The 63,979-nt window shown below is 44.4% G+C and overlaps 1 protein-coding gene and 2 non-coding genes across 5 annotated transcripts; all 3 read right to left on the reverse strand.

Annotated features, from left to right (window-relative positions):
- Nucleotides 1–3,329: 3,329 nt before the first annotated feature.
- On the reverse strand, nt 3,330–40,944 carry PABPC4 (poly(A) binding protein cytoplasmic 4). Of its 3 annotated transcripts, XM_075853049.1 has the most exons (15): nt 40,224–40,944; nt 28,223–28,416; nt 28,016–28,131; nt 24,194–24,333; nt 23,849–23,943; nt 23,570–23,707; nt 15,327–15,422; nt 12,815–13,087; nt 12,650–12,737; nt 12,444–12,560; nt 8,338–8,456; nt 7,604–7,697; nt 7,380–7,510; nt 7,017–7,116; nt 3,330–3,614 (listed from the first exon to the last, which is right to left on the reverse strand). In XM_075853049.1, the coding sequence occupies exons 1-14, from the start codon at nt 40,414–40,416 to the stop codon at nt 7,030–7,032; spliced, it is 1,881 nt and encodes a 626-aa protein (XP_075709164.1). In that variant the 5' UTR covers nt 40,417–40,944; the 3' UTR covers nt 3,330–3,614; nt 7,017–7,029. The 3 variants fall into 3 exon arrangements, with proteins under 3 accessions (XP_075709164.1, XP_075709165.1, XP_075709167.1); XM_075853050.1 differs by lacking the exons at nt 3,330–3,614; nt 7,017–7,116; nt 7,380–7,510; ... (2 more) ...; nt 12,444–12,560; nt 12,650–12,737 and having other exon boundaries at nt 12,905–13,029; XM_075853052.1 differs by lacking the exons at nt 3,330–3,614; nt 7,017–7,116; nt 7,380–7,510; ... (5 more) ...; nt 15,327–15,422; nt 23,849–23,943 and having other exon boundaries at nt 23,614–23,707.
- Nucleotides 11,956–12,085, reverse strand: LOC142747832 (small nucleolar RNA SNORA55). The gene has a single exon (XR_012882067.1). It is a non-coding gene; the product is annotated as a small nucleolar RNA SNORA55 (small nucleolar RNA).
- Nucleotides 13,159–13,287, reverse strand: LOC142747833 (small nucleolar RNA SNORA55). The gene has a single exon (XR_012882068.1). It is a non-coding gene; the product is annotated as a small nucleolar RNA SNORA55 (small nucleolar RNA).
- Nucleotides 40,945–63,979: the final 23,035 nt, after the last annotated feature.

Below are 63,979 nucleotides of genomic sequence, written 5' to 3' on the forward strand. Positions count from 1 at the left end.
CAGATATACTTATCAGTCCGGTATTGTCGCAATCAGCTTATCAGAGCGTTGTCGTTGTGGAGTCTTAGACGTCTCTGCCCGTTGTTGCTTGGGTGTTAATTGTCCGAGATAGCTCGCACGTCTTCAGTCTCGAGGGGGAGAGACCGACAACGTGGTGTCAGTCGCCCCAAATCCTCGTTGTCGTTGCGGGCAGTGTTCTGTGGCTCTCAGATCCGAGATTCCAGTCTACAAAAGTTGCCGCCTCTTCAGGTGTGTGGAATACCTTAATGGATCCATTAGTCTGCGTAAGCCTCAAAGTGGCTGGGTATTGGAGCTGGAATTATATTTTGCGCTTGTAAAGAGTGGGGGCAAACTCCCCCAAAGGATATCTGTCGGCGTGTGACTTCCGCTGAATAGTCCGCAAACAAAATTATTTTTGCACCCCGAACATGCAAAGGTGTGTTGCGATTTCTGAAGGTACGTAAGAGTTCCTCTTTATCATTGTAAACCAGGTAACGCATGATTACCTGCCTTGGTCTGGATTGCGTCGCTCCTTTGGTATTGGTTACGGATACCGGAGGGCCTACAAGATGTGCCTTTTCCACCCTACTGGATCTGATCAGTCCCAATGCTTCCAGGAGCTCCGTTTTGCAGATCCCCTGTAGGTGCTGTGGTTTAATGTGTTCAGGCAGACCGACAATCCGGAGATAGTTTCTACTGGAGCAATTCTCGAGATCCTCCAAACGGTCTCGGAGCTTGGTATTCTCGTATCAGATCTCTAACACAGGTATGAGCCCCTGCAGATTCATCTTCCATTAGGCCAACACACTGTTCCAGCTCATCAAGTCGCGTGCCATGTGAGGTTACCGTAGTCTGAAGCTGCTGCAAAGTCGTCGTCACGGTGGCCATTAGTGAGTCCCTAACATCAGGCGAGTCGCAACGTCTATCGCCAGTTTTCTATAATCAAGTGGTAGGTCAGCTGCAACTGACAGACACAATATCTTCTGAGTGTGTTGGGCTTTGCGGCCTGCTCTGTGGAGGCAAGTTCTGTTGCGGCACCGCCATCTTATATGAAGCCCGCGCCCTGCAACTTATGTCCAGCCGAGAGGGTTAACTCACGGCTGCCGCTCTGAAGGCGATACCGCTCCATACACCCTCTGCTCCTCCAGCTATGTGCCGAGGTATGTTTGGCTTACATTTGCCCCGCGCCGGAACCCTCTCCGTATGCTAATTTTATTACACATCCTGTAAGTGCATTGGCAATTATTTTTTATATGCTCAGTTTGACTTTGTGTCGTTTTTACCCCTTAGTCATATTCGGTCTACATAGTCGGATGCCTTGTTTTTTTTTCCTTAGGAAAAGTAGTACCTGTAAGGTGTCTTTTTTTTTTTTTACCAGTTCAAGATCGGCCCATTTTTCGCCTTAATGACCAGCAATTTTTCTTTTAGTACATGTGGGTTTAAAAGCTGTAAAGTTTTTTATCTTGTTCAGTTATTCATATAATTTTTGCATATTTCTGTGATATAGGGCTTTTATTTTTCTGCCATTTGTATCATAGAATGTTTTATTGATATCTGGGGACCAAGCAAAAAAATTTACATTTTCATTTCTTTTTTTAATAGTACAAAGTGCTGCTGAAATATTTTTTAAATTGTCCCCCCCTTCAGTTACGGTTGTTTTTACACAGGGGATACCTAGTCCTAGATAGTCAGGGGCATGGATAGAAGCTGCGTTTTTTTGTTTGTATTATGTATCTTATTGTCTATTTTACACATTGTCGACGTCCCCGTACAGTCAAAGGATCTTTGGGGGACATTTTAACATACTATATATTTTCATTGTGGATTTCCCCTATAACTGGGGCGGACGTTAGACCCAGTTCCATGGGGAAATAAAGCCTCCTGAGATACACTGCAGAGCTTATCTGTGTCTGCTAAGACCCAGCAGGTTCTGCATCCGGCAATCACATGATCGCTGAAGCAGGAAGAGTCATTGCTGCTTCCTGATCTGTATACATGCCGCTTATTGAGCGCACAGGAAGGCAGAAACAATAATAAACTGTCTGCCTTCCCTATAAGGAATCCAGCTGTCTGACACCCAGCAGTATTTTTCAGCCAAAACTAGGAGTGGAACAAAAAAGTATAATGGAGAGTAACTCTTCCATGTTCTCACTCCTAGTTTTGGCATAGATACTAAAGCATAATACTGGCGTGTGGCCATGCCCTTAAACAGTTCAAACTCCTTAAAGTATTCCGCTGGATAGGTGAGAACTGCTAGATTGGTGGGGGTCTGACTGCTGGGACCCTCACCAATCGCCAAACCGCAGCCAGGAGTTGAACGGTTGAGCATGCACCCTGCTGCTCTATCCAAAGTCTATATCGATCACTGGACGTCCCAGTGTTCAGATTATGCTTGGAACCAACTTCTGAGCCAGAAGATGGGAGTGTTCCGGTTACAAGTTAAGATGTACTACAAGTTCTTGTCTCCCTATGCCCAGGCTAATTAATAGCCTTAGGACCAGATTGATTTTTATAGACAACCATTTGAGAGCTCATCATTTTTTATCTTTTTCAATCTACACAGCTCTATGAAGCCTTTGGAAAGCGGCATTTTGAGGAATTTGTACATTTGCATAAATGAAAATTAGTCGAATAAGAACTTTCACAGCAAGTAGATGGAGCTGAAAAGTGTCGTAGACATTTACCAGCTGTACAAATGTTAATTTCACTTGTTAAGAGTTTATGCTATGTCCAAGGACTCCAGTAGTCCAAACGCGCCAGCGTTCCAGTATTGAGTACACAGGCTTTTATGAGGACTGGTCCCCATTATCTATGGCAGTAAAAAGATGGTCTAAAGCAAATTATAACTGCCTAAGGCGCTCAACACTACCATGCCCATAATCATGGTCCCCGATTACGGGCACGGCCGGCCACAGACAGTCGTCCGCATTTGCGGGCCCGTGTTCCCATTATAAAGTATGGCAGCGCGGTCCGTAAAAGCAAAAAATAGGGCATGTCCTATCTTTTGCGGAGCCTTTTTACGGTACGGACACCTTCCCGTAAATATATGGAAGGTGGCCGTGGACAATAGAAACGAAGGAGTCCGTACAGTTATGCACATGGGGCCTAATGGAGATTTGTGTGTCATTCAGAGTATGCAGGTTGTTATTTTAGCAAACAAGCATAAAAAAAAACAGACATTTTTGGGAAACAATATAAAATCTACCAAACATGTATTGGAATTTGTTATTCAGGTATTGAAAGCTAGAAATCAGAAACCAAAGTGGGAAAATTAACACAAAGCAAGCTATAGAATCCATACAAAAATACAAATTCAAATTGATTGGACTCAAAATCTTTTATTATTTCATTGAGAAAACAGTTTAGATTCTTCAAACTGAAACTGCAAAAAATAAAAATCCTTTGCAATTAGGGGGAAAGTTTTGCAGAATAATCCTGGAGGTGTTCACTCAAGATGCAACTTCTCATCCTAAGAGCAATAAAGCGACAGTGCATAGACCCCATGTTTTACAAACAGATGGCATCTTTAAGATAAGCAGCATGTGGACGAGACTAGATTCTTGGCAGCCACTTCCAAACTCACACATTCTGGGATTATTTGGCTTCTTTACTTCCTGCAATTAAAAAAAAAAAAAACACAATAAGAAAGTGGTCAAACCACAGATGAGATTTTTTTTTATAGCCTATTTTGTATCACTCCTTGCCTAAAAAAAACCCCCATTGTTTCAAATTCTGTTCCACATGGGGGCTAATTTATCAACCCATGTCAGTTTCCTGGCGTAGAAAAGTCGCAAAAGGGCCCAAAACCCACAATTTTCAGTACGTATTGTGACTTTTGCCATTTTCGCACCACTCTCACCACTTCTGTGGAAAGGAGGTGTGGCTCCGGGAAAAGTGGTAGTTTTCCGATCGGACTACCACCCCCTCCCCCCATTGGCTAGTTAAATAAACACCACCCCCAACATGAATACTCCCCTCAGGCTCCCTGATCACTCCAGCACAGCTCATACAACGTAATTATGCCCAACGCAGTACTACGGACGTTGAAGTGCTGCGATATAGGGCCCTGACACTGCTCAGCTTAAAACCCGGCTTTGGTTATCCCGACAGAATACAGTAATATCCTCTAAATGCTGAGATGCACTGTGCTATTGGGCTGGCAGCCATCTATTCTGTGAGACAACCCCTTTTAAGGGAGGGCCTCCCACAGGCACTTTACAATATTACAGCCCCTTTGAGAGTGGATTTACAAATAAATTCAAATGAGCAGCCATCAAGCTTTTGCATAAAATGTTGCATATCCTCAAACAAATGAAGGGTTACTTTGAGACTTCGGCTGTTGTAAGGTACCAAAGCATGCCTTATTATTGGTGTTAACCCCTTAATGACCAGCCTATATTTAGACTTTAATGACCAAGCTATTTTTTAAGTTTTTCCATCGTCGCATTCCAAGAGCTATAACGTTTTTATTTTTGCGTCAACACAGCTGTATAAGGTTTTGTTTTTTGTGGGACAAGTTGTATTTATTAATAGCACCATTTTAACCCCTTCCCCCTGCTGGCATTCTGGGCCCTAATGTCCAAGCCATTTTTTAGATTTTTCCATTGTCACATTCGAAGAGCTGTAACTTTTTTATTTTTGCGTCGGCATAGCTGTATAAGGTCTTGTTTTTTGCGGGACGACTTGCAGTTTTTATTGGTACCATTTGAGAGTAGATGCGACTTTTTGATCACTTTCTATCACATTTTTTTAAAGTCAGGATTAACAGAAAACAGCAATTTTTCCATTGTTTTTTATTTTATTTTTTACGGCGTTCACCGTGCGGGTTAAATAACGTAACAGCTTTATAGTCGGGGTCGTTACGGATGCGGCGATACCAAATATGTGTAACTTTTTTGCTTTATTGTAGTTTTTTTTAATAGTAAAGCATTTTGTAAGGGGAAAAGCTGGGTTTTTCATTTTTTTTTTTCACTTTTTTTTTAAATTAACTTTATTAAAACTTTTTTTACTTTTTTACTAGTCCCACTAGGGGACTTCCCTATCCTCCGATCGCTATTATAATACACTGCAATACTTTTGTATTGCAGTGTATTACTGCCTGTCCGTTTAAAACGGACAGGCATCTGCTAGGTCATGCCTGCGGCATGATCTAGCAGGCATTCGCTGCAGGCAGACCTGGGGGTATTTATTAGACCCCCGGCTGCCATAGAAGACACACTCTGCGATTTTATCGCCGGGTGTCAGTGAGATGAGAGGGAGCTCCCTCCCTCTCTCCAAAACCACTCAGATGCGGTGCTCGCTATTGTGCACCGCATCTGAGGGGTTAAACAGGTGAGATCGATACTAATATCGATCTCACCCGGCAGAGCAGGGACGCCCCCAGCCCTCAGCTGCTTCTGGCAGCTGAGAGCAGGGAGATTTCACGGCTCCCTGCTCTGTTTACTTTATTCTACAGCAGCGACGTAGTTTGGCGGCGCTCTAGAATAAAGCCCACTAATGACCGCCGTAAAAAGACGTATCGGCGGTCATTAAGGGGTTAAGGTACATATTATTTATTGATTAACTTTTATTAACTTTTTTTGGGGGGGGGGGGGAATAGAAAAAAAATCTGAAATTTCGCCACTCTTTTGCGTCCTAAATAGACGCCGTTTTACCGTGTGGTATAAATAACACAATAACTTTATTCAGCGGGTTGTTACGATTGCAACGATACCAAATTTGTATAGATTTTGTATGTTTTACTACTTTTACACAGTAAAAACGCTTTTTTTTTCAAAATTATTTGTTTTTGTGTCTCCATATTTGAAGAGCCGTAACGTTTTTATTTTTTCGCCGTTGCGGTTGTATGAGGGCTTTTTTTTGCGGGAAGAATTGTAGTTTTTATTGATATTATTTTGGAGTAGATGCGACTTTTTGATCACTTTTTTTTAAAGTCAGGATTCACAGAAAATAGAAATTTTTCCGTCGTTTTTTTATTTATTTTTTACAGCGTTCACCGTGCGGGTTAAGTAATGTAATAGCTTTATAGTCGGTGTCGTTACGGACGCGGCGATACCAAATATGTGTAACTTTGTTTACTTTATTTTGGTTTTTTTAATACTAAAGCAGTTTGTAAGGGGAAAAAGTGGGTTTTTCATATTTTTTTTTATTAACTTTATTAAACTTTTTTTTTTACTTTTTTACTAGTCCCACTAGGGGACTTTAATATGCGATCATCCGATCGCTATTATAATACACTGCAATACTTTTGTATTGCAGTGTATTACTGCCTGTCCGTTTAACACGGACAGACATCTGCTAGGTCATGCCTGCGGCATGATCTAGCAGACATTCGCTACAGGCAGACCTGGGGGCCTTTATTAGGCCCTCGGCTGCCATCGGAGAAACAGACACTCGGCGATCTTATCACCGGGTGTCGGTGGGATGAGAGGGAGCTCCCTCCCTCTCTCCAAAACCACTCAGATGCGGTGCACGCTATTGAGAACCACTGAAGGGTTAAATGGGTGAGATCGATACGAATATCGATCTCACCCGGCAGAGCAGGGACGCTCCCAGCCCTTAGCTACGTTTGGCAGCTGAGAGCAGGGAGATTTGACAGCTCCCTGCTATGTTTACTTTATTCTGATGCAGTGCCGTAAAAAGGCTTATGCATCAGAATAAAGCCCGTTAGTGGCCGTCGTGAAAAGGCGTATTGGCGGTCACTAAAGAGTTAAAGGTCTTTGGTCAAGGGCTAGATTTGAGACTTGCTCAACACAGTAAGGCTGGTGTCCAAATATATCTATCATCTTAGGTAAGATGAGAATATAATATAGATCTCCAAATTATTCTAGTTTAAGTTAAGAAAAAAAAATGCACGAAAAAAAAAAAAAGTTAAGATTGGAAAAGAAGCTTTACTTTTGGAAGCATTTTTTGTAAATGAGCTTTAGTTTACACTAGCAGTTATTTTTAAATGAGTAAGTGATTAAGAATCCTACAGCTTTATATAGCCAATGTATATAGAAATATCAAATACTTACAGGTTACCCTGGTTCAGGAGGTAGCAGCAACGATCCCCACTTTCTGGGATGCATCTTTTTTAGCTTGGTGAGCTTGTAAAACCGCTACAGCCTCCTCTACCTAAGGCAAAGCAAATTTCACAGCGATAATCTTATCTATTGTAATAGTCTACACCACTGCTTTGCACATTTTTCTTCCTGAAACGTCTATGTATTCACCATAGCTTTTAAAAAAGGGGAATTGAATATGAATAGTTAAAGGTCTCATTTCAAATCGTGGTCCAGTAATTGACAGTATTGTGCTCAAAACTTTAGACCTTAATACATCTACAACTAGTAGTTTAGTAAACTATTCTAAAACTAACTTTTTAAATTAATATTTACCTTGGATCGAAGAGACTCAGGGGATTCCAACATATGTAGAAGCTCTGAGTTATCAATTTCTAGCAGCATTCCTGTTATTTTACCCGCCAATGAGGGGTGCATGGCTTGGATAAGAGGGAAGAGACGTTCTCCTATAAGAAACAGAAGATTCAATTAATACACATTTGCTATACTCTCACTACTAGCATCCAAGCCATGCAAAAACGATGCCGCAGCGGACTCACCCAGCATTTGTTTCTGTTCTTGGGGAGGGGCAGCGGCCAGCATTGAAGCTGTGAGTGGCTCCTGTCCCTGTACATGGACAGCAGGCTGGTGGTTCTGATTGAAAAAGGAGATTACGTTACGTTTATTCTTAACTCACATGGGCCTGTCTATTGCATGAAAACACATTATAATGGCTTCCTGACAATTGTAAAACACATGAAGATAAACATGCATCTCTTAAATCAGTTAAAGAATTTGATGTTACTGATATGTTAAGAATATTCATATGACAGACATATCCATCTGCATTTGGAATGGTTGCCACTCGGTGCATAGCAATGCCAAGACTAGAAATATTTATATCCACTTCTCAGTTAAAAGCAGGTCTAGGTAGGTTTGGTATCATAGAAAGTTGTAAAGCTTTTCATCTAACCAGTGATCAAGCATTATTTACACAAAACAGGAAAACCCCTTCACAATACACTTCAGGTTATTTGCAAGGATGGGATATTTACATTGAATATATCTGATCTCTACCACCAGCTTGCAGGAGCATAAAGGAAAGGTTGGTAGAGAGTCGCCCTGTTGAGTTAGTAGAGTCAAAGTTAATAAAAGCTTTGTCCAAAAAGAAAAAAAAAGTGGGATCTTAACATTCTCTTATGTATAGAAAGTTTTCATATACGCCATTGTAAGAGGTAGCTGTAACATCAAGTCATTTTGCTATTGTATTTTAGCAGACGAGACAAGCAAATACCTGCAGAGGCTGAACTCCAGGGAGTGGGCAGCGTGTGTACTTGTATGGAGGCACAGCTCGAGGGGGAGGAACAGTGACCGCTTGTCGTGGGCCTAATGTCTGAGTAGCCGAAGATACCCCTGCACAGAAAAAATTCAACAAACCATTTCAAAATAATCAATAAACACTACTAGAGAAGCTTAGAATCCTCATACGGGGCAAACAATTGTCATTTAAAGCTAAAATGGCATTATAGAGTTGCATGTGCAAAAAGGAATACTAGCCGACTTAATTTGCCTAACCACACAACTGCAGTATACAAGATTAACATATTCTGAGATGAATGTTTTAATGCAAAGATGGTGTCATGTTTTATAAGCAAGCACCCACTGACCAAAGAGAATTAGTTTTAAACTACTCAATCTAGTCATCCACCCGTGACTAAAAAAACACCATTTGGTCGCAATTCATAGTCTGATGCACTCACTTTGAAAAATATACCAATGGAGGCATAGGCTAACCCTATCAATACAGCCAATATTATATTCTGAAATATAAAAACCAAAAGATTCTGCTATTTGGCAGAGACATTGCACCTGGCTCTAAGGTTGGTGCTGCACAGTGAACTTGTGAAATCATTAGATTGCCTGCTGTCTCCCAACACGCACTATGGCCCCCCTGCTGTATGGAGATTATTCATGGTAACATAAACCTTACAGTAGGACTGTTTAACCCCTTCAGGACACAGCCTGTTTTGGCCTTGTGGACACAGATGATTTTTTCAAATCTGACATGTGTCACTTTATGTGGTAATAACTCCAGAATGCTTTTACCTATCCAAGCGATTCTGAGATTGTTTTCTCGTGACATATTGTACTTTATGTTAGTGAAAAAATTTGGTCGATAAATTCAATATTTATTTGTGAAAAACTTCAAATTTTAGCAAAAATTTGCATTTTTCTAAATTTAAATGTATTTGCTTGTGAAACAGATAGTAATACCACATAAAATAGTTACTAGTTAACATCCCCCATATGTCTACTTTATGTTTGCATCATTTTTTTCACGTACTTTTATTTTTCTAGGACGTTATGAGGCTTAGAACTTTAGCAGCAATTTCTCATATTTTCAATAAAATTTCAAAAGGCTATTTTTTCAGGGACCAGTTCAGTTCTGAAGTGGCTTTGAGGGCCTTATATTAGAAAGTCCCCATAAATCACCCCATTTTGAAAACTGTACCCCTCAAGGTATTCAAAATCACTTTCAGAAAATATTTTAACCCTTTAGGCGTTTCACAGGAATTAAGGCAAAGTAGAGCTGAAATGTACGAATTTCATTTTTTTTGCCGAAATTCATTTGTAATTAAAAAAAATCTGTAACACAGAAGGTATTACAAGAGAAACGCAACTCAATATTTATTGCCCAGATTCTGCAGATTTTAGAAATATCCAACATGTGGCCCTCGTGCGGTAATGGACTGAAATACCGGCCTCAGAAGCAAAGGAGCACCTAGTGGATTTTGGGGCCTCCTTTTTTTAGGAATATATTTTAGGCACCATGTCAGGTTTGAGGAGGTCTTGTGGTACCTAAACAGTCGAAACCCCCCCAAAGTGACCCCATTTTGGAAACTACACCCCTCAAGGCATTTTTCTAGGGGTATAGTTAGCATATTGACACCACAGTTTTTTTGCAGAATTTAGTGGAATTAGTCTGTGAAGATGAAAATCACCTATTTTTCTGTGGAAACATAGAATTTTTTCATTTTTACAAGGAATAAAGGAGAAAAAGCACCCCAAAATTTGTAAAGCAATTTCTCCCGATTACGGCAATACCCCATATGTGGTCGTAAACTGATGTTTGGACCCACAGCAAGGCTCAGAAGGGAGGGAGCGCCTTTTGGAGCGCAGATTTTGCTGGATTGGTTTTCAGTGCCATGTCGGGTTTGCAATGCCCCGGAGGGACCAAAACAGTGGAAACCCCCCAAAAGTGACCCCATTTTGGAATCTACACCCCTCAAGGAATTTTTCTAGGGGTATAGTGAGCATTTTGGCCCCTCAGGATCTTTTTTAGAGCTAAGGTGACCAAAAAACAGCGATTTTGGCGCTTTAAATTCTTTATTTATTACAGCGTTCACCGTGCGCAATAAATTACGTTTTAATTTATTCTGCCGGTCGGTACGATTATGGCGATACCATATGTGTATAGATTTTTTTAAGTTTTGCAGCGTTTGCACAATAAAATTAAGTTTCTATAAAATAATTTATTTTCTGGGACACGCTATTTTGAGCCGTAACGTTTTTATTTTTTCGTCAAAAAAGCTGTGGGAGGTCTTGTTTTTGCGGGACGGGTTGTAGTTTTTATTTTTTACCATTTTGGGGTAAATGCGACTTTTTTATCACTTTTTATTCTCTACCTTGGGAGGGGTGGTGACCAAAAAATAGCGACGCTGACAGTTTTCCGTTTATTTTGTTTGCGGCGTTCACCGTGCAGAAAAATTAACATTATAGTTTCATAGATTGGGTCGTTACGAACGCGGCGATACCAAATATGTGTACTTTTTTTTAACGTTTTCATTTTTTCCCTATAATAAATGACTTATTATAGGAAAACAAAACCTTTTATTTTTACACTTTTATAAAACATTTTTATTAACTTTTTTTTACTTTTTACACTTTATATTTTTGTTTATTAACTTTTTTTTTTTTACACTTTATTTTTTTGACCTGCAGCTCTGATCGCTGCTAGAATACATTACATTACCTAGGTAGTGTAATGTATTCCAACGGTCAGTGTGACGTCACAGTCACTCTGACAGTTAGTCTACGAGGATCAGCAGAAGCTGATCCTCATAGGCTGACATACATGGCAGACTTGGGGGCCGTTGTCTGGCCCCCGGGTGCCATCACAAGCATCAGAAGCCCCCACGATTGCATGGGGGCTGCTGATGCGCTACAAACCCGCTACATGCGGAGATCGCAATCGAGCCCCGCATGTAACGGGTTAATTGACTAAATCAGCGGCGATGAGCCGCTGATCGGCAACACTGGAGAGTGTCAGCTGTCGGGGTCAGCTGATCTCCAAGTTCCCGATGCACACTGTCGCCGACAGTGTGCATCGGTAACGGCACAGTGACTTTCTGTCACTCTGACAGGAAGCCTATCAGGACCAGCCGAAGGTTGGTCCTGATGGGCTTCCATCCATGGCAGACCCGGAAGCCATTGTTTGGCTTCCGTTTGCCATACTAACTATCGGCAGACCCCGCGATTTCGGACGGGGGTCTGCGATATGTTAGAAACCCCTAAAATTCGGCGATTGCACCCGATCGCCGAATTTAAGGGGTTAATGCGCCGAAATCAGCGGCAAAGGACCGCTGGCCGGCAAGAGGGGAGTGTCAGCTGTTGGCGACAGCTGACCTCCCGATTCCCGGTGCACACTGTCGCCGACAGTGTGCACCGGGATTAACTCAGTAACTGTACGTCCTCGTGCGGGAAGTAACCTCCCGCAACGACGGACAGTTACGTCCTGGTGCGGATAGGGGTTAACTGAATAGCTGGCAGTGACTTTTTTTTTTCCAAATACGAAGTATATTTATATATAAAGATTAAGGACACCAGAATAATGGACATGGTTATCTACAAAAAATGTGGCAGAGGTGTAGAGACAAAACACAAGTATAAACATGCTTTGTCTGGATTTCCGCTGCATTTCTTTCAGCACGTTTTACCTTTCCTCCTGCACTAAGTAGAGGGACAGGATGAGGTTATAGTGCATCATAATATTCCTCTACATAACCACATTATAGCTATTGCATATGAGCAAAAATACTTCATAGTAATGTAACATGGAAAAGTTTATTCAATTAAAAAATAGATACAAGGTTGTAAAAATGAAAAATCTCAGAATTGCTAAAGGTAATAAACTGGAAAATAAGGGATGCGAGAGGTTCACTTACAAATGCGCACTATACAATACTCTCACCTGTTTCCAGGTACATGTGTGACAAATACTGGAAAGGAACGGTCCTGTGTTCACGTGAGAAGGCTCTTAAAATAAAAGCACCTGTACAATATTTTTACCATGGGTCTAAAGCTGAGAAAAAGCGCAAGTGTTACAGCTGTTTTTCTCACCAACTCTCTGGGCTATGTTGGGGATACCACGGGTGCCCTGAGTATTTGAAGGTGGTAGATGGCGTAGGGACTGACGCGGGCCACTATGGCGCAGTGCGTTAGGCATGGGTTGAAAGCCTAAAATAAACAAATCAACATTCAGTATGTAAGTACACAAAAACAAAAGGTTAACATAAGGGAATATTTAGAACAATGCTATAATGTACCTTGAGGGCGCCCTGCCTGCTGCCACCGAGGGCCTGGACGTACTTGAGTCATATGATTAGGTGCATAGTACGTAGGTCTGTTTTGAGTCTGAAAAAGGACAACCCACATTATAAAGAGATACATGTGAAGTAACAGCCTAAAACTCACATTTGCACTGCACCCACCTGTGGAACAGCAGGCACAAAGTATCCTCCAGGAGCAGGCTGAAATTGGTTGAGGAGGGTGTTGGCTGGAAGAGCCCTCATTCCTGCTATACGTTGCATATACTGATTGGTAAGATGAGCTTTTCGTTCTTCCTTTCTTTGAGCCAATGCTACATAGAGTGGTTTAGACCCTACAATTCTCCCATTCATCTCAGTGACTGCTTTAGTTGCTTCTTCTGGGGAAGAAAAGCAAACAAATCCAAATCCTTTGCTACGGCCATCCTCCAGCATTACCTGGAAGAGACATTATGCATTAAGGTGGAATGCTATAGGTTTACCACAACATTCCAAACATGTAAAGCTTTTCATGTGGAAGAGGTGTAGAGACAGAGCACAGAGCATACTATGCTCCATCTGGATTTCCTCTGCGTTGATTTAGCACTGAATTGCCTCTCCCTGCACAACAAAGCAGGGACAGGATGAGAATACAGTGCAATGAGGGGAGGTGGGGGAAGGGTAATGAAAATTCAGACCGTATACTTATCAAAAACAAGCCTTTGTTTTCCAGCAAGCAACCAGATCAAATATCTAATAAGCCTAGGTTTAAAGGCAACCATTATCACCATGAGATTACCAAAAATATTTAATGGTAGCGATTGCTGTACCCAAATGGATCAAGATCTGACAAGCTTAAAGGGGTTTTCCGGGACTTCAATATTGATGGCCTTAGGATAGGCCACCAATATCAGATTGGTGGGGGTCCAACTCTCTCTCAGCACACCCACAGCTTAGCTGATTGAAGGAGAAGCGGTGCCCAAGCACACAAAATGTGCAGCGCTGTGCCTGGTAAACATTAAAAGGGTACGAGACGCTAACTAGAACCGCACCATTCCTTTACTTCGATGGGGGTTCTGTGAGTTACAACCCCACCAATCTGACATTGAAAGCCTATCCTAAAAATAGGCCATCAATATGAGTCTAGGAAAACCCCGTTAAAAAAAGATCCCTGATAGAGGCTTAGGTTCATGCCCCCTTGACACTGTGTGGTTGAGACTTATTCCTCAATAATCATATTGGCCGTTGAAACAAACGGGCGAATTGCATGGGAATGGAGGTGAGTAGAAAGATCAAATAAACTGTGCTGAAATCAGAGGAAAGGCAGCAATCCAGGCATGGTATCAAATGTACTTTTTTTTGGGACATGATAGGTTCTCTTTAAACATTTCCAACTGAATCACAGCGTTCACTATGATACTAGCATGTAAAAAGAAACTACATTCTGAAGATTAGTAGTTATTCTTTTCTGTACCATCCTAGAAAACAAAATGTTAATGCTGGATTCACACAAGACAGAAATGTTGTGCGGATTTCCCCCTTTCCATATTAAAGAGTCTCTGTCACCACATTATAAGTGCCCTGTCTCCTACATAAAAAAACCGATCTATTTTCACCACTTTATTAGCGATTTTAGCTTTATGCTAATGAGTTTCCTAATGGACAACTGGGCGTGTTTTACCATTGACCAAGTGGGCGTTGTACAGGAGTGTATGACGCTGACCAATCAGCATCATACACTTCTCTCCATTCATTTAGTCAGCGCATAGGGATCCTGTTAGATCCTTATGTGCTGTCTTAGACGAAAACATTAACGATACTGAAGTGTTTAGACAGTGAATAGACATTCCACGGGATGTCTATTCACAATCCCTGCACTTCGTTAACATTTCTGTGGTAGTTACAGCAGAGCAAGCGTAATCTCGCGAGATTACGCTGTAAATGACAGGTTACAACGAGATTACGCTTGCTCTGCTGTAACTACCACAGAAACAGCAACGAAGTGCCGGGATTGTGAATAGACATCCCGTGGAATGTTTATTCACTGTCTAAACACTTCAGTATAGTTAATGTGTTAGTATAAGACAGCAAATAGCGATCAAAAAGGATCACTATGCGCTGACTAAATGAATGGAGAGAAGTGCATGACGCTGATTGATCACTGATTGGTCAGCGTCATACACTCCTCTGTACAACTCCCACTTGGTCAATAATTTAACACGCCCAGTTGTCCATTGAGAAACTCATTAGCATAAAGCTAAAATCGCTAATAACGTGGTGAAAATAGATAGTTTTTTTTTATAAAAAGCACTGCTGTCACCTACATTATAGCGCCCATCTCCTTATGTAGGAGATAGGGCACTTATAATGTGGTGACAGAGCCTCTTTAAGCAGGGCGAAATCCGCAGTGAACATTCAGAACAGAATGAGCATGCTGCAAATTTCAAAATGTTCAGCAGCACGTGGATAATATTTGTTCAAATGTCATCCATTGCAGATTTTTCGCACTGTAAATCTGCAGCATTTTCATCCCGCGTGATCCAGTATAAAAGTAAAGACAGCTCAGTGTGACAATGGTCTGACTGGATCCTTAAGGATGTAGTCGCTCATGGCGCAATTTCTGCAGCGTAAAAATATGCTGCGGAAAGCTCAGATTAAATTACATTGTAAGGTTTTCTGCAGCAGGACATTCTCTCACCTTGGTGCTTGTTATTGATCCAAATGGAGAAAACTCTTTCCTCAGCTTTTCATCATCAATAGTGTCATCCAGGTTTTTAATATACAAGTTTACTCCCTGCACACAAAAACAAAACATATTCCAAAAAGGTATAGATATTTATCAAATGATCTGAATCTGTGTTTTTCAACTGCAACTCCTTCTGCAGTACTGGCCAAAAGTTTTGAGACCGACACAAATTTGGGTTTTCACAAAGTTTGCTGCTTCAGTTTTCATAGTGGCAATTTGCATGAACTCTAAATTGTGATGAAGAGGGATCAGATGAATCGCAATGAATTGCAAAGTCATTCCTTGCCATGAAAATTAACTTAACCACACCACCCCATTTCCACTGCATTTCAGCCCTGCCAAATGTCCGTGATCTTTTCGTTAGTTCAGGAGAAAGGGTTTAATGAGGACAAGGCAGCTGATATCACTGTCATGCTGATTGAATTAAGAGCGGACTGGTTCCTTTAAAAGGGGGAAGGTGCTTGAAATCATGGTCTTCTTCTGTTATCCATGGTTACGTCCAAGGAAACACATGCAGTCATCATTGCTTTGTATCAAACGGCTTTACAGGCAAGTACGTTGCTGCTTGTAAGATTGCCCTTAAATCAACCATTTATCAGATCAAAACTTCGAGAGATGTTCAATTGCTGTAAAGGTATAAGGGTGCACAAGAAAGTCCAGCAAGTGCCAGGACCGTCTCCTAAAGAGGATTCAGCTGTGGGATCGGTTCAGGATCGGTTCAACACCAATGCAGAGCTTGCTCTGGACTGGCAGCAGGCAGGCGTCCGCTCGTACAGTGAGGCGAACCTGGTGTCAAGGACGACAGCAAAGAAGCAACTTCTCAAAAACATCAAGGACAGACTGACATTCTGTAGTAAGTACAGGAATTGGATTGCAGAGGACTGGGGTAAAGTTATTTTCTCTGATGAAACCCCCTCCATACTCTTTGGGACATCTGACAGAATGAATGCCGGAGAAGAAAAGGTGAGCGCTGCCATGAGTCCTGTGTCATGTCAACAGTAAAGCATCCTGAGACCATTCATGGGTGGGGTTGCTTTTCATCCAAGGGAGCGGTCTCACTAACAATTTTGCCTAAGAACACTTCCATGAATAAAGAATGGTATCTAAACATCCTCTAAGAGCAACTTCTCCCAACGATCCAGCACGATGGAGCACCATGTAACAAGGCAAAAGTGTTAACTTTGTAGCTCAGTGAACAAAACATTGAAATTTTGGGTCCACGGCCAGGAAACTCCTTAGATCTCAATCCCCAAAAAGCAGGTGGACAAATAATACAGAAATTGTGATAAACTCCAAGCATTAGGAAGATTAGGAAGAATGGGTTGCCATCAGTCAGGATTTGACGCAGAAGCGGATATCCAGTATGCCAGGGCGAACTGCAGAAATCTTGGGGTATGTTCACACAGTTTTTTTTGTAGGCAGAAAATTCTGCCTCAAAATTCCGTCTGGAATTTTGAGGCAGATTTTTATCTGCCTGCACGCCGTTTGCCGCGTTCATTGAGCGCCGCAGGCAAAAAACACTGCAAAATACGCTTTCTCTGCCACCCGTTTATGTCAATGGGAGGTCAGAGACGTAAACGCCCAAAGATAGGGCATGTCGCTTTTTTCCCGCAAGAAGGTTTTTCTGCTCGCGGTAAAAAACCGTCACCGCCTCCCACTGAAATCAGTGTGAGGCATTTTGGGCCGTTTTTTGGTGCACTTTCCGACGCGGTTTATGCGTCAAAAAACTCTGTGTGAACTGGCCCTTGGAAAAGAGGGGTCAACACTGTAAATATTGAGTCTTTGCATAAACTTGATTTATTTGTCAAAAGTTTCAAAATGTATAAAATGCTTATAATTTTACTTCAATATACCATAGAAACATCTGACTAAAAGATCTAAAAACACTGAAGCAGCAAACTTTGTGAAAACCAACATTTGTGTCTCAAAACTTTTGGCCAGCACTGTATAAAACTGAACCACATGGCAGATTTTTCATGGGGGGGGGGAAAAAAAAAACTAAAAATAAAAATCACCTGAAACTAGCCGAGGAACCTTGTCAGAGATGGGTTTGCATTCAATGGGCTAATCTACCTGTGGTTACCAGCCACTGTTTTCGCGGCGGAATACATTGTAAATACTGACATGTTTTGTTGTTTTTTTCAGCAAGGTACTTGAATTCTGCCTTCTGAAAATCTTGCCCCGTAAAACAATGGGGCAGTTTGCCATTGAAGACTTGTTACAAGCGTTTTTTTCCCGCAGATTCTGAAACGGCGTGAAAATTCTGCTGCGTAAATAAAAGCAGCTCTGGCAAACGCGAGCTGTCCATTCATCTAAATGTCTGCATTTCTAAACGTCTGGCTGGCCGCATTTTTAGCAGGGTGTTGAGCCGGACCCACGCTGTTGCGGCTCCTGTATTGAAGAGTGTTGTCTGAGGTGAAACAAACCCCTTTAAAGCGGACTAAACAGAGAGGAGGGTGGAGGGAAGGCAGAGCAGCGCTCTCCTCATGAATATACCAGGCTCCTCTATTCTATCCTGTGGGGTTATTAGACAAATTTTGGGCAGTTTTTCACAGTAGCCCCTTGAACCTGGACTTAGAGGCTCTGTCACCAGTTTAATGCTTCTCCTACCTAATCTAATAAACGCCTTGATGTAGATAACTACTGTGTTGTGTTTTTTTAAAAAAAAGTTTATTATTGACAAAGTTCTGTTCATTTTTATGCAAATTTTTTTGAAATGCCCAGCAGGGTGTTTTTTTTCTCGTTTCACTAAGTGGGCGTTGTAAAGACAAGTGTATGACGCTGACCAATCAGCGTCATATACTTCTCTTCATTCATGTCCAGCTTTAGTCACAGCACGGAGCGACAGTAGTGTGATGAGACGGGAGAATGACCAGACCGCCTCCAGCCGTGCCAGGACTGCTGCTGATGATAATCTTTTAAGGCCTTATTCACACGAACGTGTTATACGTCCGTGATACACGCGTGATATTCATGCGCGTCGCACGGACCTATGTTAGTGAATGGGGCCGTTCAGACTGTCAGTGATTTTCCCCCAGCGTATGTGCGCTGCATAAAACTCACGACATGTCCTATACTTGCCCGTGTTTCGCGCAGCACGCACCCATTGAAGTCGGCACACTGAAGCACTTCCGGGTGATGAGCGTGATTCGCGCTACAGCTGGTAAAGAAGAGAAGGGAAACAAAAAATCTCCTCCTTTACCGTGTCGTCACATAAAAAGGGATTGTCATAATGATGTCGGCTGCATGAAAATCACGCAGCCACGCAGCATATACAGATGCCCCACGGACTGTTAGCGCGTGCAAAATTGACACGCCCATGTGAATTAGGCCTAATGCTGTAAGTAAAGCTGAACATGAATGAAGAGAAGTGTATGACGCAGATTGGTCAGCGTCATACACTTCTTTACAACGCCCCCTTGGTGAAACAAAAAGAAAACAAAACGCCCAGTTGGGCATTTAGAAAAAAATTTGCATTAACCCCTTAATGACCGGGCCATTTTGCACGTTAATGACCAAGGATTATTTTTTGTTTTTTCACGGTCGCATTCCAAGAGTCGTAACTTTTTTTTTATTCCGTCGACAAAGCCGTATAAGGGCTTGTTTTTTGCGGGACGAGTTGTATTTTTTAATTGTACCATTTTTAGATGCTTACAATATATTGATTAACTTTTATTAACTTTATTTTAGGAGAGAATTGAAAATAAGCAGCTATTCCAGCATTAATTTTCACGTTATAAATTTACGCCGTTTACTGTGCAGCGTAAATAACATGTTAACTTTATTCTATGGGTCGGCACGATTACGGGGATACCAAATATGTAAAGGTTTTATATGTTTTTCCTACGTTTGCACAATAAAAACCCTTTTAGAAAAAAATTACTTGTTTTTGCATCGCCGCATTCCAAGAGACGTAACGTTTTTATTTTTTCGTCGATGTGGTCGTACGTGGTTTTGATTTTTGCGGGACAATGTGTCGTTTTCATTAGTACTATTTTGGGGTACATAGGACTTATAGATTAACTTTTATTTTATTTTTTATGGGGGGAATGGGAGAAAGGAGAATTTTGCCGTTGTTTTTTGCGTTTTCTTTGGACGCCGTTCATCCGGCGGTTTAATTAATGTGTTCATTTTATTGGTCAAGTTGTTACGATCGCGGGGATACCATATATGTGTATGTGTCATTTGTTTTGACAGTTTTACTAAATAAAACCACTTTTTGGGCCAAAAAAGTAGTTTTATTTGACTTTGACTAATTTTTTATTTTTATTTTTTTTCACAAACTTTATTTAACTGATTGTCATTTTTTTTTTAAGTCCCATCAGGACACTTCACTATGCGATCTGTTGATCGCATATATAATGCTTTGGTATACTTAGTATACCAAAACATTATTGCCTGTCAGTGTAAAACTGACAGGCAATCTGTTAGGTCATGCCTCCGGCATCGCCTAACAGGCAGATGCTGAAGACAGACCTGGGGGTCTTTGTTAGACCCCCGCTGCCATGGAAACCCGACGGCGACCCGCGATTTGTTTGCGGGGGCGCCGATCGGGTGACAGAGGGAGCTCCCTCCCTCTGTCAAACACATTAAATGCCGCTGTCACTATTGACAGCGGCATTTAATGGGTTAAACTGCCGGAATCGGAGCGCGCTTCGATTCCGGCAGTTGCAGCAGGAGCCAGGCTGTGTATAACAGCCGTGCTCCTGCCGCTGATCGTGTGGGTACGCTGTCAGTACCCGCGCGATCACAGGACGGATATATCCGTCCTCCTGCGCGAACTAGCAGCTGCTGAGGACAGATATATCCGTCCTTCGGCGTTAAAGGAACAGTGTCATCACAATTTTTTTTTTAATATGTTAAAGATGTTAGTGCTTTGTTAAAAACGTTTGGATTAATTTGTGTGTTTGTGTGTTACTTTTTCTTATTTTTACACTTTTTCTTCCCTATGGGGGCTGCCATTTTTTTTTCCATTTCTGTATGTGTCGATTAACGACACATACAGACATGGAATACGGCAGCTCCAGTCCAATAGGGACTGCGAACGGGGCCCGGTCCATCCACTTCAATGTACCCCGTCTGTGTGGGAACGGCGCATGCGCCGCTCCCACACAGTCCAATTTGAAATGCGCGCCGTCCGGCGCCATTTTCCTGTGGACCGGAAGTCGCGGCCGGACAGTAAGATTACTACTTCCGGTATGTTACAGCCGACACTTCAGAGTAACTATCGGCATCGTGCTCGAGCGCGATCCCGCTAGTTTAACTCGTTAAATGCCGCGGTCAATACTGACCGCAGCATTTAAATCAGAAAGTGGGGGGCGACCCCCTCTAACAGCTCATTGCACCCCCCGCAACGCAATCGCGGGGGGGCGATGGTTGCTATGGCTGCCCCAAGCAGCTTGATGAACGCCCCCAGGTCCGCCATCTTTGTACACCTATTAAGCCTTGCCTCCGGCACGGCTTAAAGGAACAGTGTCACCCAAAAATGTTTTTTTTATATCAGTTTGATGTTAGTGTTTTATTAAAAACGTTTGTATTTATTTGTGTGTTTGTGTGTTACTTTTTTTTATTTTTACACTTTTTCTTCCCTATGGGGGGCTGCCATTTTTTTTTCCATTTCTGTATGTGTCGATTAACGACACATACAGACATGGAATACGGCAGCTCCAGTCCCATAGGGACTGCGAACGGGGCCCGTTCCATCCACTATGGTGTACTCCGTCTGTGTGGGAACGGCGCATGCGCCGCTCCCACACAGACCAATTTGAAATGCGCGCCGTCCGGCGCCAATTTCCTGTGGACCGGAAGTCGCGGCCGGACAGTAAGATTACTACTTCCGGTCGCGGCTTCCGGACTTGTGCACATGGAGCAGCGGCAGCAGACGGAGCGGACGGAACGGAGGAGGTAAGTGATTTCTATGTATGTTCGTGTTTTACTGTGTGTTTACTAGTGTATGTTAACCTACTACACTGTGTGATAGCTCAAAAAATGGTGACACACAGTGTAGGAGGTTAGACTGTTCAAACCCCTCGTTTCTCCCGGCACTAGCCAGGATAAAGGAGGGGGGGATTCTGAGAGCTCACTAGAGCGAGGGATTTTTTCCCAATTTTGCAGCATAAAAGCAATGTGGTTGCTTTACCACATGCAATGCTGCAATTTTGGGAATTGCTCCATCTAGTGACCAGCAATGGGAAATATTATAAATTAGAATCCAATTTATAATATTTCCTGACTCGTGAAAAAAATAAAAAAAATTAGAACAATGTTTAATCACCTATACACTAATTGTTTAACTAAAAAAAACAAAAAACATTTTTTGCTAACAACACATTCCCTTTAACACATTTACACCAAAATGGTATTATTAAAAACTCCAGCTTATGCCGCAAAAAATAAGCCCTCATACCACTTAATCGACGGAAAAATAAAAAAGTTGTGGCTCTCAATTTGGTGACGCAAAATAAATTTTCTTTTTTACACTTAGGTTTTTACTTGTAAAAGTAGTAAACATTAGAAAAAACTATATATATTTGGTATCGCCGTAATCGCATTGACCCACAGAATAAAGTTAACATGTGGTTCTAATGGCTCAGTGAATTCCGTAAAAACAGCGCGAAAAAAACATGGAGGAATCCATGTTTTTTTCATTTTCTACCCCACAAATAATTTTTTCCCCCGTTTCCTAGTACATTATACGGCAAAATAAATGGTGCTACGAAAAACTACAACTCGTCCCGCAAAAATCAAGCCCTCATAGTACTATATCGACAGAAAAATAAAGGCGTTATGGCTTCTGGAATGTGGGGAGGAAAAAACGAAATGAAAAACTGAAAAAGGGCTGCAGCGGGAAGGGGTTAAAAAAAGCAAAAAAAAACAACAAACATTAGTTATCTACAGCAAAGTGTTTATTAGATTAGGTAGGAGAGAGAAGTATTAACCCCTTTCACGTCGTAAACAACTTTCAGATTGAAATTTTCGTTTTTTCCTCCCCACCTTCCAAAAGCCATAACTTTTACATTTTTCCGTCGATATAGTACTATGAGGGCTTGATTTTTGCGGGACGAGTTGTCGTTTTTCGTAGCACCATTTATTGTGCCATATAATGTACTAGGAAATGGGGAAAAAAATTATTTGTGGGGTAGAATTTAAAAACAAAACAGCGATTCCTCCAGTTTTTTTGTGCGCCGTTTTTACGGAATTCACTGTGCAATTAAAACAACATGTTAGCTTTATTCTGTGGGTCAATACGATTACGGTAATGGCAAATACATAGTTTTTCCTATATTTTACTACTTTTATAGGTAAAAACCTAAGCGTAAAAAATAAAATTTATTTTGGGTCGCCAAATTCCGAGAGCCATAACTTTTTTTATTCTTCCATCGATTAAGTGGTATGAGGGCTTATTTTTTGCGGGACTAGCTGTAGTTTTTAATACCATTTTGGGGTACATACAACAAGATTCTGGCATTTACAATTTTATTTTTTTACGGCGTTAACAGTGCGGGTTAAATAATGATATATTGTAGTAGTTCAGACTTTTACGGACGCGGCAATACCAATTATGTTTATTTATTTTTTATAGTATGCTCTAGGGGGAACATTTTTAATTTTTCTTTTTTACATATAATACAACTTTGACAAATTTTTACCTTTTTTATTAGTCCCCCTAGGGGACTTCAACCAGCGATCGTTAGATCGCTTGCACGATATACTACAATACTAATGTACTGCAGTATATCGTGATTTTGACAGGCTATTAAGACCTGCCGGAGGAAGGGCATAATAGGAGCACAAAGATGGCGGACCTGGGGGCCTTCATTAGGCCCCCAGGCAGCCATCACCCCCCCCCCCCCAGCAATGAGCTGTTAAGAGGGGGTCGCCCCACCTCTTCCTAATGATTTAAATGCTGCGGTCGGTATTGACCACAGCATTTAACAAGTTAAACGAGCGGGATCGCGCTCGAGCGTGATGCCGATCGTTACTGTGAAGTGTCGGCTGTAACATACAGCAGACACCGGCATCATATGGAGCGGGTTCCATACTTCTCCTACCCGACTTTGGCATATGGATACGTCAAATGTCGGGAAGGGGTTAAACTGGTGACAGAGCCTCTTTAAGGGAAGCATATAATAGTGACAGATTCACTTTAGGCATAACTTAATTGAAATTGCATTTACAATAAATGACATACATACCTGATAGCGGCTAATTCTTTCTTGCTTTAACTGTTCAAACCGCCTTTTCAGCTCTGCCTGACGCTCAACCTTTTTCTGTGCTCTGCCTACAAACATCACTTTTCCATTGACATCCCTTCCGTTCATGTCATCCACGGCCTATTAAAAATAACACTGTTAGAGAATATTATAATTTGATTTTCCCCACATTTGAACAGTAACGTTCTGCAGAGCTCCCGAGTACCTGGCTCTCCCCTGCAGACATTCTTTGTCTGCCTGGTCCTCCAGGGGAGCTCTTACCTGATTTGCATCTTCATGTTTTTCAAAGCTGACAAAGCCAAACCCTTTGGACTTGCCACTGGGGTCAGTCATCACCTTAACGCTCAGAGTCTTCCCTGCAGCCAAGAGACACCAGTTAACCACAGAGGTCACAGGGTCACAGCATGCAGGGGCACGGCAAACGCTTGACACCAGGCGCCCACATGCGGGAGCAGAGTCAGATCTCATTAGATTAACCACAGAATACGCGGGAAACCAGTAGCCCACATGCATGGGCAGAGCCAAGGAGCTCACGAAGTTATCCACAGCACACACTAAACCAGAAGCGAGTGTTCACTTGGTGGGATCAGGATTTTATGACGTTACCGTATTTGCTGAAGGTCTCCTTCAGTCGTTCATCATCCATATCTTCCCCAAAGTTCTTTATATAAACATTTGTGAATTCCTTGGCTTTAGCTCCAAGCTCTGCTTCCCTCTCCCTCCGGCATTTAAAACGACCAACAAACCTACATATCAAAGATAAGAAATATTTAGGTTGCATTAGGATTGCTTAAAATGGTTTATTTTAATGAGTTATTGGCTGCTGGAACCCCAAACGATTGGGTGATGTCACGAAGGGAAGCTGCAGACAGCTACATTTTCCCCTATAGAAGTGTAGTACAACTTGGATACATTACAATTATCATAGTTAATTTTTTGTCAGTTTTCCTCAAAGAATCCTCACCGTGTTCACTGCCTCAGTCTTCATGATAGCTATTGTTTGATGTCAATCCTACCACCCATTTATGCCTTTGGTGGATTCAGTACACTTCAGTCCCCCTCATCTTCAGCTCACATGCACTATTCACTTTCCTCAATCACCTTAACCATCTAGTGCCACTGTGCAACACAATTGTCACTTTCATAAATCACTGAACCATCTGATGTGTCCATTCTCCTGATATTTGCTGCAGGGGACATCTCTCCTCACCCTGGTCCTCCCTCTTCTACTGCCGAGTTCAACCTCTTAGAAACCCTGCATATCTTACTAACATTTGTTGTATGTCTTCGGTCTCTTAAAGGGAAGGTGTCATGATTTTTTTTTTATCATATTGCTTTTAGTATGATAAAAAAATTAAAATGTATTTATTCGTGTTCGTGTGCTCTACTTTTTTTTAATTTTTACTTCTATTTGGGGGAATCCATTTTTTTTCCATCTCTATGTGTCGATTAACGACACATACAGATATGGAATAGGGCACATACAACCCCATAGAGAATGCGAACGGGAGCCGTTCTATTCACTGCAGCGTATGCAGTCTGTGTGGGAACGGCGCATGCGCTGCTCCCACACAGCCCAAAACAAAGCTCGTTAGCTGAGCGAAATCCGGCGCCATTTTCCTGTGGACTGGAAGCCGTGGCCGGACAGTAAGATGACGACTTCCGGCCATATGTTCAAGGAAGCGAAGGAATAAGAGTGGAGGCGGCAGGAGCAGGTAATTTATGTTCGTGTATGTGATGTGTGTATTATGTTCGTGTATGGCTGGGTTCACACGACCTATTTTCAGACGTAAACGAGGCGTATTATGCCTCGTTTTACGTCTGAAAATAGGGCTACAATATGTCGGCAAACCTCTGCCCATTCATTTGAATGGGTTTGCCGACGTACTATTCAGACGACCTGTCATTTACGCGTCGTCGTTTGACAGCTGTCAAACGACGACGCGTAAAAATACAGCCTCGTCAAAAGAAGTGCAGGACACTTATATACATTATATGCAGGACACTTCTTTCAGACGTAATTTGAGCCGTTCTTCATTGAACTCAATGAAGCACAGCTCAAAATTTACGGCTGTCAGAGAAGCCTCGCAAAATGCGAGGAGGAGCATTTACGTCTGAAACGAGGCAGCTGTTTTCTCCTGAAAACAGTCTGTCATTTCAGCCGTAAAAGCCTCTCACCGTGTGCACATACCCTTATACTGTCTGATTACCACTGTATCTAATCCTAATACACTGTGCATTCGCTCAGAAAATGGCGGCACACAGTGTAGGAGGTTTGAAGATTCAACCCCCAACTTCTCCTGGCACTAGCCAGGATAAGGGAGGGGGGGTTGTGTGAGGACACTAGAGCGAGTGTAAATGAGGTTGCTTTACCACATTGACCATGCTGCAATTTTGGGAACTGCTCCCTCTAGTGACCAGCACATAGAAATGTTATAAATTAGAATCTAATTTATAATATTTCCTCACTTGTGAAAAAATTAAAGCAATGTGTAATCACTCAAATAATGATTGTTTAACGAAAAAAAAAAAAAAAAAATTCTAGCGACACATTCCCGTTAACTGTGCACTCTGGAACTCTCGGCCCATGTGCAGCAAATTTTATTTTTTTAATGATCTATTACTTTCTCAACCTCCTGGCTCTTACAAAAACATGGCTACACCTGTCTGACACTGCTTCCCCTGCTGCTCTATCTTATGGTGGTCTACACTTCTCTCATGCCCCTAGACCTGAGAACAGGCATGGTGGAGGAGTAGACATCCTTTCCAGGTCATTCCCCCAGTACCCTCACTCACATTCCCCTTCTTTGAGGTCCACACCCTCAGACACTTCCGAGCATTTTCTCTTAGAGTGGCAGTTGCCTACCACCCCCCGGGTTCACCGCTCTACCTGGCTAATTCTAGTAAACATGGAGAATTTACTTGATAGGGTCTTCTTCCGGCTCTGCTCAGTCTTTATTTATTAACTTTGCTCTCCCGCTCTCTTACCACAACCGTCTCACCTTTACTATCAAAAATTCTCTGCCTCCTAAAGGCATGCCTACCTATCACTCATACAGAAATAGACACGCCATCAAGATTGAGCAACTCAGACAGTCCCCTATCTCTTCCCACTCCCCATCTGGCTGCCAAACATTGCAATGAAACTCTCAAAAGGGCTCTGGATGAATCAGCCCTCTACACTTCTGAACCTTCTGACAGACTGCGACAACCTTGGCACTTGCCTCAATCTCTATTTCTTCTGTGGTGCTCCAGGTGTGCCAAACGTCAGAGGAAAAATGATCACATACGTCAGCAAATTTCATTCATTACAAATTCATGCTCAAAACTTTCAACTCTGCCCCTCGCTGTGCCAAACAAGCCTATTTCACCTCATCTCCACACTATCTAATACTATAATACAGTTAAAATTGACAACATCTGGCATGAAATTATCTCCCAGTCCCCTAGTAGCATCGATCCCCTTCAATCCAACATGCTCTTCCCTTTTAGCATTTGACCCAGAACAGAAGTCTCTAGGCTGCTGCTCCTCTTCTCGTCCTACTACCTGCATTAGTGATCCTATTCTCTCGCACTTTGACCAGTCTCTCTCCCCGGCTGCCACTAGTCACCTAACAAATATTTAACCTCTTTTTTTCTGGTATCTTTCCCTCTTTTAAACATGCCGTTATAACCACATTACTGGAAAAAAAAAACATTTCTTGACCTGTCTCTAATCTCCATTTCTAAACTTCTGGAACGCTTGGTCTACTCTCGCCTAATCCCCCATCTGCCAACTCTGTTCTCGACACCTTACAATCTGGTTTCTGCACTCTAGACAAACTGCCCTTAATAAAGTCTCAAATGATCTGACTGCTAAATCTAACAGCAACTACTCTCTAATGATTCTTCTAGATCTCTCTGCAGCGTTTGACACCGTAGACCACCATGTCCTACTCAATATGTTCCACTCAGTTGAGATTAAAGAGGCTCTGTCACCACATTATAAGTGCCCTATTTCCTACATAAGGAGATCGGCGCTATAATGTAGGTGACAGCAGTGCTTTTTATTTAGAAAAACAAACTATTTTTACCACGTTAGGAGCGATTTTAGCTTTTATATTCTAGAACCTGGATAACCCCAGGCATGCTATACTATTAGCAAATTGTGCTACAGAGGCTGGAATAGGTAAAGGGCTCGATACATCTTATACACATCCCATTCCAATTCTGTCATTGCACAGAGGCAGAAGCTGTGTAACAAGTGTTCAATAATAAGAATTCTATTGTGTAAATGCAGAAGCGCCTATTCTAACATAGGCACTTCCAGAGCAAATTATGCAGGATTGACAGTGTAAAATATATACTATATCCTTATTTTAGCTTCTAGTATTAATTTCCTATCAAATTCTCAGTACCATACAGTTATTCTTTCACACAAATCCTCACACTTTGCGGTCGTTGAGCAGCATGCCATTCATCTTCTCTATGGCTCTATCCGCAGCATCTTGTGTCTCAAAATGTACAAAAGCGTATCCCTTGGAGCCATTCTCATCACACACCACCTGTAGGAGACGCCCGGCAAAGAATTAGATTGGGCTGCAAAAAAACAAACAAAAAACAACTGGAAGTTCTACAAGAGGGTGCTAAACTTACCTTACAGGAAAGAATGTTGCCAAACGCAGAAAAAGTGTCATAAAGTGCTTTGTTGTCAATTGATTTGTCGAGATTCTTTATGAAAACATTGCCCACTCCAGATTTCCTAAGAGATGGGTCCCGCTGGGACCACATAATCCGAATAGGTTTCCCTTTGATCACATCAAAGTTCATGGTGTCCAGAGCACGCTCAGCTGCAAGCAGATTGAACAGAAACATGTATTAGGAGTTTCTAGATGCGGTTCAGGAGTGTCTGGATGGTAATCATACAATTATGTACTAAAATTTAAATTCTCCCTGAACAGCGGCGCTCCCGATTACCCGCTGTGCAGGGAACTGCAGCACGGCCCGGCCACCTCACATTTAAAGAGAACCTTTCACCTGCCCATAGGTGTGCAGCATGTAATAGTCAGGGCTTCACAAACGCTGTCTCACTTTGTTTTTTTCCTATCTTCCTCCGTTATTTACATAGCAGTGCCGTTATATTTGGCGCCCGATGTGTAAATAAGCTCCTGAACTGTCAATGGGGCGTTTCTATCTGACTGGCAAGGGGGCGTGAACTCTTCGTCCGTAGCCGATTGGACAGTGTCAGAGCGGCTTGCGCTGTGTTCCCTCCCGCGAGAACACAGAGCGCTCTCTACAGAACCACCAGTCTGTGGTGGAGAAACGACCCATTGACAGTTCAGGGGCTTATTTACATAACGGGCGCCAAATAGAACGGCACCGATATGTAAATAACGGAGGAAGATAGGAAAAAAATGTAAAGTGAGACAGCGTTTGCGAAGCCCTGCCCATTACATGCTGCACACCTATGGGCAGGTGAAAGGTTCTCTAAGTGAATGGGGAGTGCCGCTGTACATGAAAATACAGTTAAGGGGAAACCAGTGCTGAGGCCCCATCATTCACGATTGATAGGCCTTTATGAGATGGGAAAACCCCTTCAAATACAATGCAAGGTAAGAAAGTGTGTTTAGTCCAGTGAATACCATTTTTTTCCCTTCTATTAAAAAGTCACATTAGACCAGGCTGCTTGGCTAAACAGTGCACATCCAATTAAACCAATGGGAACTCCTAAATGTTGTATGCCATTCATGGGCACTGAACATCTGGCTGCTGCTGTAAGATACTATAGTGTAAAAAAACACCAGAAAACCCCCCACAAAACCACTGCATTAGAGAGCGCCAGTGAAGCTGTTCAGGCGGTAACTGGGACACATGGGGGTCAGGCATCAGGCATGGAGTTCTCTACATTCCAGTTGCTACTCCTGCTCAGGAGTTTATTTATAGTAAGGCAGATTTACATGCCGATTACAGCCACAAAACCGAGACTGACAAAACGACATGCATAAAGAGTATCTAGAGGGAGAATAAAAAAGGGAACTCTATCCAAAACATGAAAATTCAGTTAGGCCTCATGCACACGGCCGTGCCCATAATCACAGTTCGGTTCTACGGCACGGACACCTATCCGTAGCGATACGGAAAGGTGTCCGCGGCCAAAAGAACGGAATGGGTCCGTAATTGCTGACCGTATTACGGTCCACAGTTACGGAGATTTTTTACGGTCGTGTGAATGGAGCCTAAGATCGAAGTTAACCTTAAAGGCTCGCTGAGGTCACCGAGTTACGCTTTTGTGATTACGTGGTTAGAAATGACAATTGACAGCGGTAAAACGAGAAAGGTAGAACGGGGTTTAGGGGGCCCTGTTCTAGAGATAGGCGCAGGTCCCAGAGCTGGGACCCACAACTATCTGACATTTATGGCATATCCTATGTATATGCCATAAATGTCTGACGAACAAACCCCTTTAGTATCCCCTCCCACTGGGGTCAAGGATTCAGAGATATTGGGAGTTGCTTGGAGAACTCTCACTGTCCGTGACTGCCTGTAATACTGTGGCCACATGTGACTAACTTTCCCTAATGCATATAAGCGGTTTCTAGTCCGTATTCACACATCTATGGTGTAAGTTTACTTTATACACCAAATGTGTCTATAGCCTATAATGGGATTGATGCACGGCAAATGTGTCCTTTTTGTATATGTTCAGGGGTATTCTTTGGCATATCTTAATACTGTACTGAAATGCGTAACCAATTTGTTTTTAAAATGGGTGCAGTATGAAACTGCATGCAATTGGGGCTATGCCTTCAGCCTGGTGGGAATAGTATTCGATACGAAGCAGAAAAAAAAATTGTTTTTTTCATCTAATTTAGCCGACACGACAGAAGGTGGTAGGTCGCGTTAGACTTTTTGCCAATGTTATGTATATGGGGATGTCAGCGGAGTTTGGCCAATGTTTAATTTGCATAAAAATGTATTTTTTCTCATCTGTCATAATTGTCTGAAAAGGCCCCTTTGTATAACTGAATGGCCATATTTTTGGGAGGATTCTTCTAAAAAAGCTTGACGTTACGTGCCGGACACCATTCCTGGCTTTCTGAACTATTTCCAACCAATCAAAAGAATATCAATCTAGACTGGTAAATGTATTTGGTCTATTGATCCGATTCTGTCTGGGCTGCAAGAAAATGTATGACCATCATGGTTGTAGCTTGTAAATCAGGGGTCTCAAACTCGGCCGGGTAAGTGGGCCGCATATAGAAAAAATGGGAAGTTGACGGGCCGCATTACTTTCAAATTTGATACAATACAAAATTATTGTTAATCAATTAGTTATTTGAACTACTATAACACTATATTACTAGAATAATAACAATAATACTACATTACTATAATAATAGCGCTAGGTTTAAAATGTGAGCTATTTCTCCACGTGCTTATTTCAACAATCCAGCTTTCCAGTTTAAGTGTCGCTAAATGCAGTCCGGCGGCTCAGTTAGCACACGTCAAGATTGGGCAGCCCCTTTTTAGATAGTGCCGCAGTGCCCTCTGTGGATGCTGCCGCAGTGCCCTCTCTGGATAATGCAACACACCCCTAGATAAGGCCACAGTGCCCTCTGTAGATAAGGCCACAGTGCCCTCTGTAGATAAGGCCACAGTGCCCTCTGTAGATAAGGCCACAGTGCCCTCTGTAGATAAGGCCACAGTGCCCTCTGTAGATAAGGCCACAGTGCCCTCTGTAGATAAGGCCACAGTGCCCTCTGTAGATAAGGCCACAGTGCCCTCTGTAGATAAGGCCACAGTGCCCTCTGTAGATAAGGCCACAGTGCCCTCTGTAGATAAGGCCACAGTGCCCTCTGTAGATAATGCAACACACCCCTAGATAATGCCAGTGTCCTCTTCAGATACTGTCACACATCCACTTGTAGATGCTGCCGCAGTGCCCTCTGTTAGAGGCTGCCGCAGTGCCCTCTGTTAGAGGCTGCCCCAGTGCCCTCTGTTAGAGGCTGCCCCAGTGCCCTCTGTTAGAGGCTGCCCCAGTGCCCTCTGTTAGAGGCTGCCCCAGTGCCCTCTGTTAGAGGCTGCCCCAGTGCCCTCTGTTAGAGGCTGCCCCAGTGCCCTCTGTTAGAGGCTGCCCCAGTGCCCTCTGTTAGAGGCTGCCCCAGTGCCCTCTGTTAGAGGCTGCCCCAGTGCCCTCTGTTAGAGGCTGCCCCAGTGCCCTCTGTTAGAGGCTGCCCCAGTGCCCTCTGTTAGAGGCTGCCCCAGTGCCCTCTGTTAGAGGCTGCCCCAGTGCCCTCTGTTAGAGGCTGCCCCAGTGCCCTCTGTTAGAGGCTGCCCCAGTGCCCTCTGTTAGAGGCTGCCCCAGTGCCCTCTGTTAGAGGCTGCCCCAGTGCCCTCTGTTAGAGGCTGCCCCAGTGCCCTCTGTTAGAGGCTGCCCCAGTGCCCTCTGTTAGAGGCTGCCCCAGTGCCCTCTGTTAGAGGCTGCCCCAGTGCCCTCTGTTAGAGGCTGCCCCAGTGCCCTCTGTTAGAGGCTGCCCCAGTGCCCTCTGTTAGAGGCTGCCCCAGTGCCCTCTGTTAGAGGCTGCCCCAGTGCCCTCTGTTAGAGGCTGCCCCAGTGCCCTCTGTTAGAGGCTGCCCCAGTGCCCTCTGTTAGAGGCTGCCCCAGTGCCCTCTGTTAGAGGCTGCCCCAGTGCCCTCTGTTAGAGGCTGCCCCAGTGCCCTCTGTTAGAGGCTGCCCCAGTGCCCTCTGTTAGAGGCTGCCCCAGTGCCCTCTGTTAGAGGCTGCCCCAGTGCCCTCTGTTAGAGGCTGCCCCAGTGCCCTCTGTTAGAGGCTGCCCCAGTGCCCTCTGTTAGAGGCTGCCCCAGTGCCCTCTGTTAGAGGCTGCCCCAGTGCCCTCTGTTAGAGGCTGCCCCAGTGCCCTCTGTAGAGGCTGCCCCAGTGCCCTCTGTAGAGGCTGCCCCAGTGCCCTCTGTAGAGGCTGCCCCAGTGCCCTCTGTAGAGGCAGCCCCAGTGCCCTCTGTAGAGGCTGCCCCAGTGATGTCAGGGGCTTGCCCAGAGCTTGAGTCCCAGACAGAGCTGTGCTCCTGACATCACTGGGACTCCTGCTCTGGGGAAGCCCCTGACATCATTGTCGATGTATGGACAGCGATGTCAGAGGCTTCCCCAGAGTCCCGGAGCAGAGCCGATAATAGCGCTCTGCCCGGGACTCCGCTCTGGGGAAGACCCTGACACACTGTCCATATATGGGCAGCGATGTCAGGGAATTCCACAGAGTCCCGGAGCAGAGCAGAAACCAGCGCTCTGCTCGGGACTCCGGCTCTGGGGAAGCCCCAGACATCGCTGTTCATATGTGGACAGCGATGTCAGGGAATTCCACAGAGTCCAGGAGCAGAGCCGACACCAGCGCTCTGCTCCGCTCTGGGCAAGACCCTGACACACTGTCCATATATGGGCAGCGATGTCAGGGAATTCCACAGAGTCGCGGAGCAGAGCAGACACCAGCGCTCTGCTCGGGACTCCGGCTCTGGGGAAGCCCCAGACATCGCTGTTCATATGTGGACAGCGATGTCAGGGAATTCCACAGAGTCCAGGAGCAGAGCCGACACCAGCGCTCTGCTCGGGACTCCGGCTCAGGGGAAGCCCCAGACATCGCTGTTCATATGTGGACAGCGATGTCAGGGAATTCCAGAGTCTCGAGCTGATGCTAGCGGCTCTGTGTCCCGCGGGCCGCAGATGACAGCCCCAGGGGCCGCATGCGGCCCGCAGGCCGCGTGCTTGAGACCCCTATTGTAAATGATGATCTATAAACAGGGGTAGGTAACCTTGATGAGGCAGAACGCATATAATAATATAGAAGGTTCCCAAGATCTCATATGATATACAGTAAAAGTTTTTGCAACCAGAAACCGGTTTAGGCCATACATTGGGGAGAATTTTTAAGACTGGTTAGTCCAAGGCCCTGTTCAAACAGTTTTTTTGCAAGCAGAAAAATCGGGCCCAAATCCGACTGAATTTTGAGGCAGGTTTTGACCTGCCTGCACTCTTTGCGGTGTTTATCGGCATTGAGCGCCGCAGGCAAAAAAAACACAAAAAACTGCTTTCTCTGCCTCCCATTGATGTCAATGGGAGGTCAGACACAGAAACCTTAAGGGCATGATGCTCCACCTCCCATTTAAATCAATGGTAGGTGATTGCGGGCGGTTTTTGGCGCAGTTGCCATCATCAAAAACCGCTCCAAAAACCTGAACAGGGACTTAAAATGACCTCTGGAGTAAGATGCGCCTAATTTATTAAGAGGCGCACACCTATTAATAAGTTAGGTGAATCTCTGACCGTCAATGCGCAAGAAAATCAAATCTATATCAGATATTTGTGCCTGTTTTCTGGTGCAAACTAATACATTTATCAAGCCTCGCCCATATTTATTTTAAACTTTCTTCACACATTGCAACTTTTCTATGCCAGAAATCAGGCATAGAAGGCTTAAAAGGGATTTACAGCCTTCTTCCATTCAATTGAGTAGGAGATTGCGATAATACTCTAAACCGCCGCTACAAGTGTGTCGGCGATACACAGTACGAGCAAGTAATTATGGGAAACCAGAGCTCGCATTAGCGCCGCAACCTCTTCAAGACAGCTCAATGGCATGGGCGCCGAGAGTAGGACCCCCACCGATCAGGTATTGATGGCCTATCCGGATCTCTTCGCTCTGACACTGTCCAAATCAGCTACGGACATTGTCAGAGTGGCTTGCGCTGTGTTCGCTCCGGCGAGAAAATACACAGGCTGGTGGTTCTGCAGAGAGCGCTCTCTGTCTGTGTTCTCACAGGAGGGAACACAGCGCAAGCCGCCTTGACACTGTCCCTAGCTGATTGGACAGTGTCCGAGACATCACGCCCCCTTGCCATTTAGTTTCACAGAAATGCCCCATTGACCATTTAGGGGCTTATTTACATATCTGGCGCCAAATATAACGGGCACTGATATGTAAATAATGGAGAAATTAGAAAAATAATTTTACGGGAGACAGTGTTTGTGAAGCCCTGCCTATTACATGCGGCACTCAGCTGCACATGTATGTGCAGGTAAAAGGTTCTCTTTAACCCCTTCCAGTCGCAGCCATTTTTCAGATTTTCATTTTAGTCTTTTCCTCCCTACCTTCCAAAGCCATAACTTTTTTATTTTTCCGGGACGAGTTGTAATTTTTCGTAGCACCATTTATTGTACCATATAATGTACTAGGAAACAGGGGAAAAATTATTTGTGGGGAAGAAAATGAAAAAAAAAAAGCGATCTCTCCAGTGGTTTTTGCGCTTCGTTTTTACGGAATTCACTGTGCAATTAAAACAGCATGTTAACTTTATTCTGTGGGTCAATACGATTACACCAAATATACATAGTTTTTTTTATATTTTACAAGAAAAAAAAGTGTCAAAAATAAAATTTATTTTGTCACGCGAAATTCTAAGAGCCATAACTTTTTTATTTTTCCATCGATTAAGTGGTATGAGGGCTTATTTTTTGCGGGGTAAGCTGTAGTTTTTAATGATACAATTTTGGGGTACATGCAACGTTTTGATCACTTTTTGTGGGAGAGGAGGAGGTGACCAAAAAAATGGAGATTCTGGCTTTTACAATTATTTTTTACGGCGGTTACAGTGCAGGTTAAATAAGGATATATTGTAATAGTTCAGACTTTTACGGATGCGGCGCTACCAATTATGTTTATTGATTTATTTATTTTTACTATGCTCTAGGGGGAAAAATTGTTTTTTTTTTTAAACTTAATTTTTTATTTATTTTTTATAAATATAAAAAACAACTTTATCGGACTAATCTTTACTTTTTTTTTATTAGGCCCCCTAGGGGACTTCAACCAGCGATCGCACTATATTGTGATTCTGACAGGCTTGTATTAAGCCCTGCCGGAGGCAGCGCTTAATAGGAGCACAAAGATGGCGGACCTGGGGGCCTTCATTAGGCCCCCAGCAGCCATCGCCACCCCGCGATTGCATTGCGGAAGGCGCGATTAGCTGTTAGAAAGAGGGGGGCGACCCCTCTAACGATTTATATGTCCACCACATTGCCGCTCCATATCCAGCGATCCCGCTCCATATAACGAGCGATCCAGCTCGTTACTCTGTAGTATGGAGCGGGTTCACTCCGTGAGCCCATTCCATACTTCCCCTACCCGACTTTGGCGTATGGATACGTCAAATGTCGGGAAGGGGTTAAAACATATGCTGATGGTGGTGCTTAACCCCTTCCCTCTATAGCCACTTTAGACCTTCCTGACAGAGCCTCATTTTTCAAATCTGACATGATTCAGTTTATGTGGTAATAACGTCGGAATGTTTACCTATCCAAGCGATTCTGATTGTTTTCTCGTGACACATTGGACTTTGTTACTGGCAAAATTTGCTCGATATGTTCAGTATTTAATTGTGAAAAACACCAAATTTTATCGAAAAATAACAAGTTTGTAAATGTATCTGCTTATAAGACAGGCAGTTATACCACACAAAGTTGCTAATTAACATCACCCATATGTCTACTTTGGATTGGCATCATTTTTTGAACATCCTTTTATTTTTCTAGGACATCACAAGGCTTAGAACTTTAGCAGCAATTTCTCCCATTTTCAAGAAAATTTCAAAAGGCTATTTTTACACATATGGCTTTGTGAAGTGGCTTTGAGGGGCCTTACATATTAGAAACCCCCAACAAGTCACCCCATTTTAAAAACTGCACCCCTCAAAGTATTGAAACCAGCATTTAGAATGTTTCTTAACCCTTTAGACGTTTCACAGGATTTAAAGCAAAGTAGAGGTGAAATTTACAAATTGTGTTTTTTTTGCAGAAATTAATTTTTAATCCATTTTTTTTGTAACACAAAGTTTTACCAGAGAAATGCAACTCAATATTTATTGCCCAGATTCTGCAGTTTTTAGAAATATCCCACATGTGGCCCTAGTGTGATAATGGACTGAAACACCGGCCTCAGAAGCAAAGGAGCACCTAGTGGATTTTGTGGCCTTATTTTTATTAGAATATATTTTAGGCACCATGTCAGGTTTGAAGGGCTCTTGCGGTGCCAAAACAGTGGAAATGCCCCAAAAGTGACTCCATTTGGGAAACTACACACCTCAAGGAAATGATCTAGGGGTGTAGTGAGCATTTTGACCCCACAGATGTTTCATAGAATTTATTAGAATTGGGCAGTGAAAATAAATACAATCGCTTTTCTCAACAAACGAAAAAAAGAATCCAACATTTGTAAAGCAATTTCTCCCGAGTACGGCAATATGTACATATGTGGTCATAAACTGCTGTTTGGGCACACGGTAGGGCTCAGAAGGGAAGGAGCGCCATTTAGAGTGCAGATTTTGCTGGATTGGTTTCTGGGCACCTGTGGGACTAAACCGTCAAAACCACCCAGAAGTGACCCACATTTTGGAATCTACACCCCTCAATGCACTCACCTAGGGGTGTAGTGAGCATGTTAACCCTGCAGGTGTTTTGTAGAAATTAGTGTGCACTCCATGTTGCAGAGTAAAAATTTTATTTTTTCCATAGATATGCCAATATGTGGTGCCCAGCTTATGCCACCATAACATGACAGCTAATTATTATTCCCAGTTTTAGAAACACGCTATATGTGGCCCTAATCTTTTGCCTGGACATTCGACCAGGCTCAGGAGTAAAAGAGTAACATGTAAAATTGAGGCCTAATTTGGCGATTTACAAAGTATTGGTTCACAATTGCAGAGGCTCAGATGGGAAATAATAAAAAAAAAAGTGACCACATTTTGGAAACTGCACCCCTCAAGGCATTTATTAAGGGGTGTAGTGAGCATTTTCACCCCACAGGACTTTTTCATAAATGAACGCGCTGCGGATGGTGCAAATTAAAAATTTATATTTTTCCCTAGATATGCCATTTCAGTGGCAAATATGTTGTGCCAAGCTTATGCCACTGGAGACACACACCCCAAAAATTGTTAAAAGGGTTCTCCCAGGTATGGCGATGTGCTGTTTGGGCACATTGTAGGGTTCAGAGCGGAGGGAGCGCCATTTGGCTTTTGGAGAGTGGATTTTGCTTGGTAGTAGTTTTGTTTGAGTATTGCTGGTGTTTCCGTTTATAATGTGGGGGTACATGTAAGCCGGGCAGAGTACATCAGGGGCATAGTCAGGTGGTATAATAATGGGGTAAAAAAACAATAAAATGATCCATAGATGTGTGTTACGCTGTGAAGCAATCCTTTCTGCACAGGCCAGTGTCGCACTGATAAATGTCCTTTCTTATTCCCCTTTTGGTCCACACTCCGCACCTTTGCAGTTTGGGGAATTTTGCTGGAAAGTGTTGTCCTGGTATAATACGGGCACCCTCGCTTCCAGCAGATATGTTTTGGCCCTCCCCTTCCTGGTTCCCTTATTTTAGGACCCCGATAAATCGCCTCTTGAAACAGACTAAATGTTTCCCTCTGATCTGCATAACCGCATATTTTTATTTCCTGACTTATTGGAGCCTTAACTAATTTTATTTTTTCATAGACATAGCGGTATGAGGGCTGTTTTTTTGCGGGACGAGCTTTAGTTATTATTGATACCGTTTTGGGGTACATGCGACTTTTTGATCACCTTTTATTCTATTTTTTGGGAGGCCAGGTAACAAAAAAAACAACGCAATTCTGGCACAGTTTAAGGTTTTTTTTTTATACAGTGTTCACCTCGCGTTATAAATTACATGTTAACTTTATTCTGCGGGTCAGTCCGATTTCGGCGATACCGAATTTATAGGACTTTATGTTTTACAACGTTTTGCACAATAAAATTACTTTTGGAAAAAGAATGTATTTTTTCTGTCGCCAAGTTGTGAGAACCATAACTGTTTAACTTTTTTGTCGACGCAGCTGTATGAGGGCTTGTTTTTTGCGAGACGAGCTATAGTTTATATAGGTACCTTTTTTGGATACGTGCGACTTTTTGATCACTTTTTATTCCAATATTTGTAGGTCAAAGTGACCAAAAAACAGATATTCTGGTATAGGTTTTTACTGTTTTTTTTTTATACCTTAGGTCGTTACGGTTGCGACAATGCCAAATACGTATGGTTTATTATGTTTTTTTTCAATAATAAAAGGACTTGATAAGGGAACAGGGCGATTGTGTCTTATTTTATTACTTGAAACTTTTATTACGTTTTCAAACTTATTTTTTACACTTTATTTCAAGTCCCACTAGGGGACTTGAAGGTCCAACGGTCTGATGTTTTTTTTCTAAAACATTGCACTACCTACGTAGTGCAATGTATTAGATCTGTCAGTTATTCACTGACAGCAAGCCGATTAGGCTTTGCCTCCCGGCGGGGCCTAATCGGCTCTTGTAAGGGCAGAGCAGGAGGCCATTGTGTCACCTGTTGCCATAGCAGCAGTCGCCAGTCCTGATTGCCTGTCAGGGCTGGCGATCTGCTAGCAACCGCTAAGATGCAGCGATCGCTTTCGATTGCTGCATCAAAGGGGTTAATGGCAGGGATCGGAGCCGGTTTCTGCAGTTACAGGTGGATGTCAGCTGTAACATACAGCTGACTTCCTCCGCTGACGACGCCGGATCAGCTCCGGAGCCGGCGACATCTTGCCGTCGGCTACGGAAGGCGATCAGGCTCCGCCACCGGGCAGGTCCTGACCGGCTTCCGTGCTAGGCAGACCGAGAAGGCCAGTATTAGGCCTCCGGTTGCCTTTGCAGCCACCCCCCCCCCCGGCAATTTCATTGCTGGGGTTCCGATGAGCAGCAAACACCTTAAGTGCAGTGATCGCGTTTAAGCGCTGCACGTAAGGGGTTAATGGCGGGGATCGTAGCTTATTTCGGTCCCCGCCATTACAGCCGGATGTCAGCTGTTAGATACCGCTGAGATCCGGCGATGATGGCACCGGCTCAGCTTCTGAGACGGTGCCAAACATTTGGCGTATGGATACGGCAATTTGCGGGAAGTCATGGCTTTCCATACGGCAAACGTCGGGACGGGGTTAAACAGGGAAAACATAACACACCGTATTTACCTCTTAGGGCACATTCAGACGAGCATGAATCTTGTCTGCACACGGACCACAAGGACCCATTGATTCCAATGGGGCTATTCACACATGCGTGAGTTTTCACGCAGTGAGAGTCCATTGCTTGAAACTCGCTGCATGTCCTCTATTGGTGCGTTTTCACGCACTTAAGACTCGCAATGACGTCAATGGGCACATGAAAACCAAGGACAGCACACAGACACACATCCGTGTGCTGTCTAGGTTTCACAGATCAATTACATTAAAGAAAAAATAATAAAAAAGCGCTTGCAAGTGAAAAACATGCCACACGCAAAGCAGACTGATGCAATAATACACAGGGACAGATTTACGAGCGTTTTACGCACGTAAATCTGTCATGCTTGTTAATGTAGCCTTATTCATAGAACTGCCTCTAAAACATTGCACAATCCCATATAAATATATAACATGAACCTAAATTAAGATCGTCAGAAATGTTATTAAAATCAGATTATGCAGCAGATCCTATAAAAGCAGCAAGGATTTGTTGTAATGTAGACAGCATTATAAAGCCATGACCAGTATCTACAGCTCACCACATGGCTACATGACAATTACTCACCATCTGCAGGCTGCTGGAAGTTGACATAAGCATAACCAAGGGATCTTCGTGTGATCATGTCCCTGCAGACGCGTATAGACAGCACAGGCCCTGCTGGGCTAAACTTCTCATAGAGCATGGCTTCTGTGACATCTGGATGGAGGTCACCCACGTAAAGCGAGGCCATAGGATAACTGCTGGTGGCGGTGTGCATCACCCACCCGGAGCTTATACCGAACTAGAAGGCAGAACCGGGGATCTCCACAGGAGAAGTAACGGGGTATTAAGGCGCTTGTACAAAGATGCTGGATAACCGGCAGCAACAGGCAAGGGTCGGACTGAAAGAGCGTGGATCACGGTCAGGATGATGTAAACCTAGGGCGTACTACGGCAAGATCCCTTCTCCACCGGGAGTGTTCCCTTCTCCACCGGGGGCAGTTCCCCTGGGGTTAACGGTAAAGCGTTGTTTATAAACAGGGGCAGCGCCTTGCGGAGCGAGTTGTGTGGTGAACACTTTATCATGGACAGCAACGAGATGTATGATGGTGATACTAGGGCGGGGAGGTGACCGGCTGATGTTCCATGGAGGGACCGGGGGGTTACTGTCTTACGAAATGACCCGTGTACCGAGCAGTGTGTGTCGTGTAGATACCCCTCCTATTTATAAGTCTATAGCGCTTTGCGCCCCGGTCGCACTCGGGAAAGCACCTGGTAGCCGGCACCCTGCTCGGCAGCGAGTACAAGAGAGACCGACTATAGCGTGAAGCACGGCTTTTATATCCGGGTCGCAGGTATGCCGGCCTAGCCTTGTAATCACAGCGCCCTCTGGTGTGCGCCAACTGTATAGCAAATTACAATAAGCGGCGCCATATTGCTTGTGGCGTACTGTTCAAGATGTAAGGTCAACTGATGTGGATCTGAATGCACCTTGTAAGGTTGCAAAGAATAGCTTGCATATCCAGTTCTGCGTGTCACTTTTTTGGGCACATTTTTGATGTACATAATGGTATATACTGTACAGTGCGTATTCTGTGAAGCATTTGCGCTGAAAAAGAATGATGGTGTACTTACTGGAGTCATCTTTTGTAATGGTTTAACCACTACATTTGTAAGCGCGGTAGAAACACTGCTATTTTTCTAAAACTGTGACACAACATCGCTTAAGGCGGGTGTACCCAGACCAGGGAAGCGTCACGGAAGTGCCAGGGGAGGCGACTATAGTGTTTTTTTAATTTGAAAAATATCGGGTTACAGATTTTGATGCAGATTGGGAATATCTGCAACAAATCTGTGGACATTTTACAGCAGAAACAGATTTGCAGATTTAAAAATCTATTCCGCATGTCAATTTCTGCATCACGTGGATGTGATTTAAACAGGTTGTTTATCCTCAGGATAAACCATCAATATCTGATCGGTCCGACTCCCAGCACCCCCGCTGATCAGCTGTTTTGAAGGGGCCGCAGCGATCAGATATTGATGGCCTATTCTGAGGATAGGCCATCGATTTCTTATCGATTGGGCAACTCCTTTAACCCCTTAAGGACTGAGCCTGTTTTGGCCTTAAAGAGGCTCTGTCACCAGATTTTGCAACCCCTATCTGCTATTGCAGCAGATCGGCGCTGCAATGTAGATTACAGTAACGTTTTTATTTTTAAAAAACGAGCATTTTTGGCCAAGTTATGACCATTTTTGTATTTATGCAAATGAGGCTTGCAAAAGTCCAAGTGGGCGTGTTGAAAAGCAAAAGTCCAACTGGGCGGGTATTATGTGTGTTACATCGGGGCGTTTTTACTTCTTTTACTAGCTGGGCGTTCTGACGAGAAGTATCATCCACTTCTCTTCAGAACGCCCAGCTTCTGCCAGATCACGCTGTGACGTCACTCACAGGTCCTGCATCGTGTCAGACGAGCGAGGACACATCGGCACCAGAGGCTACAGTTGATTCTGCAGCAGCATCAGCGTTTGCAGGTAAGTAGCTACATCGACTTACCTGCTAACGCCGATGCTGCTGCAGGATCAACTGAAGCCTCTGGTGCCGATGTGTCCTCGCTCGTCTGACACGATGCAGGACCTGTGAGTGACGTCACAGCGTGATCTGGCAGAAGCTGGGCGTTCTGAAGAGAAGTTGATGATACTTCTCGTCAGAACGCCCAGCTAGTAAAAGACGTAAAAACGCCCCGATGTACGCACATAATACACGCCCACTTGGACTTTTACTTTTAAACACACCCACTTGGACTTTTGCAAGCCTCATTTGCATAACTACAAAAATGGTCATAACTTGGCCAAAAATGCTCGTTTTTAAAAAATAAAAACTTTACTGTAATCTACATTGCAGCGCCTATCTGCTGCAATAGCAGATAGGGGCTGCAAAATCTGGTGACAGAGCCTCTTTAAGGACGCAGCCTATTTTTTCAAATCTGACATGTGTCACTTTATGTGGTAATAACTCCGGAATGCTTTTACCTATTCAAGCGATTCTGAGATTGTTTTCTCGTGACACATTGGACTTTATGTTACTGGCAAAATTTGCTCGATACATTAAGTATTTAATTGTGAAAAACACCAAAATTTAGCGAAAAATTGCAAAAATTAGCATTTTTCTAAATTTATATGTATCTGCTTGTAAGACAGATAGTAATACCACACAAAATTGTTGCTAATTAACATCACCCATATGTCTACTTTAGATTGGCATCGTTTTTTGAACATTCTTTTATTTTTCTATGACATCACAAGGCTTAGAACTTTAGCAGCAATTTCTCACATTTTCAAGAAAATGTCAAAAGGCTATTTTTACAGGGGCCAGTTCAGTTGTGAAGTGGATTTTAGGGCCTTATATATTAGAAACCCTCGATAAGTCACCCCATTTTAAAAACTTCACCCTCAAAGTATTCAAAACAGCATTTAGAAAGTTTCTTAACCCTTTAGATGTTTCACAGGAATTAAGGCAAAGTAGATGTGAAAAGTTCAAATTTCTTTTTTTTTTTGCAGAAATTCATTTTTCATCTATTTTTTTTGTAACACAGAAAGTTTTACCAGAGAAACGCAACTCAATATCTATTGCCCAGATTCTGCAGGTTTTAGAAATACCCCACATGTGGTCCTAGTGCACTTATTGACTGAAGCACAGGCCTCAGAAACAAAGGAGCACCTAGAGGATTTTGGGGCCTCCTTTTTATTAGAAAATATTTTAGGCACCATGTCGGGTCTGAAAGGCTCTTGCGGCGCCAAAACAGTGTAAATCCCCAAAAAGTGACCCCATTTTGGAAACTATACCCCTGGAGGAAATTATCTAGGGGTATAGTTAGCATTTTGACCCCGCAGGTTTATTGCAGAAATTATTGGAAGTAGGCCGTGAAAATCTACATTCTTTCAAAGAAAATGTAGGTTTAGCTAATTTTTTCTAATTTCCACAAGGACTAAAAGGAGAAAATGCACCACTACTTTTGTAAAGCAATTTCTCCCGAGTAAAACAATACCCCGCATGTGGTCATAAACGGCTGTTTGGACACACGGCGGAGCTTAGAAGGGAAAGAGCGCCATTTGTCTTTTGGAGCTCAAATTTAGCAGGAATGGTTTGCGGAGACCACGTCGCATTTGCAAAGCCCCTAAGGGACCAAAACAGTGAAAACACCAAAAAAGTTACTCCATTTAGGAAACGACACCCCTTGAAGAATCCATCTAGGGGTGTAGTGAGCATTTTGAACCCACAGGGGTTTCATAGATTTTATTAGAATTGGGCAGTGAAGATAAAAAAAATCATTTTTTTCCAATAAGACGTAGCTTTAGCTCAAAATATTTCATTTTCTCAACAAATAAAGGAATAAAAGAACCCCAACATTTGTAAAGCAACTTCTCTGGAGTACGGGAATACCCAATTTGTGGTCATAAACGGCTGTTTGGGCATACAGTGAGGATCAGAAGAGAAGGAATGCCATTTGGCTTTTGGAGCACAGATTTTGCTGGATTGGTTTCTTGACACCATGTCACTTTTGCAAAGCTCCTAAGGTGCCAGTACAGTGGAAACTCCCCAAAAGTGACTCGATTCACGAAACTACACCCCTTGAGGAATTCATCTAGGGGTGTAGTGAGCATTTTGACCCCACAGGTGTTTCATAGATTTTATTAGAATTGGGCAGTGAAAATAAAAAAAATCCTTTTTCTTCAATAAGACGTAGTTTTAGCTGAAAATGTTTCATATTCTCAACAAATAAATGAAAAAAATCACCCCAACACTTGTAAAGCAACTTCTCCTGTGTACGGCAATACCACATATGTGGTCATAAACTGCTGTTTGGGCACAGAGTAGGGCTCAGAAGGGAAGGAGCGCCATTTGGCTTTTGGAGTACAGATTTTGCTGGATTGGTTTCTGGGCGCTATGTCGCATTGGCAAAGTCCCTGTGGGACCAAAACAGTGGAAACCCCCCAGAAGTGACCCCATTTTGGAAACTACACCCCTCAAGGTATTCACCTAGGGGTGTAGTGAGCATATTAACCCCACAGGTGATTGGCAGAAATTGGTGTGCACTCGATGTTGCAGAGTGAAAATGGTTTTTCAATAGATATGCCAATATGTGGCGCCCAGCTTGTGCCACTGGAGACACACACCCCAAAAATTGTTAAAAGGGTTCTCCCGGGTATGGCGATGCCATATATGTGGAAGTAAACTGCTGTTTGGGCACACTATAGGGTTCAGAAGGGAGGTAGCGCCATTTGGCTTTTGGAGCATGGATTTTGCTTGTAGTAGTTTTGTTTTGAGTCTTACTGGTGTTTCCGTTTATAATGTGGGGGTACATGTAAGCCGGGCGGAGTATATAAGGGGCATAGTCAGGTGGTATAGTGGGGTAAAAAAAAATAATTAAATAATCCATAGATGTGTGTTATGCTGGGGAGCAATCCTTTCTGCACAGGCCGGTGTCGCACTAATAAATGGTCTTTACTTATATTCCCCTTTTGGTCCGCACTCGGCACCTTTGAAGTTTGGAGAATTTTGCTGGGAAAGTGTTGTCCTGGTATAATACGGACGCCCTCACTTCCAGCACATATGTTTGGGCCCTCCCCTTCCTGGTTCCCTAATTTTAGGGGCCTTGATAATTCGCCACTTGAAACAGAAGAAACGTTCCCCTCGGGCCGGCACAACTGCATATTTTTATTTCCTGGCTTATTGGTGCCTTGACTAATTTTTTTTTTTCATAGACGTAGTGGTATGACGGCTGGTTTGTTGTGGGACGAGCTGTAGTTTTTATTGGTATCATTTTGGGGTACATGCAAAAAACAGCAATTCTCGCATATTTTTTTATTTTTTTTTTATACAGCGTTCACCACGCATTATAAATTACATGTTAGCTTTAGGCCTCATTTACACGAGCGTGTGCGTTTTGCGCGCGCAAAAAACGCTGCGTTTTGCGCGCGCAAAAGGCACTTGGCAGCTCCGTGTGTCATCCGTGTATGATGCGCGGCTGCGTGATTTTCGCGCAGCCGCCATCATAGAGATGAGGCTAGTCGACGCCCGTCACTGTCCAAGGTGCTGAAAGAGCTAACTGATCGGCAGTAACTCTTTCAGCACCCTCGACAGTGAATGCCGAACACAATATACACCAACCTGTGAATAAAAAAAGACTTTCATACTTACCAAGAACTTCCTGCTTCCCCCAGTCCGGGCTCCCGGCCGTTGCCTTGGTGACGCGTCCCACTCTTGTCATCCGGCCCCACCTCCCAGGATGACGCCGCAGTCCATGAGACCGCTGCAGCCTGTGATTGGCTGCAGCCTGTGCTTGGCCTGTGATTGGCTGCAGCTGTCACTTGGACTTAACTGTCATCCCGGGAGGTCGGACCGGAGTTATCGGTAAGTCAGAACTTTTTTTTTTTTTTACAGGTTCATGGATTTTCGGAGCGGAAGTCACTGTCCATGGTGCTGAACCAGTTTAACGCTTTCAGCACCGTGGACAGTGACTGTCTCCTGACGTCGCGTACCCGAACATTTTTTACCGGTTTCGGTCAAAACGAGTTTGGCCGAACTCGGTGAAGTTCGGTGCGCTCATCTCGAATTTGACACTCCGTTTGGATGTTTGTAACCAGAAAAGCACGTGGTGCTTTTCTGTTTACATTCAGGAGTTTGACAGCTCTTGCGTGATTTTCGCGCATGCAACGCAGGACCGTCAGTGTGGCATGCGTTGTTTTCACGCACCCATTGAAGTCAATGGGTGCGTGTTGCGTGAAAAACGCAAGAATATAGAACATGTCGTGAGTTTTACGCAACGCACTCACGCAGCGCAAAATTCACGCATCGTCTAAACAGCCCCATAGACTATTATAGGTGCGTACGACACGCGTGAAAAGCACGCGCGTCGCACGCGCGTATAATACGCTCGTGTAAATGAGGCCTTATTCTGCAGGTCAGTCCGATTCCGGTAATACCTAATTTATAGCACTTTTTATGTTTTACAACTTTTTGCACAATAAAATAACTTTTGTAAAGAGAATGGATTTTTTCTGTCGCCAAGTTGTGAGAACCATAACGGTTTTAAATTTTTCGTCGACAGAGCTGTATGAGGGCTTGTTTTTAGTGACACGAGTTATAGTTTTTATAGGTACCATTTTTAGGTACATGCGACTTTTTGATCACTTTTTATTTCAATTTTTGGAAGACAAAGTGACCAAAAAATAGCAATTATGTCAGTATTTTTTAGTTTTTTTTTTTACGGCGTTCACTGTGCGGAATAAATAACATAATATTTTTATAGTTCAGGTCGTTACGGTCGCAGCGATACCAAATATGTATGGCTTTATTATTTTTTTCAATAATAAATGACTTGATAAGGGAAAAAGGGCGATTGTGTTTTGTGTTATTATTTGAAACTTTTATTGTATTTTTTACAACTTTTATTATTACTTTTTTTACACTTTTTTTTTACACTTTTCTTTAGTCCCACTAGGGGACTTGAAGGTCCAACTGTTTGTTTGATGTTCTAATACATTGCACTACCTATGTAGTGCAATGTATTAGAACTGTCAGTTGTTCACTGACAGCAAGCCGATCAGGCTCCGCCTCCGGGCGGGGCCTAATCGGCTAATGTAATGGCCGATAGGAAGCCATTGTTAGGCATCCTGTTGCCATAGTAGCAGTCGTCAGCCTTGCCATCGCATGGCAATGCTGCCGATTGCATACAAACCACTTTGATGCAGCGATTGCATTGAATCGCTGCATTGAAGGGGTTAATGGCAGGAATCGGAGCTAGCTCCGGTTCCTGCCGATAGATCAAGGTGTCCGCTGTAACATACAGCGGACACCCACTGCTGACGACGCCGGCTCAGCTTCTGAGCCGGAAGCTGAGCCGGCGCCATCTTGCCGATGGTACCGGAAGCCTCCTGGGCCCCACCGACGACGGGGCATAGGAGGATTCCGTTACAGGCTGATCGGGAGGTAAGCATTAGCCCTCCGATCGCCTTTGCAGCCACCGGCAACACAGCGATCACGTTGCTGGGGCGCCGGTGGCTATAAACTCCTCACATGCTGCGATCTCTATTGAACGCAGCATGTGAGGGGTTAATCGGTCGGATCGGAGGCTAGCTCCGGTCCTGGCCGATACCTCAGGGTGCCAGCTGTAACATACACTGTCACCCGGCGGTGACGTCGCTGGCTCAGCTCCTGAGCTAGCTTCATCTCCTTCACGTACAGTTACGTGGAGATGCGCGAAAAGACCTTCTCCCATCACGTAACTGTACGTGAAATGGCGCGAAGGGGTTAAATCTCATCCATTTTATTGCTACTGTATTTCGCTGCAGATTTTCTGTCTGCAAATCCAGATAGAAAATTCACAGAAAAATTGCTACGTGTGAATATAGCCAAAGGCCACTTTCACATGGCAGTATTTAGGTCAGTATTTTGCTTTAGTATTTGTAAGCCTAAACTAGAATTGGAACCAATACAGAGAAACGTATTAAGATGCCGTGTGCCCCTCTTTGTAGTTCATGGTGGCCAAGTGTGCATGCTTATGGGTAGTGTTACTTTTTAGCCATATCTTTATATATATATATATATGTATATATATATATATATATGTATATATAGACACTACCGTTCAAAAGTTTGGGGTCACCCAGACAATTTTGGGTTTTCCATGAAAACTCACACTTATATTTATCAAATGAGTTGCAAAATGACTAGAAAATATAGTCAAGACATTGACAAGGTTAGAAATAATGATTTTTATTTGAAATAATAATTTTCTCCTTCAAACTTTGCTTTCGTCAAAGAATGCTCCATTTGCAGCAATTACAGCATTGCAGACCTTTGGCATTCTAGCTGTTAATTTGCTGGGGTAATCGGGAGAAATTTCACCCCATGCTTCCAGAAGGCCCTCCCATAAGTTGGATTGGCTTGATGGGCACTTCTTGCGTACCATACGGTCAAGCTGCTCCCACAACAGCTCTATGGGGTTGAGATCTGGTGACTGCGCTGGCCACTCCATTACAGATAGAATACCAGCTGCCTGCTTCTTCCCTAAATAGTTCTTGCATAATTTGGAGGTGTGCTTTGGGTCATTTTCCTGTTGTAGGATTAAATTGGCTCCAAACAAGCGCTGTCCACAGGGTATGGCATGGCGTTGCAAAATGGAGTGATAGCCTTCCTTATTCAAAATCCCTTTTACCTTGTACAAATCTCCCACTTTACCAGCACCAAAGCAACCCCAGACCATCACATTACCTCCACCATGCTTGACAGATGGCGTCAGGCACTCTTCCAGCATCTTTTCAGTTGTTCTGCGTCTCTCAAATGTTCTTCTGTGTGATCCAAACACCTCAAACTTCGATTCGTCTGTCCATAACACTTTTTTCCAATCTTCCTTTGTCCAATGTTTGTGTGCTTTTGCCCATATTAATCTTTTCCTTTTATTAGCCAGTCTCAGATACGGCCTTTTCTTTGCCACTCTGCCCTGAAGGCCAGCATCCTGGAGTCGCCTCTTCACTGTAGACGTTGACACTGGCGTTTTTCGGGTACTATTTAATGAAGCTGCCAGTTGAGGACCTGTGAGGCATCTATTTCTCAAACTAGAGACTCTAAAGTACTTGTCTTGTTGCTCAGTTGTGCAGTGGGGCCTCCCACTTCTCTTTCTACTCTGGTTAGAGCCTGTGTGTGTGCTGTCCTCTGAAGGGAGTAGTACACACCGTTGTAAGAAATCTTCAGTTTCTTGGCAATTTCTCGCATGGAATAGCCTTAATTTCCAAGAACAAGAATAGACTGTCGAGTTTCACATGAAAGCTCTCTTTTTCTAGTCATTTTAAGAGTTTAATCTAACCCACAAATTTAATGCTCCAGATTCTCAACTAGCTCAAAGGAAGGTCAGTTTTATAGCTCCTCTAAACAGCAAAACTCTTTACAGCGGTGCTAACATAATTGTGCAAGGGTTTTCAAGTGTTTTCTAATCATCCATTAGCCTTCTAACGCAGTTAGCAAACACAATGTACCATTAGAACACTGGAGTGATGGTTGCTGGAAATGGGCCTCTATACACCTATGTAGATATTGCATTAAAAACCAGACGTTTGCAGCTAGAATAGTCATTTAGCACATTAACAATGTATAGAGTGTATTTCTGATTAATTGAATGTTATCTTCATTGAAAAAAACTGTACTTTTCTTTCAAAAATAAGGAAATTTCTAAGTGACCTAAACTTTTGAACGGTAGTGTATATATATATGCTTGAAAAAGGTCCTATAGCAGGACGGAAACGTTGCAGCTGTTGACTGAATAAATCACATGCTTTCTGGAACCATCGGAGTGCTGTGGGATTTATTTTGTTTATGTCTTATAATCCACGGATCTGGATTACCTGCTTGCACCCATTACCGTGTTGGAGTCTGTCGCAGAGTGCTGCTTATCTCTACCTATATATATATATATATATATATATATATATATATGAATTTCTGTTGTCTGATGTATGTTCTTTATGCACAGCCAAACGGCTGGACCAATCTGCACCAAATTTGTCACACACAAGTAAATCAGGCGCTTTTGAAGGTTTCTGCTCTCTAGGGCCTACAGTTTGACATATTCACCAAAAATTACAATACAAAAGCAAATATGGCTCTACTGGCTTCCACATCAAGGGTCTTCTCCATATCACATCAGATGATCCGTATTAGCCAATAGAAGCTCGCAGGTTCTTCATTCATAGGCCTTATTCACACGAATGTGTGCGTTTTGCGTGTGCAAAAACGCAGCGTTTTTTGTGCATTGCAATTGCGTGTGTCATTAGTATGTGGTGCGTGGCTGCGTGATTTTCGCGCATATGGCATAGTTATGACACTGTTTTTATGTTAATAAACAGAAATGAAGGAGGTGGTTTCATTTGTCCTTTCATTTATTTAACAACTGTTGTGCGAATCACGCGCCCATTGACTTCAATAGGTGCGTGATGCGCGAAAAACGCCCAAGTATAGGACATGTCGTGAGTTTTACGCAGCGAACACGCTGAGTGAAAATCACGGACTGTCTGAACGGCCCCATTGAGGTACATAGGTCCGTGCAACGCACGTGATTTTCACGCGCGCATGACGGCCATGAACAACGTTAGTGTGAATAAGGCCTTAGCCTCACTGACATGCACACAGTTTTACACCAGGTTCCCCATATCAACCCAGCCATTTTTGTTTTACACCGGGTTTCCATAAAAATCCAGTCATCTTTCCTTGCTCGCCGTGAATGGACTGTACCTATACTACACTGTACCTATACTGAATTTTATCATTCTCATAAATTGAACCCCTTTCAGACCAGTCATGCCTCCAAAAAGGACCCTGCACTTGGATGAAAGACTCCTGCAGCAAAGCGTATGGCTGCTGCCCGTGTTGCTGAAACTTCTCAATAGACCCAAGCCTGTCTCCAGGCTGACCAGATACGTGACAGCCAACAGCGAGCTGCTGAAACTCCCCAGCAGACTGAGGCATAACTGCAGTCTCAGCGAGACAGATGAGTAGCAGAGACTGTGTGCATATAAACCATGCTGTTGTAGGCTAGAATAAAGAAAACCTATAACCCCTTAAATAACTATACATGACACAATGCTTTATTTATAAAGTGGGTTTACTCACGGGTCGACCACATCTTTTATTATTCATATAACTTATTAAGTAATCAAAATAGTCATTTATTTTATGTTATCAAATAAGTTAATTGAAACCGAACATGCATGCCAGCCTAAAACTGAGGGCATGTGGGTGAGAACCTGTAATGACGGGGAAGGGAGACAGACAGGTGAGCCCTAATCTACCCGCCACTCAGTCCCTGCCTACTTGCAACGGCCCGTCCTAGGCGACGGCGTACAACTGGGCGACGGTCCCTACGCTCAATAAGTGCACGACAGACAAGGGTACACAGAAGCTAAGGGAAATGGGGCAGTTGCCCACGGCAACACCGTGAGCAACAAGAGTAGTGAACGAGCCGAGTCAAACCAGGAGTGTACGAGGTACCAAACGCAGAGCAGGAGAGTAGTGAACGAGCCAAGTCAAACCAGGAGTGTACGAGGTACCAAACGCAGAGCAGGAGAGTAGTCAGTAAGCCAGGGTCAATATGAAGCAGGGACAAATAGTTCAAGCAGCAGCAGCAGAGCCAGGAAACAGGAGAATCACAGGCAAAGGAGGAGCAGGAAGTGAAGGTATAAATAGACAGAGGGCGGGAGCTAGCTCCGTCTGGCCAGGCTGTGATAGGCTCTCCCACTCCTCAGCCTCCCAGCCTGATTGGTAGAAGGAGGGGTCACTCGATCAGACTTAGGAGCAGGAGCAGACTGACTAACCACGGGCGTCGACACAGAAGCTGTGTCTGGCAGATCCTTTACAGTACTCCCCCTTTTATGAGGGGCCACTGGACCCTTTCTAGGTGGACCTGGCTTATTGGGGAACCGAAGATGGAACCTCCTGAGCAATACTGCAGCGTGAACATCCCGGTCGGGTACCCAAGTCCTCTCCTCAGGCCTGTATCCTCTCCAATGGACCAGGTACTGGAGAGAGCCTTGGACCATCCTGCTGTCCACAATCTTGGCCACCTCTAATTCTACCCCTTCAGGGGTGAGAACAGGGACCGGAGGTTTCCTCGAGGGAGCCAAGGACGGGGAGCAGCTTTCAGGAGGAAGGCATGAAACACGTAGTGTATTCGAAAAGACGGGGGTAACTCCAGTCAGAAGGAGACAGGGTTAAGGACTTCAATGACCTTGTATGGCCCTATATACCGGGGAGCAAACTTTTTGGACGGGACTTTAAGGCGCAAATTTTTTGAAGACAGCCACACCAGATCCACGACCACGAACAAGGGGTTAGCAGAACGTCTTCTATCTGCCTGAGTCTTTTGGTTTCAACTGTGTTTTTATTGAAAATTTTTCAACAATATACATATAACTTAGAGCAGCATGAAGGGCCATGCAATTCACATAGTAAGACAGTAACTTTCAATAGACAGACAAAACATCTGGGAAAAAACACAGGGGTTTAAGGGGGTGAGGAGGGGGGGGATAGTCGGAGCTCCACCTACCACCTAATCTTGAGTTCCCTGTATCCAATACTTGTCCCACGGGTCCCACACCACTTTGAACCTGTCCAGTTCATTGTCAATAGAGGCCGTCATATGCTCCATTGTACGTATTTCCCTAATTCTAGTTACTAAGTCGATGTGGGAGGGAGGGGTTGTCTGTCTCCATTTCCATGCTATCAACGTCTTAGCGGCTGTAAGAAAGTGTCGAAAGAGTCGAGCTGGTGATTTCCCCAAAGACCTAGGGGGAACATTTAGGAGGTAATGAAGAGGGTCTAAGGGAATATCCTGCTGCAACACCGCCAATGCCAAGTTCTTAACTTCCAACCAATACTGTTGTACCAGTGAACAGCTCCAGAAAATATGGAACAGATCACCTCTCTGACCTCTACATCGCCAGCAATCCGACGGAATACCCGGATTGAAGCTATGCAGAAAGGCAGGGGTATGGTACCAAAACATAAGGATTTTATATTGGTTTTCCTTATATGCAGTGCAGATGGAGGTTTTAGCTGCTTGCGACCAAATAATCTGCCACAATGAGAGCGGGATGGATTTATTCAGTAAGGCCTCCCACTTCAACATGTATCTATGCCCAGGCGGAGGGGAACCCTCCGGGGATAGCAATAATGCATAAATGGCTGAGATAAGCCCCCTAGTGGTGGTAGCATACCGACATAACCTTTCGAAGCTTGTAGGTGCAGTAACCCGCGTGGATCTAAAAGTTTGCTGCATGTAATGTCTAACCTGAAGATAGTGAAAGAACGCAGCGGAGGGAATATTATGATGTTTTTGAAAGTATGAAAACGGGTGAAGCTCTTGCGTGTGGGGATCAACCATATCAGCCAGGTGAAATACCTCAATTCCCGTCCACAATCGGACTATTCGGGAGGTAGTGCCCCCCGGGATAGTGGGAGTGTAGAGTACCGAAGTCAAGGGCGGGCAACCCGATGCCAAATGGAAGCGGTTTTTACAGGTTTCCCACACCTCCCTTTGAAATCTCATGGGACCCAATAAAGATGCAGTCGGCATTACTAGTGGGTCACCCCATAACAGGGAGTTTGGGTGGACCGGGGCCATCCATAGCTTCTCTATTTCGGTCCATTTATTGTACGCCCTTAAAGACACCCAGCTGGGTATGCGACGGAGGTGTGCCGCCCAGTAGTACTTCACCACATCAGGGACCGATAGCCCACCCGCAGATCGACCCGATAATAAAACTGATTTCGGAATTCGATGTCTGCCGGAGTGCCATATGAACCTGAGGATAGAAGACTGCATAGCCCGCAATTCCTTCATAGGTACTGCTACCGGCAAAGTCTCAAAGTAGTACAGTAATTTAGGGAGCAAGGTCATTTTGACCGCTGCTATGCGCCCAAAAAATGACATGGGAAGAGGATCCCACCTGGCCATTAGCTGACGTAGCTCTACAAACAGAGAGGGGAAATTAGCCTTGTAAACCGACGTATAGGAGGGAGTGAGTTGAACTCCTAAATAAGTCAGGGAGGTTTCCTTCCAGTTGTAGGTGTAGTTGTGTTTGAGTAGCTGGAGCTCCTGGTGTGGAACATTAAGAGGGAGCGCTTCCGTTTTAGATGTATTAGTTTTATATCCTGACAGCCTCCCATACCTACGGAGAACTGTAGTAAGGTTAGGGAGGGAGGTATGAGGTTTAGTGATAGTCAAGAGGACGTCATCTGCAAACAGGGAAACCTTAAACTCTTTATCTTGTATCTGGACCCCCGCTATATCCCTGGATTTCCGTATTTGAGCTGCTAAAGGTTCTATGCATAGCACAAATAAAAGTGGGGATAGGGGACACCCCTGACGTGTACCATTCCAGATTTGAAACGGAGGGGAGGTGGAGTGTGGGAGTTTAATTGCCGCTGTTGGTTTGGAGTAGAGACCACGCAGTGCTGTCAAATAAGGGCCCGAAATCCCAAATGAATTTAGAGTTTCGAACATAAATGGCCATCCCAAGCGGTCAAACGCCTTCTCTGCATCTAGACTAAGAAGGATCGCCGATTCCTTTTGCTTTTGGAGGGCATCAATGAGGTCAAGGGCCCTTCGTGTGTTGTCTCCTCCTTGCCTAAGAGGCACAAAGCCCACTTGGTCTTTGTGAATCAAAGAAGGGAGCCAAACATTGAGTCTATTAGCTAGAAGACGGGTGAAAATTTTTAGATCCGAATTCAGAAGGGCTATGGGTCTGTAATTGGAGCACTCTGCGTGGTCTCTACCCGGTTTAGGGATCAGCGTGATATGAGAATGCAGGAATGTTTGAGGGATGGGAGAACCCTGTAGGAATTCATTAAATAACGAAGCCATCCGTGGAACCAAGATCTCTGCAAAGGTCTTATAATACCCATATGTAAAGCCATCTGGTCCAGGGGCCTTACCACTAGGGAGGTCCTTCAATATATCAAACAATTCCTCCGCAGAGATCGGGGCATTCAGGGATGAAAGCTCCTCATCTTTCAGTTTAGGGAGAGCACAGGAAGAGAGATATGCTTGCAGCGTTTCCCTCCGACGAGCCGGATCAGGTGGTAAGGTATTTGGCAGGTGGTATAAGGATTTATAATAGTCATGAAAAAGTGTGGCTATCGTGTCTGGGTGATGCTGGAGTATGCCCGCCTTATCCCGAACCGCCTGTGGAGTACGAACAGTCGCCTGATCCCGCAATAGTCTGGCCAGAAGCGAGTGCGCCTTATTACCTTTGTCGTAATATTTCCTTTTTGTGTATAGTAATGACTTTTCTACCCCCTTCATAGCTAAGTCCTTGAGTTGTGCTCTAGCCTCTATCAATTTCCGTAGTGTCGGGACCGCCGGTTTAATCCCCATTTCTCTCTCCAACTTAGTAATTGTCCGATGGAGAGCCACCCGCTTGGCCCGAGAGTCTCTTTTCAATCTAGATCCCATTACTATGCATTGCCCTCTCATCACCGCCTTATGCGCCTCCCAAAGAGTGGATACTGAAGGAACCGATCCCTCATTAAGTGCATAAAATTCCCGCATATGCCCGGCCAGGCTGTCCCTAAGAGAAGGGGACTTAATCAAAGTTTCGTTTAAGCGCCAATGACATACTCTCGTATTTGGTTTCCCTATCTGTAGGGACTGCCTGAGTCTTTTGTATGCTCTGGGATGCCTCTAGGTTCTTCTGAACCTGGGCCCATACTGTGCACAGTTCCCGATGAACGACATCTACCTCAGGATGGTTGGAACCACCAGGAGAAACGGAGGAGAACCGTGGATTAAACCCAAAATTACAGAAAAGGGGGAGACCCCTGACGAGTTACTGACCCGGTTATTAAGGGAAAATTCGGCGAGGGAAATGAAGGAGACCCAATCATATTGACAGTCAGAGGTAAAACACCTTAAATATTGTTCTAGAGACTGATTAGTCCTCTCCGTTTGGCCATTAGTTTCAGAATGGAAGGCTGAGGAGAAGGAGAGATCAATCTTCAACTTTTTACAGAAGGCTGTCCAAAACAATGAAACAAATTGTACCCCTCTGTCAGAAACAATATTGACAGGAACCCCATGGAGACGCAGGATGTGTTTGACAAACAAGGTAGCTAACGTCTTAGCATTGGGTAGTTTCTTGAGGGGCACAAAATGGCACATCTTACTGAAGCGGTCTACTACAACCCCCACCACCGACTTGCCTAAAGATGGAGGCAAATCGGTGATAAAATCCATGGAGATATGGGTCCAAGGTCTCTGAGGAATGGGCAAAGAACATAGTAAGCCCGCTGGTCGGGACCTGGGAGTCTTGGACCTAGCACAAATTTCACAAGCGGCGACGTAGGCCTTAACGTCTCTAAGCAACCCAGGCCACCAATAGTTTCTGGCAATGAGATGCTTGGTACCCAGGATGCCTGGATGGCCAGATAGTGCAGAGTCATGATTTTCCCTGAGTACCCTTAGCCGGAATTGCAGGGGAACAAACAGCTTGTTCTCAGGAAGGTTCCCGGGAGCTGAACCTTGATCAGCCGCAATTTCGGAGACTAGGTCAGAATCAACAGAGGAAATGATTATACCTGGGGGCAAAACACAAGCAGGATCTTCCTCCGAAGGAGGGCTGGCCATGAAGCTACGTGACAGTGCATCAGCTTTAATATTTTTAGACCCAGCCCTATAGGTGACCAAAAAGTTGAATCTAGTAAAAAATAATGCCCATTGAGCTTGTCTCGGGTTAAGCCTCCGGGCAGATTCTAGGAAAACCAGATTCTTGTGGTCGGTAAGGACCGTTACATGGTGCCTAGCCCCCTCCAGGAAGTGGCGCCAATCTTCAAATGCCCATTTAATGGCTAAGAGTTTGCGGTTGCCAATATCATAGTTACTCTCAGTGGGCGAGAACTTCCTGGAGAAGTAGGCACAGGGACGGAGATGGGTGAGGGACCTGGTACCCTGGGACAAGACAGCACCCACTCCCACCTCGGAGGCGTCAACCTCCACGATGAATGGCTCCATTTGGTTAGGCTGAATCAGCACTGGGGCCGAGATAAAGCACTTCTTAAGGACCTCAAAAGACTGGACCACCTGTCGAGGTCAGTGGAGGAGATCAGCACCTTTGCGAGTAAGATCCGTAAGAGGCTTAGCGATGACCAAGAAGTTAGCAATAAATCTCCTGTAATAATTAGCAAAAACCCAAGAAGCACTGTAACGCCTTCAGGGAGGCAGGTTGGACCCATTCAGCCACAGCCTGAACCTTGGCAGGGTCCATGCGGAATTCATGAGGAGTGAGGATTTGACCCAAAAATGGTATCTCCTGCACCCCAAACACACATTTTTCGGTTTTAGCAAACAGTTTGTTTTCCCGAAGGGCATGGAGCACCTTCCTGACATGCTCAATGTGGGAGGACCAGTCCTTGGAAAACACAAGTATGTCATCAAGGTACACTACAAGAAATACCCCCAGGTAGTCTCTTAAAATCTCATTTATAAAATTCTGGAAGACCGCGGGAGCATTACACAACCCAAAAGGCATGACGAGGTATTCGAAATGACCTTCGGGCGTGTTAAACGCAGTCTTCCACTCATCCCCCTCTTTGATGCGGATAAGGTTATAAGCCCCCCGTAAATCAAACTTAGAGAATCATTGGGCCCCCTGAACCTGATTGAAGAGATCAGGAATCAAAGGAAGGGGATACTGGTTCCTTACAGTGACCTTATTCAAGTTTCGGTAGTCAATGCATGGCCTAAGACCACCATCCTTCTTCCCTACGAAGAAGAAGCCAGCACCTACAGGAGAGTAGAGGGGCGAATGTAACCCATGGCCAGGCATTCCTGGATATACTCTCTCATGGCCTCACGTTCGGGACAAGAGAGATTAAATATCCTACCCTTAGGGAACTTAGCTCCTGGTACCAAATCGATTGCGCAATCGTATTCTCTATGAGAAGGTAACACTTCGGAGGCCTTTTTAGAAAAAACATCAGCGAAGTCCTGAATAAACTCAGGTAGAGTGTTCACCTCCTCAGGGAGAGAAATTAAATTAACAGAAAAACATGACGTCATGCATTCATTACCCCATTTGGTAAGATCCCCAGTATTCCAATTAAACGTGGGATTATGCATCTGCAACCAGGGAAGGCCTAAAACCAAATCGGACGATAATCTCTGCATCACCAGTACAGAGCACTGCTCCAAATGCATGGAGCCAACAAGGAGTTCAAAAACAGGGCTGTGCTGCATAAAATAACCATTAGCAAGAGGAGTGGAGTCGATACCCACTACCGGGACAGGTTTAGGCAAGTCAATCAATGGCATAGCTAGAGATATAGCAAATTCCACAGACATAATATTAGCAGAAGATCCTGTAACCACGAAGGCACTGCTGGTAGCAGACCTACCACCAAAAGTGACCTGAAAGGGAAGCAAGATTTTATTAGGTTTCATATTTACGGGAAATACCTGTGCGCCCAAGTGACCTCACCGATGATCACTTAGGTGCGGAAGTTTTCCGGCTGCTTATTCTTATGCCTAGGACAGTTGTTCACTTGATGCTTGTCATCCCCACACTAGAAGCAGAGACCATTCTTCCTGCGGAACTCTCTACGTTGTTGGGGAGACACGGAGGCCCCGAGTTGCATAGGTTCATTCGAGTTTTCCGTGGAAGAACGAAGCAACGGAACCTCGGGAGCCATCATGCGGGGGTCAGAGGAGAAGGCACCAAAACGTTCAAGTCGTCGTTCCCTGAGACGTCGGTCAAGACGTACCGCTAATGCCATAACCTGATCTAGGGAGTCAGAAGAGGGATAGCTAACTAACAGGTCTTTCAGGGCGTTCGACAGACCCAATCTAAACTGGCACCTCAAGGCAGGGTCATTCCACCGAGAAGCTACACACCACTTCCTAAAATCAGAACAGTACTCCTCAACGGGTCTCTTACCCTGACGTAAGGTCACCAGCTGACTCTCGGCAAAGGCAATCTTGTCAGTCTCGTCATATATGAGCCCGAGAGCAGAAAAAAAAAGATCAACAGAGGAAAGTTCAGGGGCGTCAGGAGCCAAGGAGAAGGCCCATTCTTGGGGCCCGTCCTTGAGCCGGGACATAATTATACCCACTCGCTGGCTCTCAGAACCTGAGGAGTGGGGCTTTAAACGGAAATAGAGCCTACAACTCTCCCAAAAGGAGAAAAAGGTCTTCCGGTCCCCTGAGAATCGGTCAGGCAACTTGAGGTGGGGTTCAAGAGGTGAGGTAGAGGGCACTACCAGGGTAGCATCATGCTGGTTGCCCCTCTGAGCCAGGGCTTGGACCTATAGGGAGAGGCCCTGCATTTGCTGAGCCAGGGTCTCAAGGGGGTCCATAGTTGTGTCAGGGACCAGGGTAGAAAAGGTATATGGGCCTGTGATTATGTAATGACGGGGAAGGGAGACAGACAGGTGAGCCCTAATCTACCCGCCACTCAGTCCCTGCCTACTTGCAACGGCCCATCCTAGGCGACGGCGTACAACTGGGCGACGGTCCCTACGCTCAATGAGTGCACGACAGACAAACAGACAAGGGTACACAGAAGCTAAGGGAAATGGGGCAGTTGCCCACGGCAACACCGTGAGCAACAAGAGTAGTGAATGAGCCGAGTCAAACCATGAGTGTACGAGGTACCAAACGCAGAGCAGTAGAGTAGTCAGTAAGCCAGGGTCAATATGAAGCAGGGACAAATAGTTCAAGCAGCAGCAGCAGAGCCAGGAAACAGGAGAATCACAGGCAAAGGAGGAGCAGGAAGTGAAGGTATAAATAGACAGAGGGCGGGAGCTAGCTCCGTCTGGCTAGGCTGTGATAGGCTCTCCCACTCCTCAGCCTCCCAGCCTGATTGGTAGAAGGAGGGGTCACTCGATCAGACTTCGGAGCAGGTGCAGACTGACTAACCACGGGCGTCGACACAGAAGCTGTGTCTGTCAGATCCTTTACAGAACCAATACCATTCCCCACCATAAGGAGAACGTGTACCTCCACCTATACGTCTCTCTGACCCCCAGCCAACAGAAACCGCCTGCTCTATTCCATCCTGAAGCTCGGAAAGAAAAATGTCCAACCCAATGTCAGTAAGGTGGACACCATCAGGGAACAGTAAGCAACGATGGTCCCCTTCAAGCTGTCTGTGTCGTATAACCACCCCACCCGAGAATGAACAAATCGAGAAACCCTGGTATCTAATAATCTCCTGCCCCTCTCAATAGCAGCGGTATCCCTCGCCCCATGCCAAACCACCCATGGGGTAATCTCAGACCAGACCAAAACCATTTCAGGAAAGAAAGAGGAGAAGCGTTCCAGATCTGATTGTATCAGAGCGATCAATTCACCCAGGCAAACCGAACACAAGGCATTGCCTCCAACGTGTACAACCAGAACGGTAGGCACCAGCCAGTGCCTACTAATCTCTACGACTTCCGGTAAGGTCTGCAACCATTGCAGGTCATAAAGACCCCTCCAATAAACTTCTGCATCCAGGAAGCCGAGTGAAAAACCAACAGGGTGGATAGTAGCTCTGTGCTCCGCCCAGAAAACTTAAGAATGCCCCAATATTCACAGTGACGGTCAGGTACCTGAAAAAGAAAAATCACTGTAAAAGAAAGTCTGGTCTAACATATACAGCAAAACACTCAGGGCGCCAACAATCTATGCGATGAACCTCAGCATCCGGAGGACCCAACTCACTTGCCATAGTCGCAGCCCCGATTCTAAATGAATGTTTACCAAACTCTTTAGGTCAAAAACCGGCATGTGCCAAAACTTTCTTAAAAACCGAAGAAAACTGAAAGCGCGTTAACAGTTTACCGTCTATATCGGCCAAGAATTGTAAGCCGAGGGAATGGACGCTTAAATAAAGAAGAAACTAGGGTAACCGGGCATGTGATGCCTGGAACCAGATGCAAAGACACCCAGCAAACACGACCGAAAACACCTATTTTAGATCACCGGATACGGAGACGAAGGGATGAAGAGGAAACGACTACTTCCTCCAATAATAAACCCCCCGGGCGGGACGCACTCTTGGGAACTAACTCGGAAACTTGAAGGGCACCGAAAAAGGATAAAACAAAAGCAACCAAAAACAATGATACTTCGAATGGAGAAGAACACACATAAGGGACGGAAGATATAAATTTCTGCAGCATAGAAAAGGAAACCGGATGACGAAATTGCCGCCGAACCGCTGATTTCTTCAAGCCTTTCAACGCTTGGGAAATGAAAAATGACTTAGTCACGTCAGACCAACCCCACAGTTTTGAAAAAAATGCCACGCCCGCCAGCTGACGCTGTGCAACTAGACCAGAAACGATCATGCAAACGCGACATGTGTTCCAATGTAACAGACTGACGAACATCATCAGTATGAGAATGCAACCTATCCCCAGCTACCTCCACTCACTCATTCAACTAGAAAGAGAATCCTCAATGCAATTCGACACTCCAGGAATGTGGCGAGCCCAGAACTGGATATTACATTGCAAGCAACGCAAGACCACATGACGAAGCAGCACCATCACCGGCTCTGAGGAAGAAGTGAGTTTATTAATAGCAAAAACCACACTCAAATATCAGACCAAAAACAACTGAACTATTAGACATAGTGCCCCCAACAGATCCACCGCCACCACTATAGGAAATAGCTCAAGCACGGTCAGGTTAGCACAGCAACCCCTGGATCGCCATTCATCAGGCCAGGGGGTAGTGCACCAAGCCGAGCCAAACATGGAACCAAGGCCCACAGCGCCTGACGCATCGGTAAACAATTCCAGATCACGCTTGGAAACTAAGGAAGTGCACCATGTGCACCCATTATATTCCTCCGAAAAGGTACGCCAAACGTGTAAATCAGCCTTAATGGAAGAAGAAATGCGGATGAAGTGAGAGGGACGCAAAGCGCTGGCGGTAGCCAAGGATAATAGCCTGGAAAAAATCCTACCCATGGGCGTAATTCTACAAACAAATACCAACAAACCCAACAAGGACTGAATCTGCCAGAGATGGAGCTTGTGCCAGGCCAGTGCCAAATCCCCAAAATTCCTAATCTTAACAATTTTCGCCTCCGGCAAGCGAAACACCATTTCCAAGGAATCTATCTCAATACCTAAAAGACAAAGCGATATACATGGGCCCTCAGATTTAGGCTGGATTCACACGAGCATGTTCGGTCCGTAAAGGACGGAACGTATTTCGGCCGCAAATCCCGGACCCAAAACACTGCAGGGAGCCGGGCTCCTAGCATCATAGTTATGCACAACGCTAGGAGTCCCTGCCTCTCCATGGAACTACTGTCACGTACTGAAAACATGATTACAGTACGGGACAGTTGTCCCGCAGCGAAGCAGGGACTCCTAGCTTCATAAATAACTATGATGCTAGGAGTCTGGCTCCCTGCAGTGTGACTTGCGGCCGAAATACGTTCCGTCCATTACGGACCGAACACGCTCGTGTGAATCCAGCCTTATCCTCAGACAAGGGGACCTCAAAACGGCGTCAGATAACGAAAATAAGAACAAAAGATAATTACAATGTGGTGAAAAAACAGGACTGACAAACAGAAAATCTTCCAGGTAATGAGTGACCAAACCAGAGCCAGTAACGTCACGCACCACCCATTCAATGAATGAACCGAAAACCTCTAAATAAAAACACGAAATAGAGCAATCCATAGGCAGACACATGTCGTAGTAAACCCCCCTCTAAAAGCAACCCAACAGGTGGAAGCAATCCGCATGGACTTGTAACAGGCAAAAAGCGGATTCAACATCAGATTTAGCCAAATGGGTGCCCCGACCCGCCTTCCAAACCAAATCGCCTGTCCTATCAAACGACACATAAGAAACTGCAATAAGGTCCTTACTAATTCCATCATTAACAGAAGTACCCCTAGGGTGAGAGGGGATGAATGAGGCGAAACTTGATGGGCTCCTTCTTGGGAACCCGCAAATTACAAAACGGGGGATCAGTAAATGGGCCAGCCATACGACCGAGCTCGACTTCCTTCCCCACCTCCTCATGGAGAACTTGGGGTGACTCAAAAGCAGATTTCAAATTTTTTAGAAAAAACAGGATCCGCACTATACTAAACGAAAATGAAAAAACCGTGAGAAAAACAACCTCTAAGCAGGGTGGCTTCCCCCATCTTGGGGTACCGCTCTAACCAGGGCAGCATCTCTAGGATGCAGAACGGCATCCTCTGCCATACCAGGATGCCTAGGACGGGAGGAGGGCAAGGCGCAGCGGGTGCATCGATTGGCGGAGTGGGTACCTCCGCAAGTGGAGCGTTCATGTCTAAACTTACATGACCTGTAAAACCTGCAATGGCCCCCAACTCCTGCGCCAGCTCCTGGGGGGGGGGGGGGGTGACAGAGGAGGGGGTGGTAGACGGAAAGGGCCTCTGGGACATCATAAGGCGCAACCATATATATGTCATCTTAGTATCCCAACCGCCTCAGGCTTCAGTGCCAAGCGCCTATGAAACTCCTCATCATACCGCCACCACTCAGAAACCCCATGAGATCTGTAAGCGCTGAAAATCGTATCCATGTATACACACAACTGATAGCGTTTCTGGCCCAAAACACAACCTAAGGCCCCATGCACACGACCGTAAAAAACCTCTGACACCTTTCCGTAGCACTACGGAAGGGTGTCCGTGCCGTGGAAATGTTCCGGGAATTATGGAACATGTCCGTTCTTTCGCATTTTGCGGGCCGTGCTCCCATACTTTTGCGGGCCGTGATTGCGGGCACGGTCGTGTGCATGGGGCCTAAC

The sequence above is a fragment of the Rhinoderma darwinii genome, chromosome 2, assembly GCF_050947455.1.
Source record: "Rhinoderma darwinii isolate aRhiDar2 chromosome 2, aRhiDar2.hap1, whole genome shotgun sequence".
Taxonomy (NCBI): domain Eukaryota; kingdom Metazoa; phylum Chordata; class Amphibia; order Anura; family Rhinodermatidae; genus Rhinoderma; species Rhinoderma darwinii.

Bases quoted from the DNA above. Each gene is read 5' to 3' on its own strand.
- PABPC4 (XM_075853049.1), bottom strand. From the start codon at position 40,416: ATGCACACCGCCACCAGCAGTTATCCTATGGCCTCGCTTTACGTGGGT. The intron at 28,132-28,222 runs GTAAGTTTAGCA...CGTCTCCTACAG, and splicing joins GCAACATTCTTTCCTGTAAG to GTGGTGTGTGATGAGAATGG. The intron at 15,423-23,569 runs GTATGTATGTCA...TTTTGTGTGCAG, and splicing joins AAAGAATTAGCCGCTATCAG to GGAGTAAACTTGTATATTAA.